This window comes from Haemaphysalis longicornis, unplaced genomic scaffold, assembly GCF_048455015.1.
Source record: "Haemaphysalis longicornis isolate Haplotype H1 unplaced genomic scaffold, Haemaphysalis longicornis Haplotype H1 scaffold_8, whole genome shotgun sequence".
NCBI classification, from domain to species: Eukaryota; Metazoa; Arthropoda; class Arachnida; order Ixodida; family Ixodidae; genus Haemaphysalis; species Haemaphysalis longicornis.
This window is the reverse complement of record NW_027526445.1, coordinates 163,461,139-163,533,227: the sequence shown is the minus strand read 5'-3', so window position 1 is coordinate 163,533,227 and position 72,089 is coordinate 163,461,139. Positions and strand designations below refer to the sequence as shown.

The following is a 72,089-nucleotide window of genomic DNA, read 5'->3' as shown; positions in this document are numbered from 1 at the left end:
TCGAATGCGCCGCTAGTTTTCGCACCCGCTAAGCACGGCCGGCCACGAAAATACGTTAACAACAACGAAGCCCGCGAGGCGAATAATGCGGCGAGGAGAGCCAGTAGACGAAGAGAGGAAAGCGAAAAGAGAAACGCGAATACGATGCATCAAAGATTACTTCCTTTTTCTTATAATCCTCTTAATCCCTGCTCGATATATAAACATTTTTGTGTACGAATGACGCTGCCTAAGCACGCTCACGCGGCCATATAAATCACCGTAATATTGTCAACACGCTGTCCTATTTTGGCATTGTTCCAGCCTTTCAAAGAATACCGGAAGTGATGTTGATCTTGCAACATGTCGTCTTCGTCTCTAAACAAAGCAAAGGGAACGCGCTTCTTCGCAAACTACAGGGAAAGTGAAGTACTAATCTGCCCCTTTTTCCTAGTACACGCATTCGACGTAACGAGGCCGGCGTACACCTTGCGACTTGTTGCGTGGAGAAGGGGCGGTAGTACCACAGTGCAAACGCTGAGGAAAATCTCATAAATAACTGGCTGGGATAGTTCAAACGGTGCCGGCCGTTAAGGGCCATAATAAATCCGCTGTGGAAACAGCGGCATAACTTGCGGAATGGTTTAGGAACGTGCATTATAGGCTGATGCTAAGGAACCCAAATACGGGTGCCACCGCTCGCCGTATTAGGGGCGAAACACCAGGGGCTCGGGCTGTCGGCGTCCCTTGTTGTCTTCGTCTCATGTTGGCACGGTGCTAAAACACCGGGACACTCGCTTTCACATGCTTCGCGTTAGAACCAAGAAAATCACTAGCGCTGGTGTGTCGTGCTTCTTCACCACCGCCCAGCGTCCCCTGCGCGCGTTTGTCAAGCGAAGCATGCCCACTTACGGATATAGGCCAAGATTGCGGCAACCGCCCGGCAGTTAAACAGAACCAAGAAAATTCCGAGCGCTCGTGTATTCGTGCCTTGCGGCGACCGCCCAGCGTCATCGGTGCACGTCTGCAAGCCCAGGATACCCACTTTGAAGATTGGCCAAGGTTGGAAAAAAAAACACTCCAGCGTTCGCCGTAATCGCGGCAACACTTGCTCGGAACGAGAGAGACGGGTCATAGCGTACGCCGCACCAAGGTGATGTTCAATTATTATCAGTTCCGAAGAAATGAAGAAAGCTCACACTTATTGGAACAAAGATGGAGTAAAGGTCGCTGCGGCAGCAAAAAAGAATGAAATCTGCTGCAGTCGTGGACTTAAACCATCGTGATGGTCGTGAAGGTTGCGTGCAGCTTCGCTACCTTCAAGACTTACGCGTTAGTGTGAGCTTCCTTAATTTTTTAACGGTCCACTCGCATGCGCCGTTCGAATAGGAATTGTAGCACTTTTTCAGATGATTTTAAAGTAACCGCTAGCCATCCGGTGTGACTTCTTTGCCCTCAACAGTAACAGGGACGCGTTACTTTTGCTCTCAAGTTCCGCAGGCTGGTAGCATACTCTTTTTTTGCGTAGTCAAGAAGTGACATTTTCATAACTGATTTTTTAAAGATGATAGTCTTTCTTGGGCTACTTAAACCCAAAAATTTTGGTCTGTCTGTATGTCTGTCTGTCCGTCTGTCTGTCTGTGACTCGAGTCAGCCACCCGGCCAAAGCAAAACAATGCCTGCGCAATAGTCTTATATAGTCACAGCTAAATCTACCCGTCTATGTCCGGTGTAATGTTCATACTTGTCAACATTTTTGAAGAAGAACAAGACATTACGCAAATATGAGACAACAAATCAATACAGAAGTGATATTTGCAGTGTTCCTTTATAAAAAAATCAAACATGCTTGACTTTTGCGAGATTAAATACTTCATCAACTGCAGAAAAAGAATTCACTCCGCCGTCGCCTGCTGTCGCCCGCGCCACTATAGGTTCTGGCGTCATTTTAAGAAATCAACCGGCAACAGTTACGCAAGGTTCCACTAGATAGGTTCCACGTTCTGCTTGCAACGCACGTGGAGTAGGGAAACGCGGTTCTATAAACGTTGAAGTAGGGCGCCTCGATTAACGCGCGTCTTCGCCGTACGCCAGCGTTCGCATCGAGACACCCAGTTTGGAGCAGTGGAACGCGGGAAATTTAAAATGATTAAAAAAAAAAAAAAACCTGTGGCGTCTTTACCTTGGGAGGAGCGCGACATGAGAGGTGAGCGGGAAAGTGAAGGGAGGCATTTACTTCTCAAAAGCTGATAAAGACTATCGTCTTTTGACGGCATTTGCAACGGAAGGAGCAGATACGCAGCGATTTTTTCAAAGCCGTACCCGTAACACCATGCCCGAAACAAAACAGCTGTAGCTGGAGTTCGTGTCAATAATTGGAAAACTCTCCCCTGAAAGCACACCATCTAGCTACCCTCGGCGGCCATTTCCGCCATGCCTCGTTCACAAGTTCTCCACAAGGAATAGACCCTCCGTGTGTGCAGGCGTACAATTAAAAGAGTCGCACACTCGGCCCTAGCGTGAGGAGAAACATCGTCGACGGTGGTGGTCTCGACCCACGGCCACCCTCGTCAAGCGCGCAGGAGGGCGTCAGTTTACTTTAGAGCGATTTTAATTAGCGACAAAATTAGCGGATGATTCTTGGCTCTCCACTCCTTGCCTTGATGGCCTCGTGGCGATCGACACCCAGGGAGGCGCATTTTGAACAGAGGGAGCGTAACCGGCATTGCACAGTTCTCACATTGCAAGCGTTTAGAAGAACAAATCAGTGTCGCCACTGCCAAAATCTTCGTAATTGTATAACCTACAAACGTAGTACGTTAGGCCTTTCATTGTCGCGTTTTTACATTTACGCCGGCGAAATAGATTAACGAAGACAGATGGAGCGTAGATCCAGATGATAGCGATTAACAGAGAGAGAGAGAGAGAGAGAGAGAGAGAGAGAGAGAGAGAGAGAGAGGGGGGGGGGGGGAATACACAGTAGTTAAGGAATAGGAGCTGGATATCTCGGCACGCTGTCGTTTGGCGCCACAAATACAGGGCAAGAAAGGACGCGGAAAGCAACGACAGTACAAGGAATTCATGAAACCAGTACGCTTCATGTAAAGGCCCCTCCTAGGCTCTGAGTTTGTTTTTTTTTTTTTTTGCAATTTGGGAAGAAGCCTTTGTGACACTTCTCAGTTTGCAAGAAATCAAGAGGTGTGCGTCCTCTTGATGCCCAGCTTAGCGATCTTTTGAGGTGGAAAGATATGGAGAGTAGTCTCGAGGGAAAGTGAAAGACCGAGAATAAGCATGTATTATTAGGTTTACCCGCATTCCGTCGCAGGTTTACTGTCCAAGTTTTATATTTGATCCCCCGGTTCTCGTTCTACAAAGAGCGCTTTCCCTGTGCGCACGTAGAGGTAAAACAAACAGACGCATTGATGATGGCCGGAATTTTATATTTTTGTGACTACTCCTATTTTGCATGTCGAGTAAGAGAGTTGCAAGTGTGAGAGGATATCTAGCTGCGGCGCTCTTTCCTTTTGCCTTGCTGCATGACCCCGTACTCCACGGTGACAGGAAGAAAGCACCGGAAAAATGACATACGACCACAGGAAATTTTAAAAGCGATGGCGATCATGGAAATAAAACTTCACGCATCTCTACGAAGTGAATCATGGTAAGTGAGCGAAGAACTGGGCATTGTTCTTACCGTAAATCACCCATGGCATTGCCCATTGCCCACTCGCGCTGGTAAATGAGGGACAACGCCTGTGTACAGTATATACTCCGGGGTAGCTTGTTGTCGGCGTTGCCGTTGAGCCGCTGCTTCCCGAGCACTCAACTCCGGGTCCGCTTGGCGTTTTTGCCGTTTTGCCGCCGCTTCCCGAGCTCTCGCCTCCGGGGTAGCTTGTTGTCTGCGTATAAGTTGAGCCGCCGCATACCGCGCCTTACGTTCGTTTTCATCCATAGCAGAAAGAGAATGTGTGGTCTGGAACACACAACCCCCCTCCCACCCTCCCACCCTCCCTCCCTCCCTCCTACTCTCTCTCTCTCTCTCTCTCTCTCTCTCTCTCTCTCTCTCTCTCTCTCTCTCTCTCTCTCTCTCTCTCTCTCTCTCTCTCTCTCTCACCTTTTGCGAACCTTTTATTTTATTCTTGTTAACCTCTTGTCAACCTTTAGTTCGCAGATGTTTCGATTCACACGGTGCTGTGCTGTGAACATGAACGCTGGACGGACGCCGGACGGACAAGCCTCGGCCCTAAGGTGCTTCGCCCCTAAAACACTGACTTGTGCATTTGCTTTGTTTTTAGGTATTTGCAATGTCTTAAGAGTTTCACGTTGCTAGTCGATGTGAGTGCGTGGGTCATGCGGCGACCCGTGCCTAGACGGCAGGCGTGGCGGCTGTCGAGACGGCACTTCCGCCTAACAAACAGAACGTTGCTCACCGGCATGACATTTTCCTATTGGCCATTGTGGATTGAGCGAAATGTAGCTTAGCTTTTGTGTACCTCGGTTAATCACCCCCCTCCTTCCACCCGTCGCAAGCTTCAACAAGGGGCTTGGCTGAATTATGTGAGCTTGTGGTGCACCAAGAATTCTCCAGAAATTTAGTGAAGGATCAAAAGGAAGCAAAAAATAAAATTGCGGTGAAATTGCTTTCACTGCTTATGACAGACATTTAACCTGCTCGATTTCTAAGAAAACGAACAAACGTACGCTACAGTTCATAAAAACTGAATTAAGGAGCCACACTGTATTTTACTGCACCTTGATTGATTGTGGTTAATTGACTAATGGCTCATTACGTTTCCTTCCGAGCACTGGACTCTGCCCAACACTGCTGCAATCTTGCCTCGTACTCCTTTTCCTGTGTTAGATAGGAGTCGTGTTCGTACCCCACACCAATCAGTTCTGGGACCTACTGCCGCTCCAAAGCTGCGCTACTCCTCCGCACTTAGGGCAGCGACGGCCACTCATCGACGGAGCACCGGATTCACATGGCTTCGTCATATTATCTTAGCTTGTATGCAGCATTGGCTAACGAGGTGTGCTCTCTTCGCCTTTACCTTTCTCAGTAGAAGTGCAGTCATCTCCGAATCCCCCCTTGACCCTGCCTCTGCCTCCTCGTTTCGCGGACAGTCTTTAACGGCTCGATGAGCGCGTGAATATGCATCTCACCAACCACTGTCGGCGCAAGGGCGATCGAGGGTTCAGTTCTGGTGCATTCGCTGTCCGGGCAGGCCCAGGGGGAAATCTGTTTGGGGCAGCTTCTGGGGAGTCACAGTAAAAGGCTCCTTCCCTGTTGTTATTACGTTTGCATGTGCCGGTCTTTTCTTGAATGGCTAGGGGCTGTACCCGGATTGTGGCTTATTATAGCAATGCCGTAACGTCTGCGTACTGTGTGAGGCAGTTATAGTCCTGTTAAAGCTTGAAGGAGCACTCGTATTACCTCTGGGCAACATAAAACGGCGAGCCCCAATTGAAGCAAATGATTTGGCTTGCCGCGAACAAAACTATTCCGTATCTGTACATGTACTCTTCGCGACGAACCATCTTTGCGAGACATTTTTAGCGTATATTTATTTGTCTGCATTGCACCTCTTCCTTTTGTAAACGAATCGCACTTGAAAACTTGTGTTTGCACTGTAATCTACGTGCAAATTTTTACCTGCTTGTGGGGTTGGTTTTTAACTGTTTGTTATTTTCTTTTTAGATCAGTAACGAAAATGGCTTAACTTAACACCTTAAATGTGAGGTGAACATAAATATCATGCGTCACCTGTAAATAACCGTCCCTCAAAAACCGCCCTTCATTCAAAATTTTCATTATTTTTTCCCCTTCCACCCATCGACTCTCAGGACCAAGCGGTTCGCTTGTTGTCCAGTTGGCGTGTTCACCCCGTTAGAGCCTTTTCAATTGACGTGGAACACTACAGGACTGGAGTTGTTTTCGGCGAATAACCTCGTCGTAAAAACTGACCTGCCCAATGTATCGCTCGCCGTATTCAGACTAAATCATGGTCGTATAAGATCGCAGATGCACGGTTTTACGTTCTCGAGCGGGTGGAAAAAAACCTCAACCGATGCCCCCTCGAGGCATTTACCATGGCGTGAGTTGTCTTCGTCATCGCGGAATCCACGAATTTCGCCCAGATTTACTAATTATTTCGACTAACAGCATCCGAGGAAAGGCGGAGGGAAGGGGGCGCCTCTCCCTTTCCCTGCCACAGGCACACGATTGATTTCCTCGGCGGGCCGTCATGGCATGCTGCCGGGATCTGCCCTATCCCCGTCACTGCCTTAAATTTTCCCCTGCTCAGTCGCGGCGAGGAAATAGAAAGCGAGCACTGCTCAACCAAACAAGCGATGGTTGCTGCCTGTGATAACATCGACGCACGAATGGGACATGCTCCCTTGCACCGGTTGGAAACAGCGTCACGGAATGCTGTTATTATCGATTTCAGCGGTTACGACACAGCAGAGAGAAAGTGGCTGATGCAGACGAGTTGCTTGTGGCGAGCGCAATCATCCAGGATGTGCTTCGAAGCCGGACGTAACCCGCTCTTGTCCTTCAATAGTGGTCCACCTCTCTGAGCTCTCCGGCTCCCTTTCCCGTCTTTCTGCTATATTATTTTTGGTACTTAGTGTCGCAGGGAAAGCAGTAGACCATCCGGATGTGATTCGAGAATGGTCCAGTTGAATGCGAGGAACTGCTCTAGCCAGCCGACAGTGATTTTTTCTGATGTGCTGTCCGTGATTGTAACCTGCAGAAATATATTTTGTTTCGTTTTTTTTTTTTTTTGGCTACGCGAAACAGAGCAGTCAAAATACCTTCACTGTCCGCGCTGTTGTTCTACCGTCACCCTGTCTCAACATCGCCCCTTCTTCAACGCCTGTTTTGCGTTGCCCGCTTGTAAGTGCAACTAGACGAGTAGGGTGGCTGCCGGAAATAAATATTCGAGCAGGGTAGGCGCGAGTTGGTTATTTTCGTAAGGTCAACTTCATTTGTTACTAGTAGGGACCTCTGACAGTTTGTATGCAAAAAAAAAAAGTAAAATATTTGAAGGGTGCTTGCACAGTTGATATGTAATCGAAAAGTGAAATTAAAGTGGGGTGAGAAATTTAACGTAACTGAGATTACGAAAGAGGGAATGATGAAAAATACAAGTCCTGGAATATGAGCCTGATAATCATTCATGGACACTCTGAAAAGCGTTGTTTTTAATGTTGTGAGCGCACATCGCGAATTAAGTAGCAGTGCAGACATAAAATCGGCTGCATTCGGGGCTAGGCCTCTTTTGAGTTAGTATTTCCCTTTATTATTGCTGTTAGGGCGAGAGGAAACAAGCAGCAGGGTTCGGTGTCATGGCTGACCGGAACGGGGTTGTAAAATTAATGACATAATTGTGAACACGATGATGATAATGATCGAGCATACCCCAGCGGGGAATTCAACATCGTCCCGCCGCCGCAGTTCGCACGTCTGCCGCTAGAAAGTTGAGGCGCCAACCACACGATGACTTAACCTGCCGGTAGTTGATATTTCCCTCATGTACGACACGCCTCGATCCAAGGCTCGCGTTGCAAGCAACGAATAGGTCTGATATCCGTAGCAGGCACGTGTCGTCGTAGTACCCATAGGTCGGTGAATTCTTCGTCAGCTCGAAATGGCTCAAAACGGCTTCGAAGTTCCTTTCCTACCTCGTAAAAGCATGTCACCTCTTCCGCTTACAGCGGTGCTGGAGCCGGCGTCTCAATCTTAGAAGCGCCTACCATGGCCAATGTGATGTGCGGCTGAACCACACCTTGTGCCAAGCTTCTGTCATGAACGAACAGCGAAGACAGCCTGGAACAGCGGTCGACAGGTAGGCTGTCTTGTGGTGTGTCTTTTTGCCTGAGTTGAATGAAGCTCGCTGAATTGTCGTTCGTCTGCCAATAGTTGATTGATTGTAGGGTTTAACGCGCCGACGCAACGCAGGCGATGAGGCGCGCCGTAGTGGAGGGCTCCGGATTAATTTCGACCACCTGGGGATCTTTATCGTGCGGCGAAATCTCGTACACACGGGCGTTTTTGCTTTTCGCCTCCATCAGAAAAGCGGCCGCCGCGGCCGGGAATCGAACCCGCGACTTCGTGCTCAGCAGCGCAACGCCTTAGCCACTGAGCCACCGCGGCGGGTGTCTGCCAATAGTTACCCCTGTTTTCTTTTCCGTGGTCTCCGATCCAGACGACGTTATTTCCGCAATAATGGTCAGCGAAAAAGGACACGCTGCCTTTTCTCGATCAGGCATCGCTATTACCTCAAGTTGATCAGCAGCGATGAGCTGTGGTTGCTCAGGCTTTTCAACTCTACATTTATGCAACAACCCAGTCTGGCGTACTGATGGAGCGTCCCAGACTTCGTCGATTCAAGCTAGCCGGATTTCAGGAAGTTGCGGGAAGGATTAACCCTTTATGAAGTCTGGAGCACAGATGTTCTCATAGTCCAGCTAAGGCTGCTCAATGCGTGTTTCTCCAGGATCTTGCGTTACTTTCGGTTCGATAGGGGGCGGTTGCATTTCCCCAAGCTCCACAGTCGATGAAAAGTTCTCGCCGTCTTTTTTGACATGATTACGCGCGGTTTTGGCGGACGAGTACAAGAACTCTCGTGGGGTTTCGACAAAGATGTCCATGTTCGAAAAGAATGAGGATTTAAATTTTAAGGTTTGCTGCTTCATGAAGCAATTTATCCAGTGGTTGAGGTAAGCGGTCGCTCGAAAAAAGCAGAGTGTGTACCGATCCGCCTACTCAAATGCCTGTCCAATTTCTTCTCTGATTAAGCCGGAAATATCAGAATGTTTCCGAATTGTTTCACAAGGTATTTGCATATGGCTTGTATTTGTTGCGGTTGGAAGTAATCGTTTCGTGAAACATTGGGTATGCTCGACAAACAGGGTCACGCAAGGCAATGTCGCTTACGACAATAGGCACGTGTCGTGTGAGCCTACCCCAAAGCGCCGGACTGCTGTGCAGCTATAACAACCATAGTGCGCGCATTACCAGTACGGCAGTACGCACTGCTGCTTGTATGTTCACGTGTACTTTCGTAGCTTTGATCGTTGGCCCCATCATTCATACTGCTATAAAATAATATACAATACATTAAAGCACAAATAACTCGTTCTGCAAGCTTATAAGCGCTGCCTAAGATGCGTTTGCTTTTGCCGGCCTCAGCCAATCGCACAGCTGCCCATAATACGTCATAGATTCTAGTGCGGGAAATGAGCTAGTCGGTCGCATGCCCATCTCCTTTTTCCCTAATTGCATAGCTTATTTCAGTGAAGTTTGCGATAAAGGTGGTGTCAGTGTTACCCTAACGAGATAACCTTTCGAATCAAGCATACTTTCATTTTGTCTGCATGGCCTCTTCAAAATATGCCTAGGTTTCCTCGGACGCTTCCCATCTATGTGTTGCTCTTTGTGCCTATGCTCTCAAGATTGCCCTGACTTTTCTGCGGGACTCAGTTGCGTTACAGCCAAAATCTTCAATCGCTGTATCGAATCGACTTTGCGTTCCTAGCCTTTTCATTAATTCCGCTTTACCTAGATCCTCTACGCATGCATATTCCTCAGGCAGTCACACAGTAGAAACTTATCTTACTGGCGCTGAAGAAGCCTTCCTTCAACTAGAATATAAATTTATCATTCCTCCAGGCAATTTTTTATGTCTCTGCACTTATGGTTCACCATGTCACAGCGAGTGTTTCGCAACTATTGTTCACCCCGCACAACTCACCATCACTCTATAGAACTTGTTTTTGGAGGGTTTGAGTCTTCTAAATTGTGTTGGAACAAAAGCAACCCTCATCTTCGACAACTTTAGTTCATGGCATCGTAGCTCTTCACGGCAGGGTTGTACTTTCAATTAGGAGTGGCAAATAAACTGACCGACCGACCGACCGAACGACCGACCGACCGAATGAATGCATGAATGAATGAATGAATTCAGAAAGGGACGACGAATGCCTCATGTTGTGAAAGAGGAAGGAGAGCAAAGAGAAAAAGAACGTGTTTGCTGGTGGTTTAGGATCACCTAACACTTCTGAATTGCCCACGAATTGTTTAGTTTATGTTATCAAGTACCTTTCCCAGAGGGCAGGATATCTGTTTGATGGTGTCTTTGTCAACCCCGCAAGCGGACAACCTCAAATACACTAAAGAAGGATCGCCTCTTCTTCGAAAGACCAGAGGCACATGTACGTTCTCTTTGGGTTTTGTTGTGGCTCAATCCTACCTTTTTATGTGCGAAGTGGCAAATTCTTGCCCATCCTCTTGAATGCTTGCCCGCCTCTTTCCTGCTGGAGGCTAAATACATTCTTATGGTGGCCAAAGCTCTGCAATAACGTTCAACTTATAGCATTTTGCTGTTCTACAATGTAGTGCCAGATATCGTTCATAGAAATTCCAACAAATGACAGCAATCTGCTTACTGAGGGGCAGCTCTCAAATGCAGTCTCTGAAATTATAAAGTTTTAGTTGAGCTTTCCAACACGCGTATCATCTTTAGGGACGAAACCCCTTTAGGGGCTCGAACTGCCGACGTCTCCTGTCGTCACCGTTTCATGTAATGACGGTACTAAAACACAGAGACTCTAGTTTTCCAACGCCTCGCGTTACAAGGCTTCCTGCTTGAGAGACAGCAGACTTTTACAGCACAGCTCTATACCTCTAGCCCCCAATGGTTTCATCTCCGTGGACAAAAACGCCAAGGCGCCAAGGATACAATTATAGCATGCTTCACCCCTCCCCAGTCCCAGGTTTCACGTTAGTGGAGATGGCCCGGGATTTTTTTGTTTTGTTTTGCGTGTGACAAGCTTCACTGCCAGAACGAGAAGCAAAAAAATAAATAACAGATCTTTTACTTCGTTCGTGTCCTAATTGTGGACACAGCACTGGGATAAAATCTGGGACCTCGAAAGCTACAGTGAACGTAGACTTAATTGAGTAAGGGGTTACTCGGAGGCGAGCACCAGAGAGAGAGAAATCTATACAAGTAACTAGGGTACATTGTCTGCGTCCATCCTCCTTCAAATCAAGGCGAACTTCAATTACGAAGGGTGGGGGGGGGGAGGAAGGGAGTGCAGGATTTCCTACACTACGCCCATCAAGACTACTCAGCGCGCCCGCTTTACAGACAAACCCACATTTTTTTCTTCGTGATGAGGCAATACATTCGTTTATTTATGTTAACACCGATGCCGTTCGCATGATTGATGTTGCTGATTTATTTGTTCATATCCTTCGTTCTGTCATCTCATCTTCGACAAACACCGGTGACAAGATAACAAATTTAACTTGCAGAAACTTTTCGTTGAAGATCCACGTCGCAGATAGGATCAAGCGAAGAGCGATCATTAATGAGCTCGTCCATTAGGCTCGCTTACACACCACGGCAAGATTCTCAGTGACTGGGGACGCGAGGTCACACTCCTTGCTCAGCGAGTATTAGCTCCCTGTGAAGACTTTGGCGTGCCTGTCTCCCGTTTGTTAGCCCGTGATAAGCGCACGTCGCCGGGCAAGTCTTTTGGGCGAGCTGTAGATGGCCACACAAGGAAAAGTTAAAAGGGGGGCGATTTTACGTCGATATTATTTGTGGTAGATTACTTATGAATGCGGAAAACTCTGAGGAAGAAACATTGACTGAACGTTTTGCATTTAACAACATTTATTTGGCTTGCGACGTTTTTGCCACAAAAGAAGAAACGGAAACCGACAGCCTTTGATGAATGACTTCTGCACACTGTACTGTCCAAGATTCAGGACGAAGGTAAAAACTGACCAAATCGAGTTTTTTTTTTCCTTAATTATTTACGTTGTGTCATAATAACCGCAGTGCGTAATCACGGTCATATTGCGTCATAGTACAGTGCATAGGCTTCGATGCTGTAAGTAAGTAGAAATTAAAAAAAAATATGCGGTAGAGCCGGTCCTGTTTTTTAAAACGAGTAAACAACTATGGAACGTAAGCGCCGTAGAGGAAAGAAAACGTCGCTTGAAGAACCTTTATGTCTAATTTTTTTGTGACCAGGTAGATGCTGAAGCTTGGCGCGCAATACCTAGTGCAATGCACTGTTTACAGCGACGCACAAAATAAACTGTACTATTCACCCATTGTCCCGCGTCTCGACACGCACAGAGGAATGTATGAGGGCAACAGAGGCAGATTTAAGAAACCCGCCAAACACTCTACACTAAATTACCTGCAATGACCTGTAACAGCTCTCCCCTAAACTAGCTCCAAAGTTCTCGGACGAGGCTCCATTAGGTACAAGGCACACCTATGTCATGGGGCGTTGACGTAAGAAAGTTTCAGCATGGCTGCGAATAGCTGTTGCCCGAGTGCCCTGGTCACGACATATTGTGACCGGGGACGCTCGGCTCGGATTCGTGAGAGTTGTCGTGCAGGCAGTCGTGGCGAACGACGACGGTGCAATGCCGCTGCCCGAAGAAACTCGCGCGTCGCCGCTGGGCCCGCCAAGGCGTGGGTTGGCGGTGCAGGAGACTGGAACAAACGCCTCGTCGGCCATCTCACACCCAGGCTTGCGTATCGACGTCGGTGTCGAGGCTGCGTCCCCTCTGGCTTGGCCGATTTGGAACCTTGTCCAGTCGTGCATCTCCTGTCTGAATCTCTCCCCCCGCCCTTCTTTAACTAAAATGAAATAAACTCTTCAGCCTATCTCGACAGTTCTACACACAGAACACAAATAAGCCGGAATGGGAGTAAATGGCTTGTGTCATAACTCAGTACCAATTCGGAGTTTTCAAAACTCCTTCCAATGGGAGTTTCGCCTTACTCCCATTATTTCGGCAGTTTTTTCAGTAGCATATGGGAGTTTCATTTTACTGCCACTACAATGGGAGTTTCCAGGGGTACCATTGGGAGTGTATTGTTTCCTCCAACTGGGAGTTTTCAGGGGGCGCATTGGGAGCAGTGTTGACCTGCATTCGAGGTTTTTTTTTGTGTGTGTGTTTTTGTGTGCGCTGCAGTGGAATTTATTACTGCATTTGGGAGTTCTTAATAAGGGCACAGGCCGCATTTTTATTTTTCGTTGGGGATCACGTAATTTCTAGTCTTTTTCCGCTTCAAACGTTGAATGGCGAAACGTGAAAAGTTTGTTTTCTGCACAGTCATTTTATTGCATCAAAATTACATAATTACGATATACGTGTGAACACGTTAATAAGACAATAAAAACACTGAATCAACAAAACACCTACATCGAGAACACAAGGTATCTTGGTAAGAACTTTATCTACTACAACACTCCTGAACGAAAAAAATTTAAGCCATTTGCAAACAATGAGGTCAGCATGTCGTCGGTGCACTGTTTGCTTGCACCTGCCTCCCAAACGCTGACGTTGCCGCACCCCCTGGCACGTTCTTCTGGAAGCCACAGCAGCACATTCATTAGAGGGATAGCAAAACGCTTTAAATCTGCGGTAACAAATACATAAGCATATTGGGCATCTGACCTAAAAAAAAAAAAAAAAAGAAACGGCACTGTACAGACGCTGAACTTGTCACTCTTGTGTCCAACTTTCCGTAATGTCTGAATGTTTGTTTAAAGCTACGCAAAATTGCACTTCTGTCCGAGACACCTGCGCTCACTAGTTCGCCAAAACGAAGTGTTCTGCTGTTCAAAAAGGTGCGTGATCCTTGTGGCGACCAACTTCTCAAAATGCTTCCTTTCCCTCTTTTCCTTGCGTGTAGTGTTCTGGGAACGAGCTTCAGGTTTTACCCCCCGCACTGCCCCTCTCTCCCCTCACCGAAAGTTAAGGAAAAATTTCGGTCGGTGTGACGCCTGCGCGTGCCCCCCTTCAAAAAAAAAAAAGCAGTCGTCTGTCGACTCTACAGAATGCTCCCTCGAATGGCGTTTGCTGGTTATAGTTACACGCGCCTAGCGTACGGAGAGCTCCCACGGGGCCCCGACCTTCTCCCTTTCCAGTGAAAGCAATTAATCGCCGGAGGCACGCGGCAGTCACCCTCCTCGTAGCAGGCGCGGCTGGCACCACACCTACTTCTCAATAAAAGCGGCCGCCCTGCGACGTTCACACTAAACTTTTTACACCCTTTTGGGCCGAAAAGGGTGTAAAAATCTTGTCCCATGGCTAACACCCTTAAAAGGTGTTTTGGCAAAAAAAAGGTGTACGGATGAAAAAAGGGTGATGAGCTCAACACCTTTAAAAAAGGGTGTTGAGGATGCTCAACACCCTAAAAAAAGGGTGTGGAGTCTCACACCCTTGTTTTGAGGTGATGGCATGCGCAGAGGCAATGTCAAACGGCGGAGCGCGCAGCATTCAACACAAACAGCCAATAAGTACAAGTTACAGTTGGAGCACGGGATGCAAGCGGTACAGGGAGTGCATACTTACTTAGCAATACATGTGCTGTTCTTGCTTTTATACCCAGCAGAGGAAAGCCCCCAGATGGAGTCGGTGGGCTTGTCGCAAAAAACTGATATTTTAGCGCTAATTTTGGAAGTATGGATTTTACTACGAGACAATACAAATCAACACGTGGATTTGCAAAAACTTTTTAGTTACGCGGTAGTTTTTCTGATCCGTAACTTAAATAATTCTATTAAATATCATACAAATCTTCCCTGCCACCTCAACACCCTTCAAAAAGGGTGTTCATTATTTCAACACCATTTTTCCCAGAAGGGTGTAAAGCTACAAATTAGGGTGTTCGAAACTAAGAAACAGGGCGTAAAGAAAAAAAAGGTGTGAGAAAAGACCGCCAACGAAGAAAAAATGTAGAGAGACCTCCAATTTTGGAGGCATTTTGTGCATGTTTACACGGGTGGACTGAACATTCTCTACAAGCGGGCGGGGGGGGGGGTTGTGCCTCACGATGTTTACAGCATAATGAATTGGTATAATTTATTACCAGTGAAGCTATTTAAGCTTCATGAGGTAGTTTCGGCAACATTAGCAAAAACATACAAAGAAAAAACTGGGGCGCCTGTAAAGGGTGCACCACCGCAGATAGGGTATTATGACAGTGAAGTCGGCTTTCGAGCTTGTTAGAGTGTGAGCACAATGGCGTATGCGTATCCGCACCTCTTACTGTACCATTTCAAAGGTACTAGTCTTTTTTGGATTCTAAAAGGTAAAAAAAATTCGGGCAGCTTGCAATAGTGGTGCAAAACTAGAGAAACAGCAACGCTGGGGGCCGACCTACCTTGTTTCCCTCTTGGATCTCCTGGAAATGGGGAGGGGGGGGGGGAGGAGGCGGGCACACTGGAACAGCCTTGTAAAATCTGGTTAAATTTGGCCTCATCCCTGAGCGGTCATCCTGGCTTAGCAAGAACATTGTAAACCTTAGCAAACATAACAAAACCTAGCAACACCGGAAGAAACTAGGTCGACCCCCAGCTCCGCTGTTCTTTTTTTGCAAGTGAACACCTATTTCACACCGTTTCAACAACCTACAGAAAGCCAAGCGTGTTGCAGTTCGTAAACATCCTTTTCGCCACACGACTACAGTCTTCTTAATTTTGAAGGTTCAAATTGGTGTTTCACGGGCCAAAGCTAAACTTGGGGCATGAGGTGCACCCAATAAGGAAACGAGCGATCATTGCATAAGAGCAATTATTTTTTTTTGTTGCGTTTGGAAATTTCTTGCGAGTAGAGGAGTATATGAGGGGATGTCTTCTTCTTTACAGTGCTATTATGCATCTGAACATGGCCTTATTCAATGAACAGCTGAACACCTTTTCCACACCCTTTCAACACCCTAAAAAAAACCAAGGGTGTTGAAGTTGATCAACACCCTTATTTTCAAACAAAAAGGGCGTAGAGCTAGAAAAAGGGTGTTGAGACTCAAGAAAAAGGGTGTAAAGGCCTCCCAACACCCTTTTTCCACCTATGCTACGCCCTTTTTGGCTAAAAGGGTGTAAAAAAGTTTAGTGTGTTTGACCGGCCAACTTCACCCTCGCTTGCCAGTAAGCCACAGACACAGCCTAACAAAAACACCTAACAGCCGTCCAGAGTTCGGACAGTTTTCATTCTGCTTGCGAGTGTGAACCAGTGAGTGTTCTGCTCGAGACCCGCGCAAATACGCATTGCTTTCACACCGTTCGGCCTCCCCAATGACGTTCCGGGCATGGTGCCGTCTTTCACGCACAACGCTCACCTCCAGTGGCGGAGAATCGCCCGTGCAGTGGCGCGGGAAACACGTTGAGTTTATTTGACGCTAGAAGGGGCACAAGTCTCCCAAAATGCTGCGTACAATAAAAAAACGTGAAAATCTTACCTTCAACCACCTCGCAGAGGCACAACCGCGTTCTTTTTAACGAGCCACTCTCAGCGATCACTGCATTTAGGCCTCGCGTCGGCTCGCTGGCGTATTCCGTCGGCTCGAAGGTCGGTGACACGGAGGCGACGTTGCAGTCCGTCGCACGTCAGTCCAGGCTGGTTCCACAATGTTCGCAACGAGCTTCGGTTGTTGGGAAGCACTTCACATCCGTTCGTCCGGCCGCAAGTTCACACTGGCAATAAATTTTCGGGGACGCTGGAGCTCACACGACACACGACACCAACTGGCAGCCATTTTGTAAGGACGCGTAGAGGAGGAAGGGGTGAAGGAGGAGGAGAAGGAAATGGAGGTGGCGTGGGAGTTTTTAATACTCCCATTAGGACAAACGCAGTAATCACAGCCAGATACTGCGTTTTGTGAAGAGGTACAACCGTGGTAAATGCGCTTATTTACGACGGCTTGTGGCCCCCGGTGTAAACTGGCAGTTTTTCCACCTTCATACTACCACACGTGGGAGCAGGCCGCCTGTCGTGAGGAGTTTAAAAGACCTATTCCAGCCAACAAACTCCCATTCAGGCTAACTTGTGTTTTGTGTGTACATTGGCTATACTGGCTGTCTGTCCTGCTTCTTTTGAGGAGCGTTTTACGATTGATCGTGCCGTTGGAGCCACAATTAAATTTTTTTTCGTCTGCCGCTTCTTTAATAACACCGTCAGGCGGGCTAGTTGGTACTCAGAATTCATGCTGAATTTTTGCGCAGCGTAAGACTAGGACAGACAGTGTCCCTTGTCCCTTCGTGTCCCTTCGTCCCTTCGGTCTTCGTGTCCCTTGTTCTGTCTGTCCTAGTCTTACGCTGCGCAAAAATTCAGCATGAATGCCGCTTCTTTCCTGACGACATTCTGTTCAGGGGGGGGAAGGGGGTGTACCCATCAAGTGCGCGATCATCGCGTACCCATTCGCGTGGTACTCACTAAGCCTTTTCTGCACTCGCCGATGAGCGCGGGCGCCACCGAAGTCCACGGAGAAAAATGCGTACGTCAATGCCTCCAGTGGAGAATGACGTCATGTTGCCCAAACTGGCTGCGTACAGGCGGCTGCGCTGTCAATGGTCTATACTTTCCGGCTTTCCGTGGGTGCTGCGAGGGCAGGTGGCAATGGTGTCGCGACTATGGACGATTGTTTCGCTAAGCTGCTCAAACAACCCCTCTCTCATTGGCAATTTGGCAAAGAAGGGAGGAACTACGCCTCCTCCTCTACCACACCGGTGTTCTCCCAAACATGCGTAGATGACGTCTTTTGCCCTCCATGCGCGCACTCTTGCAAGTCAGGGTCACCATCGGAATAGCGCCGCCTTTAGGGAGTTGTCCACCGTGACTGGCTGCACTTATTATTATTACTAGCTGCATTTCTGGCACAACACAGCTGGCCTGCATAGTAGCGCTAGCACAACACAGTAGCAGTACTACTTAACATGGTTATAGCAGCAGATGATTTGTAAACGCAACTTTAGTTTTTTTTTTTTTTTTTTGTCGTGAACAGTTTTGTGTTGCAATGTTCAATTATCTTAGGTGCTCGAATCATTTGTCCAAGGCTGTTTGGGTGGCTGCGGCTTTCTGAAGCCTTAAAAATTAAATTTCACACAGTATTCCCAGTACATACAAGCGCGTTTTCAGGCAAATCTGGGTGGGGCTGGGCTGCCGTATAATTCTCGTGTTCATTATTCAGCAAGCGTATTGCGCGCTGAGCCGTAGGAATTTGAAAATATACGTCGCAGAAAATAAAAGCCAGTATGTATCATCCATCAGACGGTTTTCACTGCTGCCGGCAGCCCGCGCGTTACGCTATGATGACTGCGTGTGTCAGGAAACAGACCAGCCCTTCTCCATTGAGCATTCATGACGATTCGGCTAGAACCTAGTTAACTATTGTTGAGTGTCGTTTGTATTAGAAGGGCCAGGTGTTGTTACCAATACCGAAAATCAGCCTGCGTGCTAGAGTGACGGCAGAAACAACGGCAGGAATGTCAAAACAACGCTGTGCGACTTAATAATAAGGCCAAAGGTGATCGCTAAGAGACTTTCCGCCAGCAGCAAGCCAAACGGAATGTGATACATGCCGGGAATCGGTATGCGAATTGAAGAGACTCAAGTGGTATGCTTTCAAAAAGAAGAACTCTTAATGACTGTAATCAATACTTAACGCAGACGGCCTGGGTAGACCATTGAGACGTTTTGGGGTAGAGGGGGATTGGTGGTCTCTTTCGTTTGTGCATTTGGTCCCCTTCTCTGACAGTCACTTATGATGTACACGTGGGGGTAGCTCTTCAGCGATATGTCGCGCTTGAGTAGAAAAGACTCCGCTTCTTACAACGATATTTCCACGGTGTTCAGCATGTTCGCTACCAGTACCTTAGGCTTCCCTGCATTTCCAGCACCGCCGGCCCATCAAGCTTCCCAGGACGCAATGGCCTCCAGTTTTGGACGATTTCGAACCCTCCGAATAAGTATTTACGCAAGAACTACGCACACACAGACCAACAATCACTTTGGTGATGGTAATAAAATTTTTAATATTCAGCTCACAACTCACATACCTCGACAATACTGCATAAGTATAGTCGAAGCTGTTCACATATTTCTATCCTGCTCCTTCTATCACGCTTGCAGTTGTCGACCGAAAGAGTTTAGGAGAATCCGCAAACCCATAAAATTAAAATTGCTTATATTTCAAGTGCGGAATAATAATTGAAACGTAATGCAAAAATATGTCTTCCAGAAAAACTGAAAAACTTGTCCCGTAAAAATTGTCCCGTAAATAATGTCGTGAAAAAACTGAAAAAAAGAGGTGGATGCACGGAAGTACCGCATATAGTACAGCACAAGGGCAGACAAGAAATAAGTCATTCCAAAAGTCAGGATGTCACCATGACGCAATCACGATCACGGCTCCAGCTGCTGCTATGAGCGTTGCCAATTGCGAAGGCAGTGTCCTCGTTGCTGGGCTGCTGAACTTGAACGAGCGGTAAACCAGCCGATTGTCCAATGGCTGAAGGTTGCGCAGGTTCCCCGCGATGGTGTACTTGCAATCCTTGATCATAGTGTACAGGTTATTTCTCAGCTTTATAAGCTGCAAGCAATCAAAGGGGAAAGAGAGAAAGAGAACTTAATACACGCCGTGCGTTTTAATGCGTTTCAGATCTACATTGTACAGACCCCAAAATGGAATTGACAGACCGCACGTGAGAAACATTTCTAAGTACCTATTACCGCCGTGGAAAATTAGGGCCGGTTTTCCTTAGAAGTATGACTCCTGTGCTACTTGATAGAAGGCCAAAAACACCCACCACACGCTACCCCTTCCCCGCAATCACTGCTCTTCGACCACTCCCTGCTAAGAAGCGCTACTAGCCTTCGGGAAAACTCTCGATGGAAAGAAGGCTTATGGATTTATGGGAATAGAGAACCACTCCTACAAGAACACTGTAATAGTCTTAAAGGGACCCTGCAACACATTTTTCAACTTTTTCTAAATTAAATGCTTGCACAACGTAGTCAACCAACACACCCCGTACTTAGAATACGAGGTCGCAAAGTACCTCAGCCAAAAAATGACTGTTCTATGTCCATCAGATACCTTGGAAACTCGCTCAAAAAATGTTTCTCTCTTTCGCGGCCTTGACGTTCTTCGACGGCCCAAATTACATCACTGAGGCCATGTAGCGGCTGTTGTCCGGTTTTCCTTCAGTTGCAGCAATGAACGCTTTTCGATAGCAACTTTAAAAATAAAGCCACAAAAACAAAGCACAAACGGAAGGCGTATCTGGTACGACGAGCAAATCACGCAGTGCTGCTCGTGCTGGCGCTGACTGTAGCTTTCGCAGTGCTTTCAAACCCAAAGGAAACAGTGAAAGCGTATACCAAAAATGTTGCAGGGTCCCTTTAACAATAGTGTTTTGTCTCTCTCTCTTCACACCTCCCATTAATACTAGTTTAACCGTTATGTCTTGCTGCCGGAAGATACCAGCGGACGGACACATTGCTCCGGGAGTTTCTCTAGGGATGACTACACCCAAAACGAAATATTAAAGTTGTCCTCAGATCAACCACACTGTCGGTATGTGCTTACAACATCGATTGCTGACATGGAAGTGGCTAGAGCGTGAATACTTTACGCGCGATTTCTCTCGGCCGTACCACTCATGCATAAGGGTGCTAAAATGTGCTTGCCTGCTGCTCGCCAATGTCCACGGGGTTGCTGAACACCACGACCAGAATGTTGCTGGTGCATGGCGGAAAGGTGAGCGAGCCCTGGTACGCGTAATACTCGAGCGTGGTGTTCGGGAGGAAGTTGGCCATGGGCATGGCCATCTCGCTGGTGTTGCCTCGGAAAGTCATGTGACGGGTGGCGTTGATGAACGCGTCCAACAGCGGGTTTGACTGAGCCCGCTTCTGCGGAAGAAAGACGAACAAAAGAGATTGATTGATTGATTGATTGATTGATTGATTGATTGATTGATTGATTGATTGATTGATTGATTGATTGATTGATTGATTGATTGATTGATTGATTGATTGGTTGGTTGGTTGGTTGGTTGGTTGGTTGGTTGGTTGGTTGGTTGGTTGGTTGGTTGATTGATTGATTGATTGATTGATTGAGTGATTGGTCGATCGATTGATTGATTGGGACGTTTAACCCGCCGACGCTTCCCAGGCGATGAGCCCCCCCCCCCTGGGTAAGGTTCCGGATTAATTTTGACCACCTGGGGATCTCTATCGTGCACTAAAATCTCGAAGACACGGGTGTTTTTGCTTTCCCCCTCCATCAGAACAGCGGCTGCTGCAGCCGGGAATCGAACCCGCGTCCTTGGGCTCAGCAGCACAAGGCCTTGGCCACTCAGCCACCACGGCGGTTTACAAAAGAGAAACACAATTCAAAACACGTTGAAAGGTGTTTCCGAAAACATTATTGTCACCTTGCTTTTTTAATGCGTAGCATTCTTTCCCGAGTACCCCCAAAGCCAGGAAAGTGTAGCGCCCTGCATTTCCCCAGTAATGCAGATTTCGCGGAAGTTCCAGATATAATCGTTATAATAACGAAAATGGAGATAATTGATCGAACGAAATTTAGAAAAACTAAGCAACTAAGAACAATATTAAGCAATTACGGAACATTTTAAACAGTATAGCGCCGTGCATTTCCACAATAAAGCAGATTTCTCGAATATTCCACTTCGAATCGTTATAATAACGTAAATGGAGAGAATTGGTGGGACAGGATTTAGTAAAACTGAAACCTTTGGCTGTAAAAACTCACACTCCAGACAACTACGAATTAGCAGACAATTCTCTGAATTTCTGCAGAGTTTTTTTTTTTCTTTTTGTTATCGATGTATGCTACTTTTTCTAATACTGCACCCGCTTTGGCAGCCTAGGGACGCGACGTCCCCTTACAGGTGCCCGCCTCTTGTCCTATTCTGAGGGAGTACCGCAACAGTTATTAATTGGCCTGCTCGGTCACCTCGTGCAGTCTGCACGTGCGTAGAGATAGCGGGAACAAGAGAGAGCAGGTATCGTCTGGGCATAATAAAAACGACAGATTTACTATTAGTCTACACCACGAACATGATAATCGCGCAACTACATTACCAACGCACATCTAGATGATATGGGCACTGGTGATGCCGCCCTACCAGCATAACATGTGCCAGAAGAAAAACGCGTGTTCCAGATGTTATGAACGCTGCTTACTTCTACGTGACCACAAATTAACTACAGTTAAACATAGATGTCAAGAACCTCTATGTAACGAATTTCTGTAATGAATGAAGTTTTTTTTAATTCTCCATTGTCAGACCCATTGAAACCCATGCTTTTGCGTTCTCTACGTAACCAAGGCGTTGCAATGGTTAACATGGATGTAACAAATTCCCTACGCTGATAAGCTATTGTTTTTTCCACTTTTTCAGAGAAATCGTCTCGAAAAATTCATTAATTGAACCCATTTTCTCGCACTGCAAACTACAGTGCATTTTCAGGAGCGAGTGCGGTGTCGATCAGGTGCTAGGTCTGTCTGTCAGCGTGTAGTCGTGAGTCTCCACTGCTATGTGGGGTGTCGGTTCGACGGTGATGATTTCTGTTACCAGAAAACGAAAATTTTGGTCTTTCCCAGACAAGCTCAAAATTTAAAATGCAGGCTCAGCCGGCGAGAAAGAAGAACGCCGCCGCCCGGTACAGCATCCCAGCTAGCATCCTCTCACCGATTTTGACTGCGCAAAAGAGTATTAAGTTCACGAAAACGCGTCTTTTCAGCATATCTTTGGTCATTGAAACGAATGAGAGCACCGGCAAATGTCAAAAGCAAAAGTTATAGTACTCAAGTTACGTTTGGGAATACGTGGGTGAGTGACCTTGCTTCCTTGCAGTGCCGTGTTTAGTGACTGAGTTCGTCGGAAAGCACCTGGCGAAAATAACGCAGTTTTTCGCAGTCAAGAAAATCCTTCAAGGGTGAGTTCACCGTCACTCATTTCTAGCATTTTGGTTCCGCTTCTACTTCGGTCACGCGAGCCTTTACCCAAAACCTGCATGTAACGAAAAATTGCGATTTTTTAAAAACTTCGTTATATCCTGGTTGAACTGTACCATAGGCTCTCTCGAGGCTCTTACCAAGCCGAGGGTCAGGCTATCTGCCCTAGGTATAACTTACATAAGACAAACAAATGTTTAGCGGACACCAGGTATACAAATTTGTAAAAAGGCTATTGACTACCACAACAGCATCCTAAAGCAAATCGAAGCAAGAGTGCCAAAAAAGAAAATTTATTGCGGGAAAAAGCAGACATAACACAAACTCGGTAAATGTCAAAAGCTCAGCTTGATTCTCTACCGAAAAGCACGCGATGCATTGTCGACACATGAGTGCAGCTTATACAAAAACAAAAATTTGTTAAGGGGATCCCAAGACGGTGAAAGGAGGTGCATTAATTTCTCGAACAGAATCGTAATATAAATCCAAGCCAGAAATGTGGATAGATAGAACAAACGTTATTGGCAGGCACCTGGCACAGCGGTATAAAGCGATGATACGCAGGGAAATGAAGGCATGAATTTTGTGCTTCGCCCATTGTCGAATGCCAAAAAAAGGGATCCCAGAGAAAACAGAGGTTTTGGCTCACATCGAAGGAGCACAGCCAGTATCCTGTGCTTCTGACATGGAGCGTAGACGGGAGTATACATTCCAAAAGCCTCGATATCAGTGTTCTCCCCAACCAGGTGCTTCAAGACAAGGAGGACTTCCAACTCGCATTTGGGAGGTGACGACTGGATGGTGGGGTCAAAGTCGTCTGGTTATTCTCGTTCTTGACAACGAGAGGTGTAAGCTCGTTATATGAATAGTTCAGCATCGATTAGTGAAGCTTCAGATATTGCTCATGAATGACACCTCCGAACCATGCTGTACTTCATTAGGAAAATAATGGTGGTTGGGAGGTACCCAGGCACGAAGCGCTTGCCGTAATTGTTGTTTCATTAAAGCTCGCTGCGAGTTGGACTCCTGAACTAGGCGATAGTGGGTGACCCGTATGACAGTGGCAGAGATCGTCACTTAAGAAGCGCGCAAGCGAAAACATGTCAAAAAGCCAATTAGTGAAGCCACTCGCATGCGAAAAGCCTAATACACAGAAACGTCCGCATTACGTTACAGATGAAGTATGTGGAAATTTCTTTGTGTGATAGGTGAGCTTGTCTTGCTTTGAAACCTGCTGCAATTTTGTGAAGGCCTCAAGTGAGTCCTTAGCTGTAGAGTCCAAGGTGCCTTGTACATGAGGCCCGCTGAGAAGACTAAGCCAGTATCATTCGATTACAAGTAAAGTTCAAATAAGATGTCGTCGTCGAACTGGTGCATCCGGCTCATAGCTTGTGCCATTCTAAGAGTCATAAACCCAAATTCCAACTAACCAAGGTACACAATCCCAGAATGCATCTTTAAAAAGCCGCAGATGTGGTACAGCTTTCCTATTTGTGTTCGTCGGGAGAGTCCCGTCACAAGATGCATGAATCCCCTGTGTAATACTTCCCTCTCTTTCTTTTCTGTGTGAGTGAGATCAAAAAAGGTTGCTACGTAACAGCCCTTGATGTTGGCATAGCTGTGACCAACATGCAGGTGACCACTGTATCTGCAACAACGTTCAATATTCCATCTTTTTTGTGTAATCAAAGGTTCTTCCATCTAGCCTCCATAGTCTGTTCTTCTTCTTCTTCTTCGCCCACTTCTCAAACGCTACTCCCGGAATGGGAAGTTAGGGATAAGCAGGATTGAGGTTTGGTTTTTCTCCAATCTTTAGGATAGCTTATGCGTTTTCCTAAGAGGATCCTCTTTGGGCTTTCCTAAGAAGAAGAACGCCAGTATCCTAACGAGGTTCTTTAGAGCAATCAACGTGTGGCGTGCAGCCTCTAATCCTCCTTGCATGGTTATCTATCGCAAAGCTGCAAATTAATTGAAATGGCACGCTGTAGTTCCTTTCAGGGCGCGTCTGTGTGTCGGTTGGACGTTGGACAGAGACGCACCTTGAACAGCGTGACGAGCATGGCCACGCCGTCGCCGCGATCCGGGCACCCCGTCGGTGTGGGCTTCTCCGATGACATCAGCAGCTGGAGCTGTGAAGAAACAGCAGCGACAAAACTGCGTGATTGTCGACAAACACTTCGAAATTTTTGTAATGCCTTCGTAGCAAGTGCCAAAAAGACGATGACAAATGCAGCGAACAAAACGACCGCTGACTCTAAACTAGTTTTATTCCTCGAGTACACTAATGTAATAACAGTTGGCATAAGCAAAAGAAGAAAAAATAAACAGCCAAAGCCGACACAGTGACACTGACAAGTGGAGCGGAAGGAGTGTGTTGTCTTCGGATAAGTTGTGCGTTCTTTTTCCCCTTGTTAGTCAAGATCTTGTCAGGCGGTGTCCTATACTGTTTTATTTGTAGGGTGGATAGAAAACCCATAGGCATCACATCAACCAAAAATATTGAACCGCAATATCAACCAAAGATGAAAGAGACAACAAAAAAGTTCTAAACAAAAAATAAACAAACGTTTTCAAAAACTTCGGGTGGTCATGGTCGTGCTCTGCATGGTATTTCGTTTGTTCGGATCATTTATGTTTTAATTATGGGTAATTATTTACCTGACCAGAGTAGTGAGAGCACACCTAGCCATCCCATATTCTGGGAAGTCGTTAGCGAGAGAAAGACAAATTTCAGCAGTTATTTGGGGGGGATGGCTGAGTTGTCTGCCTCGTACATTCCCCTCACTTTTTCGCAGGAAATTTTCAATGGGATTGAGGCCTTGCCTTCGTTTTTTGTTCCCTACTTACGGCGTATGCCCGTGGTCCAGGGACTAAGCGATCGCGAACATAAGTGTCCTAACGGTCTCGGAACAGCTTTTCAAAGGCAAACATAGCTCCATACAAACCATCGCCTCATTTTGCTTACCAAGATGTACCTAGCGCCTTATGATCACTGTGTTAGCCATCTACACGTTGTGTACGATTGTTTCTTGTTGATTTGTACATACCTCGAGCCGGGTATCTTTTTCGCGGGTTATATCAGCGGCATGTCAGCGTTCAAGTACATCTCAGTCGCCTGGTAAGATCTTACAGGAAGCCGTGGGAAGCAATGTAACAGCGAAGACCAGTGTGATAGTTCATTGTAACAGCCCATTCTCCTATGACTGTACAATAATTACAGCGAGTTTTACAGATCCGACTTGTGGCGCTGTGCCTGCTCTATCCTCGTAGACATCACTAAATCAACGGCGCCAACGGGCGCGTTTCTCTTTCCAAAATAATGGTGAGAATCACGACAGTGATCGAGTCGCGATCTCGCACGGGACGCCAATAAACGCTTACTCTCTAAAACCTATGGCGTTTCCCACAGTTTGCTCCCTGATTTCACTACTCCAAACCAACAAAAAAACCGGGCTATCTACACTAACGCGAAACCTGGGAAGGGGCGAAACATGCAGTCTATAAACGTATTCGTGGTGCCTTGGCGTTTTTGCTCACGGAGATGAAACCGTTGGAGGGTAAGGTATACAGCTTTGCTGTAAAAGTCCCGGGTCTTTCAAGCACGAAGCATTCTAGCCCGAGGCGTTGAAAAACGAGTGTCCCAGTGCGTTCTTTTAGTACCCGTTACGTTCTAGCGCGAGGCGTTGGACAGCGAGCGTCCCGGGGTGTTGGTACCCTGACATGCAACTACTACGACATGACACGGAGAAAATATGAGACACCGATACCCCGAGCCCCTAATGGGCTTCGTCCCTAAAGACGGCATGTAACGCCCTAACAAGGATGGTAAGAATGGACCGTGGAAATTATTGCATATATATTTATCTATTGAGATATTGGGGGTGTCATTAATGATGAAATAGTAACTATCCGTGATAGGTAGTTAATACCCTTTAACGCGGACACTTTCATCCGGATTGAAGCGAAGCGCGATAGAGTTTTTGAGCGCGGTCGACGCGCCGCCGCTGCAACACGGCACGTTTCAATCCCGATGGAGAAGTTGCACCGGTTGCATTGATGGCGATAAAAATGTACTTCGCGGCCGGCTTCTGGTACCTTCGCGCGGTCGTAGGTATACGTAACTATGTAAATGTTACCGCAAGCTTATTATGGTCAAGTTATTTGAAAACAATTGTGGCGTTAGTTGAAGTTACCACCTTGTGTGCCATTACTCAGCGGGGACGAGAGTGTCGCCGCTTTCGTTCGATCGCGCTTGGAAGCCTCGATCGCACTTGGGGAACCAGGATGGAGGTTAAGCGGGATCGGGCTCGATCGCGATTGAAACTGCCGTGTAGCAGCACCCGATCCGGATTGAGCTCGATCCGGATCGACGCAATCGCGATTGAAAGTGCCCGTGTCACAGGGGCATAAGAGACAGAGGTAAACGTATTGTATTGCATTTAGCAAAATCTGATATACCATCTCCCGGAAAATTCTCCTACCGATAACTGGGTAAAAATACACGTCGACTTCAAGGAACTGTGGGGAACAAAGTTCGAATAAAGAGTCACCAATGGGGAGGAAGCTTTCATTTCGCAGCTGGATCTGAGGGGAGAACCGGTTCCGCGTGTCCCAGCGTAATCGACCCGTGCGTCATTTCTGCGCCGAAGCACAAGTACGAGTAGGGTGCTTGCAGCACTGCTCCCGCCTCTCACCGGGCTGTATTTGAGCAAGAGTGACACAAAACAGTTTTTGTTTGTTTGTGAACCGTATTTCGGGGAACGGCGGTGAATTTGCAAACTTTCTGCAGCGGAGGTCGTTATAGGGACACCTGAACAGATCAGGTTCAATTCCCCTTTTAAAAAGAGCAACTGCGATAGAAAGGATTGAGCAGGCAGTTGAGCTGGAAGAACTGTGGAGAACACAGTTGCTATTGCAAGAAGGAGGGCTCAGCCAAAGCTGGAGTAAGAAGTTGCGCGCCACCGCTAAAGGGCGTGCTTATAACAAAATCTCTCATTACAACCTCTCTACGCCCCCCCCCCCCCCCCAAAAAAAAAAACCTTGAAGGATACTTACTTCTAAGGTACAACATGAGGTCAAGCTTAGAGAGTTCACAAAAGAGCCGTCTCTCAATTGGCAAAGAAGAAATGGAGAATGCAACCCACCCAACATTCCAAACTGCCGCATTGCTGCACAAGCACGACATTTTAATGGCGGAGCTGTTGTTACTGGCCGGACGTTCGCTGTTGCAGGAAAAAATACCGAGATAATGCAAAGCAGGTTCTGTAGGTTTTCTGCGTTTTTAGTTTTGTGGGGTTCCTTCGTTCTTGCCTTCCTTCAGTGGCCTCTGGGCATAAGGAATCAATTATATTTGTTGCTTCGGTTTCCTTGTTTTTGTATTTCTGTAATTTTAATTATATTCTATAGACTGCCTCAGTTTATGCTAGTATAACTAAAGACTCCAGTGTGGGTGAGTCATGGGTGGGGGGGGAGCGTAAAAGTGGAAAGGGGGTGGGCTCGAGCCCTCCCCTGTTGTCAGAGAGAAGGGGCTTGTTAGCCCCTCTGGTCATGGCATAATTAAACAAGTCATGGCTCTTAAACAGCAGAAAAATAACTGGCTGGACTGGTGCAGTGTGCGTGCTTCCGACTCCATCTGCTAAAACGTACGACTCGCCTGCAAAGGCTTATATTTTCTGACTTCACCATTCGAATTTTTCGCTTCTTTTGTAACTTTTCCCGTACACATTACTATCACTTGAGTATCAGTGTCTATCAAAGAGGAGTAAACAACTTTCTTTCAGTGATTTTACTCACGATGAGGATTTTATCACGCGCCAAGGCGGATTGCAAACGCAGTTTGAGTGCCACGCAGAGCCTACGATACATGTTCCCTAACCACGCAACTAACACATTTATTTAAGAAATACAGTTGGAAGTGAATAAACAGCTGTTAGTTCAATGAAATGGCGTTTAATTCTGGAATAAGGTAGGAAAGCGAATCCCGGACGGTGGGGAGAAAAAACTTTTCATTACCGGCGCCGACAAAAAAAAACGAACTTCGCTTTTTAGAATCACAAAAATCATTATCATCATCGCTGTTCTTCAGCCCCCCCCCCCTTTCAAACCACTGCTGAAACCTCTTAGTACACCGATGGACTGTGTTAGCTTCGAAAGTATGCATTGTTGCGTAAAAGCAGGGAGTTGAACTTATTGTTCGTACTGACATGTTTTAGTCATGCTCCTATTCTAAAATCGCCGTGTTTTTGTTTTTGTCGCCGTTTTCTTGGGGTGGTGTGTATGGTACATAATTGACTTTTGTTAGCCTTTTTTTAAATATTCTGCGAGTTCTTCAATTTTTGTGATTGGTTTATAAAATTTTCTTCCACAAATGAGATCTATTTACGCAAATATAGCGGCGTTTCCTTTCCACGGTTTTATTTCATGTTTTAATTTTGTGTTGTTTTATTCTTGTGTTCGTTTTATTAGGATCATGTGTGAGGTAGACAACTTTGATATCGTTAGTCATTTTCATCATTTTTTTAGATTATCTATTCTTTGTAATTTTTGGCTTCAAAATTTTCTTGGAAGATTTATCACCATTTACGCTATAATAACAGTAAAATCGTTCCATCGCCCATTGCGAATTTTTATGGAAACGCAAGGCTTGACACAGTATGGCTCGGCGAGGGGTATACGACAAAGAATGCTACGCATGGAGTATCATGTCGATTTGTAGCCAACTATGGTGAAGAGAGGCTCACATGGTGTTATTAGGTGATTGCACTCCAACAGAGCTCAGTAGAGTTTGCAAAACCCGCCTACCTTGGAGTGGGGGCATGATCGAGGAACGCGTTGTAGCTATCACAATGGGACTAGGTGTGTATGGGCTCACGGATAAAAACCTGGCACTCTCTCTCTAGAATTCAATAAGTCATAAACATGCTGGAATAAGCATTGTTTTATTTCCTTTTCTGGTGCCATTAACCCTTTTGTCTCATGCGTTTGTGAAATGTTCCTTACAACGAAGCCCACCTGCGATCAAATATACAGCAATCTTGTTACACTGCTCGTATGCATATTTGTGCAGGCAGTTTTAGCACTAACGCCGTTGGTGCGATTTATGAGAATCCCTCTCTTGGCACTTGTGCAATTTTGGCAATACGAAAATAAATGCGTCGAAGTATTTGAAAAAAAAAAATTATGGAGTGCCAGCGTTGCAACATTTAAATACCACATTGGGTGCATTGAATTCACAATGCACAATTACCTCGGCGGCGTAGTTCTGGTGGTCGATGGTGTGCTCCGACCCGTGCTCGGTAGTGTCGTTGCCGAAGTGGAAGACACCCCTTGACAGCGTGTAGCGCACGGGCAGCGGCCCACCATAAACTTCGAGGGGAGCGTTGCAAGGCGTAATGTAAACTGCGCACGGGGAAACAAGAAACGGCGCGATAGAAATAACACTTCAAATGGACGCTAAAGGCTGAATAAACTTTTGTTTTACCTGAAAGATCAGACGTTTCGTAGATCTCTCGGCTTTTGTTCGAAGAGCAACGATGCATTACTTGTTGAGAAATACGTAAATAAAGATGGCACTTCTCCCTCCCCTTCTGCATTTATTTTTTCGCGGTGTAGCCATAGAGACACAAAGTAGGATCGAGGCACTGGTGGAATCTAGAGCGCAAACGGTTTGCGCTATGCGCACTCACGCTAGCAACGGTAGCTTTTACGCCAACAAGCTGTGGCCCGCGCCACCCCAACCACGTTTCTCGGGCCGAAGAGGCTGGCTTAGGCTTTTATGATTTTTAACTGACGGAATCAGAAGTACTTTTAAATTCTCGAGCGTCTGATGTGCATGCCTATACCGACACCCATGCCCCATCAAGCCGGCCTCGAGTGAAGCCCCTTCAGAAGCCACAAGCGTTCTACCGAATATCACTAAACCGCGCCTGCCCGGCGCGTTTTCGCATCCGTCCGGCGGTCGTTTTTCATTTTACCTCGTCGGCGGTTATGGCCATCCCGTATTCCATCTTCGCGCGCCAACCAAACGTGAACTTTTCTACAAGCCATGTCGAGTATTCCTCGTGCGTGGGCCGCAGTATCTCGGGGCCAAACATTACAGCAAAAGTGGAGCTATGCGACGCACGCCTTACGGATTATTTATGAACAGCTGATTGCGGCGAGGGAAGAGCACTAGGTCGGTTCGCTCGGCTAGCCACTTGCAGTAAGTGCGCTGAACCTTTTAATCGCGATAAGGTTCGTCCAGGGCGCGGGATGCTTTACCGATGGCAACATCCGCTCTCGCAGAAGGGCAGATTAGCTTAGGCTATTTGTCATTGTCCCTTTTGCTGCTTCCTGTCGGGATTATTGCTTGAGAAGCTCCGTCGTTCACCACCGTAAGTTTTTGTCTTCGATAACTCCACACCGAAGCTTTTCCAAAACGAAACTTAGTGCATGATGGCGGACTGACGCGTGAGGAAAGTAACCTGTCTCGCAATGTATAAAATCTCTAGTGTGAGTTTTTATATTTGATTAGCGCATGAAAAGCATTGATTTGCATTTCTTTCACCGCCCCAAGCACTCTTGAACTGTTTGAGGAGAACATTTATGTAACCTTTTCCAATCAACACTCGCTGTTCACAACTTTTGTGGCGTCACACACCGTGGTACCAGAAAGCCTGCAGGGCAACGTGACCTCTTTTCACGTTTCAGGCGTTTTCTGCCTCATTAAACAAATTCTAGTTGCGAGAACCACGGTGTAATTAGATTCTCGGCACGAAAACACAAGCCATCTTGCTTCCACACTTTAGTGTCCTTTTTAAGGAGAGTCTACTCTCTACTTTCTTCTTTTTTTAGTGAAACTTTCTGTGGTTAAGATGTGCTGGTAGCACGAAAAACGCACTGGAGGAAAGCCAACACAACTGCAGAAAAGCCAACTTTACACGTGGGTTTCTGCAAGATCACGTCAGTCACACGCCGCATAAACAATAGGGTGTCTTTATGTATGACGAGTTCCATTATGGTAGACGAATTTCGTTTAGCGTCATACAGTTGAGCGATAATGATGATAATGACCAAAACACCCTCTAACACGCGCGCCGATGACACGTTGAACACACCAGCGCTCTAACCAATGGGAAGCCCAAATTGAAGACAACGCTGATCTTATAAATCAGCACATTTGGATGACCCAATGACAAACTAATAAATACAAAATCTTAACAATACATTGGGTTAACTGAGCATTGCCTTATATTCGGACTTTGGCTAGTTGGATTGGCGACTTTACATTTGTATCGAAGAAAGCTTCGTGCTGCTGCCATCTGTTTTCCAGGAAGGGGCTTAATTTTTTGTTAGTTTACCAGTACTGTTTGAATGCTGAGTTGGCATTGGCAATTTCTTCATTTGAACCGGAAAATGTTTACTATAGAATACGTGCTATTTACTTAGCAACTTGTTTGCATACACGCCTGAATTCTATTGCCAGCTTCATCCTGAAAATCTGCTGTATATGTGAATTGTGGATCCGACCTCGCTTGTAAGCACAGTGCATGTCGTCGCATTCGACAACCCTGAGTAATTTGCTCGCGCGCTGACATTATCAGAATCACATCTAAGTTGTCGTAAATAATGGCCCGCAATAGTGGACTTTGCGCCAGTGTGAAAACTTCATTTAGGTTGGTAAAAGATGATCTCGAAAGCTTCTGAAAAATTCTTCTCTGAAAGCCTTGGCAGGCCTATCTGCCTGAATACATGCTTCTCTAAGCCAGAGCTTCTCTTAGCCGCGGCCAACAACCCGAAGTACATTCTGGAAATACCTTTCCAACTCAAACCAGAGGAGGCAAGGACTCTTGCATGTCCACGTTGTTTATCAGATAGCGAATGTTGGGCATATTGGAGGCTGAGTTCAACTTGATTGACAAGCTTCATAAGTTGCCACTGATATGTTATTACAGTTGCTACCTGAAAAGGCCCACCTACCGGTTTTTGTTACTGTGCACCAATCATAGATGCCTTGTTTAGGGGTGGGGGGGTCACTTGCTTGACGTTAGTTTCTGTTACTGTCCATCAGTTGCTATCCATAACTAAAGAAGCTGGTGACATCTACGTAGAGCGACGAGCCGGCGAATTTACCTACGAAAATATTCGCTCATTATTAGCACGATGTCGTGTAAAGCGGCCCTTCAGTTGGGTTAGCAAAAATTTCTGCTGAAGGCTGTACGGTACTGCGCATGAACACAATTCATGGATCTTGGATGCTTATGGCTAGCGGGAATATGACTCAGGATATTTGAGCATATATCCGACGAAGTGTTAGGGGAACTTTTTAAAAGAAAACAAGTAATAAATTGTGCTAAGTGAGGTGTACTGACATTATTACTCTTTTTTTATTCTACGACTCCTAAATTCCCTGAATCTATTAAAGATTCCTTTTTTTCCTTTTCGCAAAAATTAGGGCCGAAAATTCCCCAAAAAAGGGAAAATTTCTCTCAAGGAACTGCACCCGTGGGCAAAAAGGGGGAGAACAAACTTCAGTGTGCGGTCGAGCCGCTATCTGAAATCACGTATCGTTTCTTCTGCTCTATTGCAATATTGTCGGTGAGCCTGCCAGCGCACCTCCTGTGAGCATTACAGCTGTCGCTGCCCAGACTACAGTTTCCGGAGGGCGCTCGCTTCCGCCTGCCGCCATCTCCTTTCAAGTTGTCAGTGACGCCATCTTACCGCGGACGCTACATTAGCATGGCTGATAGCATAGAGTTTCATACTAATATATACTAGAGGTAAATCTGGCGCTGCAATCGCGGGACCGCGTGGGTGCCGCCATTGCAACTAGCGACGTTCCTCGCCTACTTGACTTGGCTAGCCACAAGGCTTCTTTTTTGCCTCGAAGCCAAGGTAAACAATAACGGGCAAGATCTTCTTGTTAATGTTGGATGAAGCTTCTAAATATTCACTGAGTAGTAAATATTTTAGGGCTTCAATTTTATAACAACAAAGCAGATTTGATTAATCGTCTACAGTAATGTTGTTGCATTTTTGCAGCCAGAGGCGATTTCCCAGCGTGTTCATGAGCCATGGCAAGGACAAGAGGAACGTACCTCCCTGATACATGACTGAACGGTCGCTGAAGTGCGGCTCGCCTAAACAGTGGCGCCGGATTTCCGTCTAGTATATATTAGTATTAAACTCTACTTCTGAGAGCTAGGGATCTAACGGAGCCTAGTGTCCACAAAAAAATTGCGTAACAAGGACAGCAACTTTGTCGCAGTAAAAGTTGGTGAGTATCCCAAAGCGCTTTCTCATGAGATGGAAAGGCGAAATGCCACATCCCAATATGATGCCAAAGGTGAAATGCCATAGCGAAATGGCATTTTCGCAAGGTTTATCGGCGAGTTTCCTGCCATTCTCCAGATGTTGACACTTTCCCTTCAACTCCTAGATTGGCTTGATACGAGCAAAATTTGGTGCATTTTTTGGTGCGTTTGGTGACGGTCAACAAGGCGATAAAAATACTTTTTACCGCCCACACTGACCTTATTCCCCATACTAACGTTCCTTTTAGGCCTCTGAATACGTCATCACTGACATTAGGAAACAGGTATTTTAGCAGGAGAATTAAATTTGGCCTAAAATGTCATTTTGCTATGGCATTTCGCCTTTGGCATCATATTGGGATGTGGCATATCGCCTTTCCATCTCATGACAAAGCGCTTAGGGATACTCACCAACTTTTACTGCGACAGAGTTGCTGTCCTTGTTACGAGATTTTTTGTGGACACTAGCCTTCGTTAGATCCCTGGCTCTCAGAAGTAGAGTATAATACTAAAACAAATACTATACAAATACAAATTTGGACTAAAATGTTAATAAAGTGAATAGTAAAATTAATAAAGCAATGTTAATAAATGCATATAATAAAGTTAATAAGGCCTCGTTTTCTGCCACACAAGTGCTAGGGGCACTATAAGTCATCAAATATTTTGAATAAAACAAACTTGCATTTTGCTTTTATAGCCCCTTTAAAAAGGGCCTCCAGGTATGGCTCTTACCGGCATGAGCTCCGTTTTCGACCTCGAAGTGAAACGCCTCCTCGTAGCCAATGAAGTAGATCGGGTTGAACGGCTTGAAGCTAGTCCGCACGAAATCGATTTGGATTGGCGACTGGCCCTTGCTCTTGCATTTCGAGCCTTGCGAACTAGTCCACAGGGCTGGTGCTGCGATAGAGAGGCTTTCACTTACACGAGATGCCAGACAGAAACTGCAGTCTGTCGGAGACGTTACACTACGTTTCGCAGTCATCTTCAAAGAAGGTTGCAGTAAACTGCTTGTTGTGCGGCTGCCCGAGGTGCATTTTATGATGTTCGGTGTTGGTAGGTTTCGCCCCAAGTAACCGTAGTGCCTGGTCTTGTGCATCGTCGTATACTGGGTTCTTCGTTTCCTCTGACGATCTCTATGTGGCGAGAGTATGACACGCCCTTTGTCCTCGTTCAAGTGAGCTGCTTTCTAGCGATGATGTTTCATATAGCGTGCGCGGATCTGCCGCTCCCCTTCTGCATTGCGTATATTCCTGCGCAAGCTGCCTGGCTACAAGAGAACGCCGCTGTTCCTCCTCAACCTCTTTTCGGTATTGTTGCAAAATCTCAGTATTGAGCCTCGTCCTTTATTTTTCTTTCACAGAGACACGGTGATGACTCTTGGCAATCCTGTGTATTCTTTCATCATTATTAAGGGGTTGCGATAGTCCTGCGTTATTGTAGTTAAGACTGCGCGAGCGGCAATACTTCACAGGAGGACCTAATGATTTACGGAGGTCATTACCCAGGGGCTGCACACTTGTGCGTAACGTAATACCTCCAAGCAGCGTGAACTACTTCAAATGGCGGCGCGAGCTGTAGGCGGCTCGGTCAGTGATGCCGCTTGACCACCAACACAAGTTGACCATTGACCACCAATGCAGCGCTACAAAAAAAAAAAAACTGCACAGCATTCTCAAAAACTTCGCAGCTAAAAAATTCCTTTTGGTCCAGGATTCCAAACCGGGACCACTGCCTATCTCTTGCAGTTGGCTCAGTTGGTAGAGTGACTGCCCTAGATAGACGGTGGTATACGTCGGACGAAAATGAGGTGCAGGGAGGGGGTTCTCGTTTTGGTGATATAAAAAAGCTTCGTGTTGAAACCTGCTGCATTGACGCAAGCACCAAGGAAACAAATGTGCCAATATATGGTTATGAAACACACTACACTGTAAATAGCGGCTTCTCAAACTTGCGTTTTCAAAGAAAAACTGAACGCAAGAAAAACAACTCCCCGGTCTCTCTTCAAAGCAAATATGGCAGTGAACCCATACGGTGTTTTTTTTTTTTTTTTTTTTTTGCGGTAGCATATTACCCTACCCTATTTGCGTCAGGATAGCTAAAGTGCAAGGGAGACTATATTTAGGAATCGCTTTGCATAATCGGAGAGAACGCGTGAATTCTGGCATGTATGTACTCAGAAGAACAAGTTTCGTGATGGGAGCTTTCTGTGTGAATGATCACTAAAAGAAAATACTAGCCAGTTGCGCTTTTTTTTTTTCAGAAACTGAACATCAACATCCTTACTGAACGAAGCTTCGTCAAAGACAACCGCCCAAGTTGGGTCAATCTACTCGGCATACATTTCTTTTCTGAATTAGCTGCTAAATCTTCGTCCTGGAGGTTCTCGCAGAGATTTTAGGTGCAGCTCAAATTGAAAGCACAAAACAAATGGGCATATACCATAACCACAGTGTATTCATTTTATATCTGCAAACCTATATATAAAAAATTATATTTTATTCGTCATCAAGATCTGCAGATTACGTCATCGTCATTGGTGACTGAGTTTATTCAAATATGGCTATTTGTTTATTTGGGATCGCCCACCAACATGACTAGGCCTTCTTGGGTGGTGAACTTGAAGTACAGGGCGGCACACAAACGAAACAATGAGGTCTGGATACTGGATTCAATACTGAATACTGGATACTGGGTGCGCGGGTGCCCGCGCGTGCCCGTGCGTGTGTGCGTGCGTGCGTGCGTGCGTGCGTGCGTGCGTGCGTGCGTGCGTGCGTGCGTGCGTGCGTGCGTGCGTGCGTGCGTGCGGGTTTTTGGTGCTACACTTTACTTCGTGATTCCCTGCACTTCGCATCCACTATCCAGTCTCGTGGAGTTTGTCTTTCCAGAAAAGTGGTGGCGATAATTAAAGTTAGTCATTTCGTACAGCCATCCGCAAGACGTATAAGGTGATTTGTCACTAAAGATCCACTTTCCCGAGTGACTTTCGTATGGCTGTAGTGTTTGTGTCTTTTTTTTCATTCTGGTACTTGCTAGTCTCAGTTCCGGACCAATCGGTTTCAAACGTTTGTTAGAAACTAGGTTTTTTTTATCTGCGCAAAAAGCATTACCCTCACACTAATCAACCTGCCTTGTAAGAAAATGTCGAGCTGATTCTGCGAGTCTAACATTACTACATTACCTGTAAAATTTTAGAATATTCTATGCTGCATAACAAGCTATGTACCACATTATTACTGCATCAATGGAAGTTTTAACTAAAACATAAAAAGATCTGAACCCCTTAGCTATAGAAATGTGCGCCCAGAACCTGTACGCGTGGCCATGTTCCTCGTTTTGCACGTTCTTGTCAGACTACGCCACGATTTTGCACTTGCGAGTAGGGGCAAACGTTATACTTTGAATATAGCCGAGGCTCGCAGTACTTTTGGCAGATAGTTCCCCAAACAAACGCTGGTACTCCAGGGGAAGGCCTGACACGGCCTACTGACATATCGAGGCGTCGTACAGCACTAACGCCTCTGGACAACTTGCACGACTCTGCATCCTTCGCTCTCGCATGAGGCCGCCCACACGTGAAGCCTTTTTAAAACGCACAGCTTCACCCATCGTACACAGCTACAACAACCTCTCCTGCTCCTCAGGCACCCTGCCTCAGAGTGTAGCCCCTGACACTCCCTATCGTACCTCTCTGAGTTCCCGTTTAAAACTCCCGCGCGTTCCCTTCCCCCGTGCCTTACAAAATTCTACACTACCGTGGTCACCAAATTGCTTTTCCTATCTGGGATGCAGCCACCAGAGTTACTGGATATAGACAGTTGCGAAACTCCCCATAGGCCCCATGTATCGAAAGCCGGTCTTCGGTTGCCTCCCTGCGCCGGGGCAAGCAGGGGGCAAGTTGACTAGCCTGTCGTCTGTCGGCAGGACGTTGAAGCAGTACTCAAGTGCTTGCGGCTGCTGCCGTAAGTCATAAAAAGAAAAGCCGCAAAAACACAAGAAAAAATTTACGCAATTATTGTGTTTTAATTTAAAAAGCAATCTTTATTTTACAGAAGAATTTTGAATAATAATAGTTTAGCGAAGTTCCGTTTTTATCTCCTAGGTGCCGCGCGCGTCGACTTGCCCCTCAGCTTCCACGGAGTGGGGGCGCTAGCACCGGCCGGATTCTGAAGCGGAGTTTCGCAACTGTCTATATTGAGTAACTCTGGCAGCCACCTCCCCACCGTGACCGGGAAGTTAGCAATAAAAGTTATTATTACTCTCTCGTACGCCTGCGCACTTGCCAGTGTTCAGAGCACCACGGTCCGTCGGGCATCCACCAGTGATTTTGTTGCAAATATTAGCGCTTAAAATGCGGGTTAACTTTTACTTACTGTCGAGTTTCTTGTTTTCCTTTTTGGAGGCGTTTATGCACTCAGGCTTGTCGTGGATCCAGTTTTCGCCACCGCAGTACTCGCGCCCTGCGAATGGTGCGCACCGATCCATAGACAAAGCCGATCCAAAGACTGATTTGAACTAGACAGTTCCTTGAGCGCGATTTCCCGGCGGCTAAATTTCAGTTCAGCCCTACCACGACCACGGAAGCATTTCGCGGTTATACGTGTTTCACGCCTGGGATTTGAAGGCTCAAAAAACATTTGCATATAAAATGGCAAGAATCACTTCCACAGGCTATTCTCATCATTTCCTATGACGATATTTTGGAAACTGTCGAGAGGAATCGAAAACCGGGGAGTTTTCCACCCTAAAATGTCTGGCATACACAAGAAGGTAGTCGTCATTTTATCCTTATATAAAATGTCGCATTGTATTGCGAATGTGGCAGGTCGCTACGGGGTGGATCGGGTTTTTTAGACCGGGAAATAACTTCGAAGACGCCTCAGCACTGCTTATCTGCTATGAATGCGAAAGTATTGCTGCCCAACGGAACTCCAAAGAGGGCTCACACGAGGGAGCATGCTTTGACGTCACCGCCGATAGGAATTGATTAGTTTGCCGTGAGCCTTGGTGGCTGCTGGTGCTGCCTTTGGACAATTCTACTGAGCCGGCACGTGGTGTAAAGCCACATGGAGTAGTGAAGCTGCCGTGAGCAGCTAATGGCGGCTCGTATTGTCAGCGAGAAACTGACCTTTGTATTGGATTATGATTCTACTGAGACTGAACCTATGGTTACCTTAATGTTAAGTTTCACCACTCACGAAGCAACGTCCAACTCATTGTATGTCAATTAGTGAGTGGCAGCTGTCGACGTATTTTAGGTCGCAAGCCACAGCGTATTCACTAAAACCGGCGGCGCCGCTGTTGAAGGCGATATTTACACGTAACTTCTAGACAACTAAATAAGCGGTGGGAAGCGGCGACCGTCCAATCATTCAACAGGCGCGTTTGGACGAGTGACCAAGGGTTAGACTAACGGGTGAGGAAACACTGGAAAGGAAACATGAAACAGAGCGATCGATCCATGGCTCACATGTTTTCCATTCTTCGAGGCGTATCTCATATTTCACGCATAGTACTGTGGCTGCGTGCTCCAGAAGATTTATTGGTCTCCCCTGAACCCTCTGCTACCTTAACTACTCAAGCTACCTTAATTTCTTGGGTTACTCGGCTTACCGCAACACGCAACAGGGTTCGTTCCAATGGTGTTACGCTTCTGACTTCTCTTATCTCACTTAATATAAGTGTCACGATCTCTCAGGTGTAACTGGTACAAATACAGAGGTTGTATCGTTACGCTTTTAAGCATATAAAACGAACAGGATACTGCGAACAGGATATGAATACTGCGAAAACAAAAAAAGGGGGGGGGGGTCGATAGGAAAAGGCGAGACAATCCGAGAAAGGTGTATGGGTGTCATTAAAGGCGTGCACAAGGAAATGTAAATCATTTCTCGATACTGCGTAGAAAAATTCAGGGGAACGCCAGAGAAACTTGGAGGTATTTCACGTGATAGCAATTTCATGGCCCGGTGTGCTAGATATGATAAGATTTGTTTTAATACTGCAGTGTTCATGGCAAGCAATTAGTCTAAAAGAAAGCGGCACACTGCGTTATTTTGGGGTTTTCTTGCTTACTCCGTCTCACTTTTTTCTTTATTCGCGGAAATCTTACTGAATAGAAATCTCTAAACGTTTCGTACTTGTTGACGTAATCCGCACAGAGTTCAGGTCTTTTGCATTGCAAAGGTTTAAAATAGCATTTAAAACATTGAGCAGGGCTTTGTATAAGCAAAACACACATTACTAAACAATAAACGTGGCACTCTCAGTCTAGTGCGTTTTCCAGAATGGACAGCGATGTGAGCATTTTTTTACATGTTTTCACATTTTTAACATTTTTGCATTTACACATTTACACAAAAAGAAATCGATTCGCTGCGCAAGTGAGTGCATGAGAGATCAGTGATGTTGCATTTGTCACTCAGCCGGTAACTGCGTTCGACATATTCGAAGATTACATTGCGACATCCCCGTGATTGTGTCACACAGTACGACACAAATTGAGAAGTACCGGTCTAACCCGTCTACCCGCGGCCACCGTTCGACTGCCGTGACAAATCGGGGTTCCACTCACATCCAAGAGTCTTGGATTGCGTCAGGTTGCAAGTGGCGACGAAAGGATGGGGCTGGTTGGCAGCCGCTTCGTTGGCTCCGTAGATGGCGGGGCCCAGTATCCACAAGACAAGCACAGCTAGAGGAAAACAGTATGGCAGTGATTGGTGCTTTCTTCATAGCAACGTAACTACAATACACAATATGTAGGTTACCAGTTGTCTACGCTAGGTGTCATACTAGAAAACCTCTACTTGTGCCTTCACAAGGGCTCACAGTGCGAAAAAAAAAGCATCAACGAAGGCCTTCACCGCCCTACCATTTAAGGTGGTTCACTTCTCGATAACCTTCTGCCTTCCACTATCAACAATCTTCTCTCTATTTCGGACATGTTGCGCCGCTGCTCTGTCGATCTGTCATGCTTTGGGACCGTTAATCGCGGGGCTGGCTTTCTCTGCCTCTCTGTTGGCTCGCTGCTTTGCGGTCTCCCGTTCTTTTACTTTCTATACAGTGCAATAGCATGCGTGGTCACTTATCAATTGCTACGCCTCCCGCTACAAAAAACTTTAAAGATGCAGTATTTTTGAACCGTTCCAGTTTTAGAGATGCTCATGTCAACGCTGACTCCCTCGCTTAATGGGTTATTACGCTTTAGTAGGAGTAAAGTTGCGCGATAATATGTGGCTGCATAGAATAGTTACCGCATTTAATCTGCCGTTTCGTTATATTTGCAAACCACGGAAAATTAGGAAGCATCTGACACTTTGCGCGGTCACCTCAAAAACCCTCAGCACAGGCCAACTTCAGGCGGGTTCGATGTGCGCTCCACAGAAGCACCGCGTTCATAAATATGTACTTCAGCAACATTGTAGCATGTTTTTTTGCGAGTGCTCAGGAAACATGTTTCCGGTATAATAACATTGGGATGTTTTAACAGCAGATCTGTTTAAGCCGAGCGTTATCCGCCCATCGCACGAAAAAAACATCCCGAGGCTGCCTTTTCTGCATCGTGCGTAGCACAGTGAAGTCTAATCAGAAAAAAAAATATCGGCGATAATAGGCGCGAACGATGCGGAAGGAGTCCACAGGCGACAATCTGGCAGCGAGAGCAAAGCGGAAGCGCGTATACTCGGTTACAACTCAAGAACGGCACCACCTCATGTAGTGTATCACTCCGCCAAAGCGCCGGACCCGTGGCGTCAATGCGCGCCATTTTTGAAAGGGGTTTGCTATGAATGCGTGATATCGTCTGCCTTGTCTCACGCAGTTTGTTTGTCGTCACTGGAGTCGTTTATAAGCATATTAAGTCCAAAAAAGCACGGGAACGGCTCACGCCATGTTCAAAATATTCCCAGTAACGCCCTACTTGCGCCGCGCGGATAAACACCCGGCTACGGTGATAAGGCACAGCGGCAACTTCCGGTGCCGTTCTTAAGTTGTCACCGAGTATAGCTCGTCGGGACTCCTAACTACGCGAGGCAAAGAACGGAAGACGGCAGAGTGACTATAATCCCGCTGACCACATCATCGCCACCACGGCATGGTTTAAGCCAGGATTTGTGTGTAAGCAATATCCCACAAACGTTCCGCTCGTGACTCCCTTCATGCAGTGGGTGGCGCTAATGTTTTATAAATTGTACCCAACTTCAAAGAAGCAACCAGATTTCACACGATTAATCCCAGCACCGTCTTCCGAATACGTTTCCAACGGACGATCACGAATCGGGCTTCTCCACCTGACCACCGTGTTCTAGCTCACCGGGCGCGACATGTTGTTGTTTGTAGGGTTTAACGCGCCGACGCAACGCAGGCGATGAGGCGCGCCGTAGTGGTGGGCTCCGGATTAATTTTGACCACCTGGGCATTTTTAACGTGCGCCGAAATCTCGTACACACGGGCATTTTTGCTTTTCGCCTCCATCAGAAAAGCGACCGCCGCGGCCGGGAATCGGACCCGCAACCTCGTACTCAGCAGCGCAACGCCTAAGCCACTGAGCCACCGCAGCGGGTCACTGGGCGCGACAGTTACACAATATTATTTAATTATTATTGATTGATTGTGAGGTTTAACGCGCCGACGCAGCGCAGGCGATGAGGCGCGACGTAGTGGGGGGCTCCGGATTAATTCTGACCACCTGGGGATCTTTAACGTGAGCCGAAATCTCGTACACACCGGCGTTATTGCTTTTCGCCTCAATCCCAAAAGCGGCCACCGTGGCCGGGAATCGAACCCGCGTCCTCGTGCTCAGCAGCGCAATGCCTTAGCCACTGAGCGACCACGATGGGTAGAAGACAGCTATTACGTATTACGTACATATACTACAATCACCAAACTACACAGGCATCAAAAGCCCACTGAAAGGAAAGTTTTAATGATCACGGCGGCTGTCGGCAAGATAAAGTTCACATGAAAGCAGATGGCTGTCGATCTCTTAGTTTTGAAATTTCACACTTTTCTTACAATTTCCCAGATTTCATAAGGATCTGCCATCCTGGTATCCAGTGCTACCTTGTAAAGGTTGATGTGCAAATAGATAACACACGAGCAACGACAAGGTTTGCCTGGCGAGAAATGAGCAAAAAATGAGATCAATTTTAAAGTAAAACTGTATACGCGCTTTGACTGTGTGCTTGGGCATGCATAAAATATCGTCGTTGTTGGGGCATGAAACATGCTAATGACACGTCCGTTGGAATTGCTGAATTTGGAGCGAATTAGATTTTAAAAAACCGATTGCGCCATGGTGTGGAAAGAGAAGTTAACCGAGTGGGAAGCGCCAATGAAGCGACTCTCTATTTTTGCTTCCGTATAGGGAAGGTAGCCAGTGAATTTTTCATATTATGATTCCGGTGAAGTGCAAACAAGGCGAGGTTTGGTGTGAATTCAAGTACGACGGGGCTCTACTAATCCGAATTCAGCAGTTCTTTATGGAACGAGTGAAAGAGATCACATGAAAGAACCTATAACCAAAAAGGTAATTTTTTACGCGTTGCAGTAGCATAACGTTTAAAAGGTGCGTTTTGTAGGAAGAGGGGTTTCCCGTAATTAATTTATTCTTGCCAGGGTTTTTAGGTTGCAAGCATTTAGGCGGCAGCTGTGGTTTCGCAGCGGCGATGGCGCCGGCGTCGGGACCGACAGAGTGAAGACAGAAAGAAAACGCGGCCGCGTATCTGCTCCTTTCGTTGCAAATGTCGTCAAAAGACGATAGTCTTTGTAGACATTTGCCAAGAAAATGCCTCCCTTTGCTTTCCCGCTCACCTTTCATGCTGTTTCTGTACCGTCGCGCTCATCCCAAGGTAAACACACTAAAGGTTTGCGCAAGGCGATTTGAATTTACCGCGTTCCACTGCTACAGGCCCGGTTCCTCGATGCCAGCGCTGCTATATGGCGGAGACGCGCGTGAATGGAGGCGGCCGACTACAAGGATTATAGAACCGCGTGGCCGTGCTCCACGTGCGTTCCAAGCAGAACGTGGAACCTAGCTAGTGGAACCTTTCGTTGCTGTTGCCGCGTGATTTTTCATAAACCACCAGGAGGCGGCGGTTTTCTTCAGTAGATATAGAATATCATTTTCTATCGAAAAACCAAGCATTCATGAATTTTTAAATAAAGGAACACTGTAAATATCCCTTGTGTACAATTGCCTGTCTTATATTTGCGTAATGTCTTGTTCTTGTTCAACAAAGTTGGCAAGTATGAACATATAAACCAGGCTTAGACGTTTACATTTGGCTGTGAGTAAATAACACTATTGCGCAGTAAGCAGTTTACTTTGGCCGGGTGGCTGGATCGAGTCACAGACAGACGGACAGACAGACAGACAGACATAAAGACAGACCAAAATTTCTGGGGTTAAGTGGCCCAAGAAAGATTTAAAACGCGGCGGAAACTGTGGCGAAAAGGTGCGGCGTAGGACGGTACGCGCTGCTATAGCGTCATCTCTCTCGCAGCCTCCCCTAACCAGACGCTACTCCTCCGTGCGTGGCTCATTCGAACCACGTGACCCTTGCGCGGGAAGTTGAAACATGATTAGCAACAACATGCTCGCCGGCGGCGGCGGCGACGGCGGAGAAGCGCGAGCGGCCGTGCATTCGCTGATCACGGAATCCCTTCCTTAGACGCAGCCGCTATACGCCGTGATCGAGATGACGGCAGCTCGCGCAGCGCACAAATTTCGCGTTTGGAAGTAAAATAATCGTCAGTGCATTTTTTTTTCGTAGCGTTTTCCCTGGTGTACCCGCGAATGTTTTTCCATCGTCTACCATGAAAAACGGCAGGGAAAACGCTACCGTTTTTTGTGTGGCACAGCCTAGCAGACCTCTCGGTTTCGATACTTCTTCCCAACCAGAAAAACAGTTGCCGCTGACTGGAATCGAACTGCGATTTAGAGCGCAGCGGCATATGAGGAAACAGGCCGAAATAGCCATCGTCTACGAATGAATGCCAGAGTGGGTCAATAGCATAAAATAAGAGGAGAAAATATTTGTTGTCGTGCTTACGGAAACGTGGCATCCTGCCGAACGGAAGGTCTTTGGTGGCTGAGAGAAACGATGGGTCTCCGAAATGCACGCACTCTTCTTCTTCGCTATGCTTTGTCACGAGGGAGTCTGCCACAGTCAGAAATCACGCGTACCCTATGAGGGGAATTCACAATGCGGATGGCTGCAACAAATGCAACAGAATTGCCTTAATCGATACCTCGCTTTATACGAAGTGTTTCATGACCCCCACTGCAATCCACGAGGAGCAAATTATCTGCGCTTTTAACGAAAGATCGCTTGTAACAAAACGAAGCCATTTCTTTTGCCCCTGGGGACTTCGTTATGTACTATCGAGGATCATTATAACATTGTAATATTGGGGCAATAGATTAGTTCGTTATATCTGATATTCGTTGCAACAGTAGAGGTAAAAATCGCCTCAAATAAATCGGCAAATTAGCTCGCGAAAAAATTCAAGACAAAAACGCATTATCCTACGCTCGGAATTAACTTAAAACGGTGTAATTCTTACCAGCCTCCTTCTGGAATTTCACTCGAAATGGACCGGAAAACGAGAGAGAGAGAAATAATTATTTATTGGAGAGTTTAGCTCCAACCCAAACAGGAGCTGGCTACTCCAGGCATTGGAGTATACAAAAGGTACAATACTTGCCCTAAGGAACCACAAGGGGTTAGATTAAGTACATTGAGACAGCAGCGGTCCTTACAGCAGTGGAATAAAGTTAAAAAAAAAACAAGAGAACTATACACATCTATATACAGACGACATCCACGACGCGACACAGATAGTTTCGCCAATATACATAACACCCTTGTGTGTTTCCACACCCATTTCAGAGCGTTTCAGAGGAAAGTGCACTTATTTAATAGTGTTCACACATCTTCATCATTTGAAAAAAATCCCTTAGGGCAAGGAAGGCTTTCGTTTGGTTGCGTACATTGTCCCACGGACCCAACAGTTTCGGCAAGGATAGGGGTGTCCGAGATAGCAGGTTAAGCTTATCTCTTAGTTTTTCCCGATCGGTCGCATATAGAGGGCACTCAAGCAGGACATGATGTACATCTTCAGTTTGGTGTCCACAAGCACAGCAGGCGTCATCAGCGAATTGAATACGGTAAAGAAATTTCTTGGTGTAGGCCACGTCAAGGCGAAGGCGATGTATTAACGTGTCGACGGAACGACCCAGGTGAGACGCACACGGGTATGTAAGGTACGGGTCCACTTGGTATAACAGCGATGAACGATATTTATCGGTCAACCTGGTTTCCAAAGTAATGTGTGTCCTTAGTTTTTTCAAATAATTTTTAACATCACCTCTGGTAAAAGGCACGGCGCTACACGTGGAATTTGAATGAGCGGTTGCTGCTAATCGGTCAGCTCGTGCATTTCCTCTTATTCCAATGTGCCCGGGAATCCACTGAAATGTTATTTTCTGAGTTTTTCCTATTTCAGTTGCAATCACATCACAGATGTATCTTGCCAAGACATTGTGATGATTGTAAGCCGCAATTGGATTTAGGGCTTGAAGAGCCGCTTTTGAATCTGTGAGAACTGCCCATTTAGTCGGTGAAGTCATTGTAGCGATAAATTTGACTGCAAGATATATTGCGTAAAGCTCTGCAGCCGTCGACGATGTAGGGTGCGAGAGCTTGACCCCCTGATCGATGTGAAGACTCGGTATTGTGAAAGCTGACGACGACGAGGTGGTTGTCGACGATCCATCGGTATATATATGCACATAATCAGCATAACGGTCATGCATGTAATTGAGCGTCATCTGCCGTGCTGCCACTGTAGATATAGATTGTTTTTTGGGCATCCCGGGGATATCAGCATTGGTGTCAATGCAGGGAACAGTCCATGGAGGCGACCCAGTGCTGTGTTGCCATTGAGATACAGCGGGCAGGGCCATGACATCACCAAAGATGGCCTGATGAATCTTTGACGCTGAACGCTGTTGAAGACGGGAAACCAAAGGGTGCGAGTCATGCTGCGTAGTCAGGCGCAGGTAATGGCGGCGCACCTCCTGCACGCGCAAAGCATTTACGGGTGGCTCTCTTGCTTCCGCGAGAACCCTGGTTCCCGACGTTGGCCTGGGCACTCCGAGGCAGAGACGGAGGCCTCTGGTAACCAATGCTTGCAGCCGCTGCTCTTGACGATTTGACAGGCCATGCAGAACAGGTATAGAATAGGCAACGGCCTGACGGACAAGTGCAGCATGCAGTCGAAGCATAGCATCGGACGAACAACCCCATCGGGTGCCTGTCAGGTAACGCAAAACGTAGACTACACGTGATGCCCTTTCCTGCAGATAATCCATATGTCGGCACCATGTGAGCGATGTGTCAATGTATATCCCAAGAAACTTGTGACATTTTTCTCAAGGTATTTCCTGACCACCCATGGTGAGCCGTAATCCACGCAACTTCTTTCGCGTGAAAGCAAGCACGCCGGATTTCGTTGCAGAGACATACATTCCTCGCGCACGTAGAAACTTCTCAATGCTATCAATGCCAGCTTGGAGGTCAGCTTGAATCGACAAGTAACAAGCACCGCTGCACCAAATGCAAATGTCATCAGCGTAGATGCTTACGTGCAGCTGCGGGGAAAGCAACGCTGGCAACTTCGCCATTACAACATTAAACAACAGCGGACCCTGAGGAACCCCTTGTTCCACTGCATGCTGTTGGCTGTCTCCTTGACTGGTGCACATGTACACTCTTCTGTTCTTCAAGAAGTTCTCAATCCAACGAAGTATTTTGCCACGAATTCCCATTTCGACAAGGCCTTCAAGAATGTGGTAATGACTTGCGGTGTCGAAAGCTCGACTAATATCCAGAAAAGCAGCTATTGTCATGTTTCCTTGAGAGCGCTCTTGTTCAATGGACGTCACCAGGTCTAGGACACTGTCCATAGTGCACCGACGTGGCCGGAATCCTGACATGCATGATGGAAAAGACCCAGATGTTTCTAAAAACCAATTTAATCTATAAAAGATTAGCCTCTCATATAGCTTGGCTACGCAACTGGCCAAGCTGACAGGCCGAAATGAGTCGATCGCTCGTGGTGATTTTCCTGGCTTAAGGAGAGGTACAATCTTCGATAACTTCCAAGACTCGGGGATCTCCTCAGAATTCCATAATTCATTGAATAAATGTAGCAGATGGATGGTCATGCGGGTACCAAGATTGCAAAGGAGAGCGTAGGTGACATTGTCTGGTCCAGCGGCGGCATTGCGGCGACTCCTTCGCAGTGCTTCTTCGAGCTCAGTCAGCGAGAACGCGACATCAAGCTCTGCGTGACATGATGTCCTGTACTTCTGGAATAATGACCTAGCGGCATTCCGAGATGTGATAAACTCATCACAGGCCATTACATCTGAAGGCCTCGTAATCCATGCACAAAATTCATCTGCAACAGCTGTTTCGGACAATCCTCTGTATAGCGCTAATCCTTGAAAAGGCATTCTTGCTGCCACAGGTGATCGAAGAGCGCGAATCGTATCCCACACTTTGCTTGTTGACGTCATCGGACATAAAGTGGCACAGAATGACCTCCACCTACGTTGGCCTAAAGACTGCAGTTCCTTACGCATTTTAATTAACGTTCTCTGTGCGGTGCGGTAATCTTCTAGCTTTCCTGAGCGGCGAAAACGCCGCTCAGCACGACGTCTAATTGCGCGCAGCCGTGCATATTCTCCGTTTACACCAGCACTGGCGTTTATAACAGGAATCCACTTGGTAACCTTTGCCATAGTGGATTTCACCACTTGTACGAAGGTGTCAATGTTGCCCGCGGCATCTTCGGAACAATCGTTATGAAAGCGGAAAGCCCCCCAGTTTGTAATGCATGCCATCCTTGGCTTCTGCGCCAGGCAAATTCGTTGGTGTTGAATTACGACAGGAAGATGATCGCTGCCGTGAGCGTCAGCATCGACACACCATGCCGCCTCTGATGCAATGTCTGAAGAGCATAACGTCAAATCAAGCACACTACTGTAACCTACTCCTCTAAGGTACGTTGGTGCGCCGTCATTCAAAACACATAAGTTGTTACGCTCAATAATTTCCTCGAGTAATCGGCCCCGACTGCATATCCGCTGGGATCCCCATGATGGACTATGGGCGTTGAAATCACCGCATACAACAAAGGGAGGTGACAGGTTTCTAAATAAAGCATTAAGCACATATGAACTCACAGTGGTTTGTGGCTCTATAGGTAGACACTAACGACAGTGAAAATGAAGGATGCACACCGCACTTTCACTGCAACGTACTCCGGTGATGAAGAGGTCGATGAGGACACGAGGGAAGAGGGTAAATATTTGCGCACACAAAGCATGACACGGCTGAGTCCATTCAATGGACTCAGAAAACGACAATGTGAAGTTGCAACAGAACAAGGTTCCACGGACAACAGGAGTCTGCGTTTTTATATATTTGAAGAAGGATGTGACCTTGACTGGTGGCTTTGCAAAGCACTGAGCAGGATGAATTGATTGATTGATTGATTGATTGATTGATTGATTGATTGATTGATTGATTGATTGATTGATTGATTGATTGATTGATTGATTGATTGATTGATTGATTGATTGGTTGATTGATTGATTGTAGGGTTTAACGCGCCGACGCAACGCAGGCGATGAGGCGCGCCGTAGTGGAGGACTCCGGATTAATTTTGACCACCTGGGGATCTTTAACGTGCGCCGAAATCTCGTACACACAGGCGTTTTTGCTTTTCGCCTCCATCAGAAAAGCGGACTGAGCAGGATGAAGTTTTCCATGGTGTCCCCACACGAAAAGGCATTTACTACTCCTGCAGTTCTGGGCGTCGGGAGTTCTTCCTTCGTGACAGCCGATATTGCGCGCGGCTCTCGCGGTTTCGGTTTCGTTGCCAAATGAATAAGTGCCCCTGAAGTAAAGCGTGACCAGCCAAATTATGTATTTAGTTTGCCATAGCCGATAATTCTCTATATCAGTCTTTGTTATGACGAGGTTCAACTGTATTTAACTGTATGAATAAATTATATGTGTTAGCGAGGAGAATGGTAATCAAAACTTCAGAATTTCGCTTTAACGTGGGACGCTTGGTAGCACGGAGCTTTGTAAGTGGTCGTTTAAGTAAAAAGCTGTGATGAGGGTGGGAGTTGTGAAGGTGAGATTACCTACCACGGACACCCAAGGTCAGAAGTTTGCGGACCATGAAATTCCCAATTTTGGGTTACTTCTCTGCCACACGGCAGCCCGGCGAACCATGTGCGGTATTTTTCATCACTTCAGTAACTATACGACAACTCGCATGCACACGGGAGTTCTTCGGGCTGCTACCGGAAAAGAAATAACCTAAAATTGCCATTTTCCTGGTCCGTAAACTTTTGCTCGTGGCTGTACATACACTGCCTCACGATTCCCGGCGGCGGCAGACGACAGTGGAAACGCAGAATATCGCCCTTTCTACAGCCCTCCTGTGAAGTCGTTTAATGTGGCCGTGAAGGTACAATACAAGTTCGCTTCATTGAAAAGGCTGCTTTATCCCCATAACAAAAAAAAACAGTTTTATCACCAATTTCAAGAAGTTATGGAGATATTAAAGAAAACGCATCCAATAGGGATGACTCCCTGGCCACTTTCCGGCAATTTGTTTTCTATGACGTCACAGAATCTTGCGCGTGCGATTGGTGGCCGCCGCCTTCAGCCGCCGCCAAAAAAAAAAAACACTGTGAGATTGTAGCGCTGCCTCTAGTTCCGGTTCATCATATCACTTGAATGCGAACACGCAGTGCAGAATGTGATAAATATGTTTTAGTGCCGGTCTATGACACGTCCCACCTGTCAGCAGTACGTTACTATTGCCCTAAATTAGGAAATTGTGCAATATTTCTTGCGCTTTCTTTTTTTGTTAAAAAATGTATATCGCTGCTGGACTGAGTTACCAAAGTTTAGTTATTTCAAATCGAACAAACATGTATCTCCTCTTCGTAGCCTCTTTAAGAATCTTCTGACCCGGTACCACGCCGATGGCATCAATGCCCCCTCGCGCTAATCACTTCGTTTGCGGTTTCTTTCCTTTATTCTCCGCAATTGTGTTAGCGTTTTCAGAACCGCTGGGGGGTAGTGTGAGGCATCTGTTCACTTAGGTGGCATGTAATATGCGTTTTGACGTAGGCTTGGGAAGGGTATAAAGTAGGGACCAACCTTAGTCAATCTCTCGGGTGCACGTGGTCTGCTCCAAAAAAATTGACTTAGTGTTCAAACTCCACGCGGGAAGTACCTCCGGTTATAACAGCTCTGACAACTTGATGTGACCATTCTCTCTGCTGTTTTTAATGCAATATCTTTTTTTTTTTGAATTTTCAAGGGTGCGCCATATTGGAAGATTATGGAATAATTTAGGACAACTACTGATCCCTGATCCATGCCAAAAGCTGAACTAGCCTCATTTTTGAATTTCGCTTCCAATGAAGAGAAAAGATCGTTGCGGCCGATATTTAACCTCCAATTCATGCCCAAGGCAATCTTGAGCATGCGGCTGTTTCATTGCGTGGTGCCTTGCACTTGTACACATGGGCACTCGCCAGACGCTAACAGTAACTAATAGGAAGATTTAGCATACCGTGAGTACCGTGTGTACCCTGTGTGCATTGTCACCCGACTGGGACCCGACTGGGCACGTGCGCATTCGTTCTGGTAGGGCGTCATAATTCCTCCGACGCGCGGCCCCCACCTCGCCGGGCCCGCGCGCATGCAGAGTCGGGTATCGGTGCAAACGGTAACACGTTATATACGGTAAGCTAAAACTCTGTAATGTGGGCGTTCACGCTCGGTCGAAATACAGAGAAATTCCGTCGGATGGCGTTGTGTCCAAAACACCTTTTCTCGGAAGTAGCTGCTCGGCAGTCATGATGACTACAAAAAGGGCTCATCTCCCCGCGAGGGGGACTCGAGTAAATGCGTCGCATAGGGGGTGGGTGTATTGCGTTAACGTTTAGTGTTTGGGGAGTTGGTGGTAGTGAATGCGTTGTATCAGCAGCTTCTGGACGTAGTTTGAATGAGTCAAGGATATAAGGCGCGTTCGTAGCCTCCCATTCTGTGTCGGCTTTGTGGCGCAGTGGGTAGAGCACCATGTACATTGCGTTCCGCCCGCAGGGTCGTGGGATCGAAACCAGGCGCCGGTAAGTATTATTTTTTATATAGTGTAGGGGGAGGGGTGCGGACCTGTTGTTGAGAGCGAGGAGGGTAGCGTGATGCGGGAGATGACGAGTGGGGGAGAGGGCGCACCTGGAACGGCTGTTGCGGACGCCGAGGCACGCCGACAACGCCGGGTGATATCGTGAGTTAAAGAAGTGCTCTGCATTTAAAAGGAGAGCCGGTTTCGAGCCACTTTTCTTGACTGGGATTTTCGACCAGCCGATGCCGAGAATGGGAACCCTGGAATTCTGCTCAGTTTTCACTTGAATATTCACGCATCTTCCTTTCAAAACATGCTACGTAGAGTATCAGCCTCCCACACGGCCACCAGACGGCCACAACGAATGTAGAAGAAGCAAATCAGTGCCGCCATTTCTTTTACGTTGCTGGTAGGAATTCCTACGATGAGCCCCAGTTCGTTTATTGGAACAAATTTGGCAAGAAGCATTCGTTTCTATGCCATTCCTGATTCGCTTACATCCGCTTGCACACACTGGTAGTGCACAGAAGGTTGGCTAATTAGCCGTAAAGCGATTGCTATTCGTTGCGACCACCATCCATTTCCCTTCCGTGCCCTGTCCGTGATTAATGATGCCAGGACCGTAATACCAGCTCCTCCTTCGAATTGCGTCTAGCTCGGGACCGGAAGCATTTTCCCAATTATGCTCGCGGGTCTAGGCCCACGTGTTCGGATTATATATGTGTGGCTAGGTGATGAATTGGCCCAGTGGTCTGATGCCGTGGAATTCTCCGCATGTCTGTTTGTTTTCTATGACAAAGCTGCAGCAAGTAGCGGTGGTAAACTGTTGATTCCCAAAGATTGGTAGCCCGATCTAGATCAGGTGAGTTAGCGGGATGGTCTCCTTACATCACTGGGTTCGTTCTTAGAAACGATTTGAAACATTTAGTCCTCTAATTTCACTTTCCTGTCTAAGAAAAAAATGCAGAAACGCATTGCGGACACATATTTCAATGCAGAGCTTAATCAGCCAAATATGAGAATACGCCGGAGTTAGTGTTGGCATCAATGTTGTTTGCGAGCTCTCATCTCTTGCAAACTCATGAATTTCCAATGGCTGCACCGCGTTCCATAGAGCATGTGTAAAGGAAAATAAAATACCGGGTCATCTCTACTAGCTTGAAACCTGGGGAGGGGCGAAGCATGCAGTGTTTGCCAACGGAGATAAAACCGTTGGGGGGTAGAGGTATACAGGTTGGCTGTAAATGTCTCGTGTCTTTGAAGCACGATGCGTTCTAGCGCGAGGTGTTGAAAAACGAGTGTCCGTGTGTGTTTTTTTAGTACGCGTTACGTTCTAGTGCGAGGCGTAAAATATCTTCCTGGCGTTTCAGTACCGTGGCTACATGAGATGAGCGATGATTACGACGACGACGACGACGACAGGAGACGCCAACAGCCCCAACCCCTGAGGGGCTTCGCCACTAAAAATCTGTGCCCTTCCATGCGTGGAGATGGATGGCCAGTGGAGCTCGGCGCAGTTTAAGGAGGGCACGAAACAAAGCGCGTTTATGTGGAATTTGCTATTGGGCATATTTCTTAGCTAATTCGCTTGATGGAACTTGGAAGGACTGCAGTTTTACTATATGGGACCAAATCTATGTGGGGTTGTCCATTTCCCTCTCGCGACGAAGGCATCTTGCTGTCGGTGTAACACGCCAACCCAAACCGCTCTACACGGAGGACAGCAGTCAAGTCACATCGGGCCATGAGATATCCACGTTGAAATCTCCGCCCAGCAGAACGAGTAGGTTAACGGTGCGCGCGTGAAGCCTGCCCCCCACCGTTCTCCCATACGCACGCACACCAATGGCAAGTGGGACAGACAGAGAACTTTATTAAAGGTCCTGAGGGACTATCCTGGATGGCCTCTAAGGGTCTTCATCGGGTAGTCGCTGGCCACACCCGCGCAGGAGGTGAGAGACCTTGGTCTTCCGCCCTCTCGCAGGCTCTCTGGACAGCCATGAGTTGATAGACGCCGCGCGTGGCGAGCACAGGAAAGAGGTGGTGGCAGTGAGGAAGAGTGTAAAGTGGGGCCTGCAGCCTTACTCTCTCCGTAGATGGTCGTGTGTCAAAACGCAAACCACATCGTGGGAACGCCCGCTTACAAACACCGAGCTTGTAGCGAAAATCCTAAAGTCGGCTCTACTTATGAAACCAGGTTTTGTTGCTGAGAATACGTTTTTTCAGAGGTCATATAAGACATTTTACATCAATGTATGGGGGCCCTGATAACATTTTTTCCGTTTCTAAAGCTAAACTATGCATTGCACCTTTGCTGGTATCACCAGGGAGACATCGCATGATTCGTGTTTGAAAAAAAAACTAGCAGTGGCTTAGCTCGGCTATGCCAGGATATACGTAGCGTGAGCTAAGGTTCAGCTGGTTATTCTTATCTTTCCTTGCTGTCTAGGATTTGCTTGTTTATCATGCTTACTGCTGCTGCAATGACACACACATGGTGTACGCGTTATGTGACACATGTATATTTATCAAGCGGCTCCGGCGCAGCGTCACCAATCGCCCCAGAGCTAAGCTGGTTCCACAGGCGCACGCCGGTGTCGCTGCAAAGCACGAGCCATCGGTTCCACGCCCGGCCACCCCTCGCATGATCATCAAGTGGACCGGGCCGCCACGTGCGGAACGGAGGTCTGGGAAGACGCCGGGCAGTGAGCAACGTTCTGTGCACGGTGTGACGTCACTGCTTCTCGCGGATGTGCAAAAAGGCTCTCCAGGAACAATGTGAAGCTGCTCAACCTCGTCCAGTGTAGCTCAAGCTACAAAAAAATGGCGAAGCGTGCACTACGTCGCGCAAGTCTTGAATGATAGCGAAGCTAGATAGATTATTTTTTTCTATGTAAGTGCCAAAGGACAGACCACCACGCATTGCATTAGGCTTGAAATTGTTTATATATATCTTTCGTCGTAGCTTTTCACTATGGTAGTAGGACTCACTGTCATAGTCATCTATGTCGTGGTCGTCCATATGCATGACTGGCGGACGCGGATCGTTTTGTCCGCAGGAGCACTGACACGAAAATTTTGTTACACTTTTATTGCTTTTATCGATGCTTAATAGTCTGGCGAACCTGAAACAGCTCTTCAAATACTTCAGCGCGCGATAGTTGTTACACTGAACGGCCTGAAAATCGTTTGTTTCAAATTCCCGCGCTTTCATCCCGAATGACGGATATGACAGAATCCCGGCCTGACCTCACAGCTTTGTGCGGACGCCACCGGCGCCCGCTTGAGAGGGTGTTGCGCCCGCTCGCCGCTCGTAGGCCGCGCGCGTGAAATGACAAGTTTTTGACGAGCGCTGGCACGTCACTTCTTTTGGTTTCACGGGGTTATGTCACGCTGATGTCCATTTGCTGAGTGCCGCTCCGCGTGCTGCTCCGTCCGCGCGATAAATGAGATCCAATTGAACTATGTTGTTCACGTCGCAGGCCGCTCCAATTTCAGCCAAAGTATTCTGCTGAGTGAAGGAAGCGAACTGTGCAATAATATTAGCGCCGAAAATTCGTGTCAGGGCTCCTTTAACATTTCTCCCGGATAGCAACGCGTCAGCATGCGCTAGGACCGGCGGCAATCAGGTTCGCAAACTGGGCGTCTGTACCGCGAGCTGTCTTGTGCTTCCCCCTTGAGGCGCGGACGCATGTGAACTATTTTTTTGTATGTTTTAGAGCGCCACGGGCAAGCCTAGATGACACCGGGCGTCCTCACGAGACCCATGCTCACATTCGCGGTAAATGGCGGGAGTAGCTATCACCTTGGTTTTCCTGATGACGCCGCACACTTTACGGCTAGCAACAACCACTACGCTGTTAAAAATGGCTACTCTCCTGTCGTACCGCCGGCACCATGTACATGAATAAAAGAAGCGCCAAATAGTTGTTGCTGAGAGATGAGCAAAGAACGTTTTCAACATTAAACTAATATTTTTGAATGCTACCACGGGCTAAGCGAAATTTAGGTAGAATTTAGCAATGCGATAGCGAAATATATTTCATAATTACGAAGGACGAGCCATGTGACCTGTTTGAACATAGTTGAGGTCAACAACGGGGGATGGTGTGCAAGCTCACATTGTGACCAACAGAACTATTTGACGGCTTGTCCGGTTTCCTTCGGTTATTATAGTTCACTCCATGCTTAATAACAATTCATGGTGATGTTCTGGCAATGTTTGATCGTCATGAACCTCTATCGATTCGCCCAGTCGAAGGTACTATGGAGGCGCGTGCTGTTTTCAAGAGGCAGGGAAGGATGATAGATCACCTTCAGATCGCCAACTTAACAATTCATTTGTTAAACCTTTACAAATCCACCATTTTGTACTCGTATCGCCTCCCCAAACAGGTCCGCTGAACCCGCAAGTGATTGAATCTTTGTAAGTCGGGGCTCATCAAAGCTGATCTCGGCTGTTTTGAGACCACACCGTAATAAAACATTAGATTTTTTTAAGGTGAGCGACGTAGTACTGGAAACTAAACTTTCGAGGCGAAGCCAACGGACGTATACCCACGATGCCCCAGTTTTCTGATGAGAACACAGAGAGCACTTCTAAGAGTCAGGCTCATAAACCCTAACGATGAAGCCGATGGGGAGAGGGATAAGCCAAAGGGGCCTTGCTTCTGCCTGCTTCCGGCACTTTACGCGCTGAAGAAAGACGAGCCGCCAAGACTCCAACAGCAGCGCACGTCGTGTAAAGCCAGTACTTTACCTCGTAACGTTTCCAGAGAATTACGTAATTTATATTGTTTGCCAGCCCATCAGCGCCTTTAATGGCCATCGCCATTAGAAACTCGCCGACTGCTATTTATGAGCCGTGCCTTCCCGTAGCTGTGAGTCCGGTCTACGAGAGACTGGAGGCGTGCGCTTTTGTGGGTGGGCTTAGACGATGAACGGGGCCATAATCCTGAAAGGCGCTTTGCAGCCCACGGAGCGCGCCAAACATGCACGGCAAGGAAGCCGACACCTTGCAAGAACAAGCTCGCTGCGGGAGTTGTCCCTCAAAGCGGGGCAACACTCAGCAGATAGAAGGCCCCGGTAAGGTAGCTGTTGTCCACCAGAAAAACTCTGGGCAATGTAAAGATCATAACTGCTCAATATAAATAAAGATAACTACACACTATTAAAATGTCAATAAAGCGTTTATGCGCCTTCTTTTTTTCCAAATGTTGCTGGCTATGTTTCAGGCATGTACTACACTGCCTTTCTGATTGAAACGGCGCTTCGTAGCAGAAAAGCACTCACAGAAAAGTGAGCGCCTTCGTTTTCGGTTACGTTGGCGCGTAGTTAACAGCGGCCAAGAGCGGGAGCTGATCTTTTGGGCGTAGATCAGCGGATTTGGACAGCAGATTATCTTTTCTTTCGCAGATTTCGCGGGAAACGCTTCTACGTTACTTCCCAGAAAAGATGGCCAGCAAGCCAAAGTTTCTAAAAAAAATCGCGCACGGCTCCAAAGCGCTGGGTCACCTCTTTCTCGTTCGAGTGCCCTATCTCAAGGTATTTTCCTGCGGATGTTATTGTTGCCGTGGAGGGAGGCGTTATGACAAGGCCTTCTGGATGAGGTAGAAAGCTTCAACATGGACGTGAAGCTGTAACACGTTCAGAGGCTTTCAAAACGTTAAATGTATTCCTATATGACTTTGAGAACAAATTATGGCATTCTGATGTGCCTAAACCTTTTTTTTTTGGTTTACCTGCAGCGTAGCAAGACGTGTCATTGTCTGGAGTTAGAAAAAAAAACTAGCATCAGCATTCATTTGGTGAGAAGGGGCTTGCATTGACAATTTTTGTGGGTCTGATTGAATTGTTGTTCTTCTCGGATGTCACACTAAGGACAAAAGTAACGCTACGCTTAATAACAGGAAATTTCACTCCTGGAAAGCTAATTTAGGTAAACCATGTTAGGCAATGTTGCCAACCAGTTAATCATTGCAAATCTCTACTGTTCTCCTCCCACTGTTAAAGATTGAGGAGCACTTCTTAGTTACAGTAACGCTGATTGTTAAGAATACCTGTTGAGAAATATTTTCCGAAAATCACGAAAAATTTGAAGACAACTTTTAGTGACCTATGAGTCTTACCGCTCTTCTAACCTCACACCACCTGCTACTTTCCTTGCAGTTGTGGGCCTCAAAATACTTGTTCATCTTCAGAGCGTGCAGTGCACCGTAGAACCAATGTTGTCCACGGCAGCACATGACTTTTGAAAATTCTTTGGTGATTTAAGGCATGAAGAAACGTTACTCCAGCTGCGTGTTTCTCACCCACGTATGTTTCTCAGTCGATGGAGGAATGGCAGTGCACGACTACCACGCAAGTGCCGGCTACTAGTCTACGTGCGCGTGCTTGACGCGCGCGTTCTTGCTTGATTGCTTGCGTGCGTGTGTGCGTGCGTGCGTGCGTGCGTGCGTGCGTGCGTGCGTGCGTGCGTGTGTGTGTGTGTGCGTGCGTGTGTGTGTGTGTGTGTGTGTGTGTGTGTGTGTGTGTGTGTGTGTGTGTGTGTGTGTGTGTGTGTGTGTGTGTGTGTGTGTGTGTGTGTGTGTGTGTGTGTGTGTGTGTGTGTGTGTGTGTCTGAATGATAAACCGTAAATATTCGTCTGTGATGGTTGGTTATATTTTACTATCGTTTCTTCGTTAACTTCGCGCTAAAGATATGGCTACGGGAACATCACTCGCCTTCTCCCAGGGCAATTTTTGCAGCTGGTGTTAGAAATTATGACAGCTCCGAACGAGTTAAGAAAGCAGCTTCGCCTCCAAAAAGTGCTGTATCACGGTATCAAAATAAAAAATAATCTACTTCACCGTAACCAAATTTCCAGAATTTTATACAGAACTATTACGAACAATTTAAGTCGTAATTGACGGTGCAGTGAATACACACCGATAAAACGTGCCCTGTTTGTTTTTTTTTTTGCTACCTGTTGAAAATAATCGTTTCGGCGTCTTTTAGAGAATTCTCGGAAACTCTTTATGCAGAACATAATAACTGCTTAAGTTTTGAGATCACTATAGCGAATCAATTTATGCACTTTCAGTTTCCTTTAACCAGACATGCACTGCAGCTCCGCAGTAAGCGATATAGCCTAACCCATGTCATTCTATGAAACGCTTGTTCTTCGGACTGCGGCACCACTTCACCAAGACAACCCGCATTAGTGCCTTCGCCTAACCAACCTAAAACCCATTACCCGCGCCTTCCCTCATACCTCCGTATTGACATAGTCAGCCAGTTCCTACGAGCAGATTTCGACACTAGGGGAGAGAGAAACAACATCTTTATTTCCGGCAAGTTGTGACGCGGCCTAAACGTCACGTTGGCGGGCCACTCGGCTTCAGCTGCCTGCTCGCACCGCCCCTTCGCAGGGCTGCGCTTTCGGCCTCTGTCGCTCGAGGGCCACCAACGTCTGCTGGACGGCCTCGCGCTGGGCGTCGTAGTCAACCTTCGCCACCGCCTTTTCCAGGCTCGGTGGCAATGCGTCCGTAGTCCCTTCGCTCACTTTGCAGTTCCACAGTATGTGCGCCATGGTCGCCTGGCCCTTGCCGCACACCGCGCACAGATCACTCGCGTACACCTCAGGGCACAGGCGTTTTGCAACCACCGGTGTCTAAACCGCTCGGGTCTGTAGTTGACGTAGCATCATCGCCTCCTGCCTCGTGAGTTTTCGGTGGGGCGGCGGGTACACTCGCCTGCCCTCCCGGTACCACTCCAACACCTCCCGGTAGGAGGTGATCGGCCGCACCTCGTCGCGGTCTTCGTCTTCCGCATGTCGGGGGCTCGGGCACGCGTCGCGACTTCGACACTAGGGGAGAAGCTCTTACCGCGAGCCGATTAAGATCAGATTTAGATTTGAATTAGGATTAGATTTCCATTCTGTTCCCCTGGTGAGTTACACAGAGTAGGAAACACAAATATAGGCTGATTGGGGTACGGCGATCCACTGTGCTGTATTTGCGTAATTGGTGGTACAGGACTACGGCGAGTTCCCGTCCGTCGATTGCTCCGCTAACTAACTGACCAAAACCGGCGAATGTACGCAACATCGGCTTTTGCATCCGCACTGTTTTCGTGTGGTGGATCTGCTCCATCCATACACACCCGGTTTACGGACAATTTTCGCGCATAGCCATGCACCTAGCTAGGGGGGGGGGGGGGGAAGGCGAGGGTGGTTCCAGTGTTATTCTATTTATCCACCCACTGTGGTGTGGTGGTCAGCTCCCTTAACGTAACAATGGGAAACGTGCACTGCACCAAAAACGGCGTTAAAACAAACCCTAAGTGGAATGCCGCCGATAGGAATGGTATACATCTCTCGTGAAGAGGTACACCCAACTGGCGGGAGGTTTGAATCTTCGTTACAAGAAACAGACAGACAGACAGACAGACAGACAGACAGACAGACAAACAGACAGACAGACAGACAGACAGACAGACAGACAGACAGACAGACAGACACAAATTTTCAGTAGCATTAACGACCACACATACAAGCTAAAATAAATACCCAATCAAGCAAGCCAATCACGAATGTTTCATTGATCACACGGAAAACAACATCCAAAAGACCAAAGCAACTCAATGCCATGTGATGCTCAATGAAAATGTGAGCCGCTTCTACCTTTCTTTCTTCACTGATGGCCATCCGCGCTGGCGATACAAAACTCGATTCCTTGTCGTTTGTCTCGTCTGGCCGCATCTCAGAATAGGCATGAGGTGGACTGTCGTATTGTCGTAAGTAGCTCAATGCCATCAAACATACATGCTGCGGAAGCATGGTAGTGGTTCGAAGTGCTTCCATGGTGAGAGTCAGCGCCTGTTGTGATGTTTATGAGTTTTTTTTTTTTTTAATGAGTTTACTGGGTATTGCATAGCCATGAAATTTTACGTGCGCGCCAGGACAGGTCTTACAAGAACCCACGGCAAAAGTCGTTAGATATCGCCTGTCGACTGTTGCTAAGCCCCCGAAGAACGGGTCAATCTTAAGTCGCTGGCTCTGAAACGAAGGTGCCGGTTTGAAACTAAGAGAGCTTAGGGAGATAGATGTCGGGCATTTTGTTGTAAACATAGCGAGGTGCAGATGCGACGAGATTCAGAACAGTGAACAGGACAAGCAACTCATCCTCGAAATGAGTTTCGCTCATCGGTTATCTCGAAAAACTCAAAACTGAAGAGTCATTGCTTCCGAGAAGACAGCTAGACGTAGAAAGGCAAAGTTAAATGGAACGGATCGACGCTTTTATCAAGCCCTCGCGCGGGTTCCTATGTGTTTGAAGGACGTTGGTGGCAAGGGCAACAACCGGGTATTGTTGACAGAGATCGATTTCAAATATAAAGCGAAGGGAAAAAGACCGATTCAGACGTGGAAAGGGTCTGCCACGTCTCCTTTTGCTCTCGAGTTGCGTCTACAGGAGCGCGCACGACTGACGATGTGCTCCTCTATTGACGTGCAATTACGCCTGTTGACGACACGCTGTCCTTCGTTGGAGGCCCGGCTCAGTAGGCAGATTGTGATAAAATCGCCCGCAGTCAAACTTCATGAGTTGTAGCTTTTCGTACGTGGCTGGGCAGGCGAGACATAGCGCAATACGCTATAGCATTGATTTTGTGAAGTGTCACTGACCTTGCGGGCCTTGGCTCCTTCGACTAAAAAATCTGTCTGGCTGGTCCATAATTAAAAAAAAAACAAAGTAGGATATAAACTGTGCATCATAATAGAAGTGTAGTGAGGAAACATTGCTTTATAACAGCATATCTTGCATACGTAGCTCCAGCGAGAAATTTGTTGGTATGTAGCTGGGTACGGCACGGAGTCTCCCAACCCCGACATTATTCCGCTCAGTACACTTCTGGACGAGGAGTAGTGGCTACGTCCCATGCTACACATTATTCTTACTACTCCGCTCATTCGGCAGCAAATATTTGTCCTTGAAAAGGGGTACTTCATCATTGCTCCCATTTCACGTTTTGGCAATACTCCCGAAAAGGAACCTGTCGCAGAACTCTTTTGTATTTCAGTTTAGAAACAAAATTCTTCCGCCACCAATCCAGTTTATCGCACCTTATCGCAAAACAATCTTGGTTTGGTACTAGAATATCACTTTAAAGCATGGATTGGGTTGACGTCCGAGAAGAAGGATAACATGCTGAGGACGTTGCACAAGCACCTGACCGTCCTTTTTTGACGAATTCATAGCGTAAAAAAGAACGAGGACAGAGACAGAACACACAACACAGCGCTAAATTCCAACTAATTTTATTTCACACACACGTACATATACGTTTCCCCAGCCTACCCGCAATCACTTCCCACTCTCAACCGCCAATGCTGACGTGTTGCAGCCATGCGAAGAAAAGTTCCCTCCTTATCTGACAAACTCAGTGACGGCACGCTCACACAGGACAACCCCGCTTTACTAATCAAATCTGCCTTTACTATTTCTCTTACATTTTGTTCCTTATGTTTTGAACGTACCACACATTGTTCAAACCGTGGCACGCAGCCGCAGTCGTGGCAGTGAACAGACAAATGGCCATCCTTAAATTTGCTGACATTCCGTCTGTGTTCGCCTAACTGGTCGTTAAGACATCGGCCGGTTTGACCTATATGTTCTCTCTCTCTCTCCTCGTTCTTTTTTGCGCTATGAATTCGTCAAGATCGCCACACCAACTTGCCCAAGAATCCGTACTACTGACCGTCCTGTTCGGGAGGGTATTTTTGAAGTAACGTCCGCCGAGACGTAGGGGTGCGGGGCCACTCAGGCCGCTCGTTTCTGCTGAATATGTAAAACCTGCACTTCAGGTACCCAACAACTATGACGCACGCGGAAATTAAAAACTTTTCTGTAAGGCAGTTCTGTTGCATACATTGCAAGTCATAATTTCAATTGGGAATCATTTTTTAACCATTTATTTATACATACTGCAGCCCTTTTCAGGCCTGTTTCAGGAGTGGACATACAAATGATAAAAACACAAACAACAACACCAGTGCATCACACAGTTTAACTGGTTTAAAAGGGTAAATATTATATCGTTTGGTTTTCCTCAAAGTCGGCCATCGGAAGGACATTTAGGGCATCTAATATGAGCGCACCACTTCGATTTGAGCCAAAATTGCGTCGGAATAAAATCCGCTTCAACCACGCGCAAACTTCCTAGGATTGCCGTAATCGCGACCTTTCATCGCGACGTCGAAGCATCTCACGTCCGGTTGAACACAGACCCTACTGCCCCTCGGCATGCATTACCCGGCGCGTCTTTCTTGGCGTACATTTCTTCCCCGTTCAGTTGCTCGTATTTTTCGCGTTTCTGGGAGTGTTTCTGTATCTGCGAGCTTTGGAAATTTCAAAAGAACGACGTTGAGATGCTGTGCAACTGCTGTGTACCATGATGCCGTGCAACTACCCTGGGGATACGAAGGTGCACGTTCAAGTTCCTGAGGGAGGAAATTGATAGATTGATTGATTGTAGGGTTTAACACACCGACGCAACGTAGGCGATGAGGCGCGCCGTAGTGGAGGGCTTCGGATTAATTTTGACCCCTCGGGGATCTTTAACGTGCGCCGAAATCTCGTATACACAGGCGTTTTTGCTTTTCGCTTCCATCAGTAAAGCGGCCGCCATGGCCGGGAATCGAACCCGCGACTTCGTGCTTAGAAGCGCAACGCCTTAGCCACTGAGCCACCACGGCGGGTCTGACGGAAAAAATACTGAGCAACGCTTGGATATGCGCTGCGGCACTGGAAAGCCTCTGTGTCACATAGAATTCAAGGGTAAGCCTATTTTCCTTTTTGTGTACAATTTTTTTGATGCCAAGTATCGATGGGTTTGCTCATGGAGCTAAAATGTATTTCAAGGTATGCGTACTTTCCTTTACGGATGCGCAGCCTCGCATACCGACCAAGCTTGGGGCGGCTGCATCACAGTGCCGCTATTTCATGTGCGCCTTCTGCCGGACGTATACGAGTTTATCCAGGATTTCGAATTTGGGGGTGGGTGTCGAAAGCCTCCTCGGAGGGGAGGGGGCGCGGGAGGGTGCATAAGTCCTGGCCGGACGCTGTACCATCGAAGTTAACGAACTGTCCAAGCTACGTTTCGGGAAGCTAGGAAAAGGGAAGACACTGACCCTGAGCACAGGCTTGCGCGCAACAGCATGTGCCATCTTTCCTCAAATTGATTTTTAATATCTCCCAGTGCTTGTTATTGTGATGCAAAAGTATGTTGCATTTTGCACTGACTAGGTTTTCTGTCGTACGTGCACGTCTCTTTTTTTTCTTCTCTGATGTGTTCACGTGTATACTCGTGCTTGTGGGAAATCTGCGGTTTGTTAGAAATGCTCAAATTGTTACTCTCACGGCGAGTGCACCAAAGTAAAAGCCCTAGTGATGTACTGGGCGCGCCATAAACGTGAGCAAATCAATGAATCGCTGAATCCAACAAGGCGTTGAACAGAATACGCTTGCGGGGTAAGGTAAACTTTTGGAATGAACTAACCAACTATTTCAGCAGCCAGGCGACGAAGTTCTGGTGCGTGATCAAAAAAAAAAACATTGCCGTTCACATTGTCGACAATAATGCACCATGCACAAAATGCCCTGGGTGAAAGGAGACTTGAGCATGACGCTGCACGTCATAAAAACGGCCGTTGAAAACTAGGCACAAATTTGTGTGTTCCCGAAACTGCTAGCAGTAAAACGGGTATCGTCGAATCCCTCGATGGCATCGATAAGTGGAACGGTGGTCTGGTGTCCAACTCAGTCGCAGAAATTTGGGAGGCTGTGTACTGCTGGATCTGTTGTCAACGACCCAAGCAGAAGACGAAGCCGACTTCATTTGATTTCAGCTAGAGCAAGTCATCTTTTTCCTAATGAAAAGACACCGCAGATGCTACTCCGCTTGTTCTATCGTGTTCTGTAAAATTCTTTTCGCTATATTTATCCTATGCGTACGCTTACACGCACAGCCAAGCACCAGCTCGCCGCATCCTATGACGATCAGATCAGTACGCTCGTCTTGCGGTATGAGCCCTCAACAAGAGCATTAGAGCGAAACATGCGTCAGCTACAGGGCGAGAAGAATTTCTGCCCTGAAAGGTGACCAGGGCTTTGTCACACTTGCGGTAACGAAATACATATGAAGCTTTACCTTGACTGCTGCAATGTAACCTGCGCTGCGCTTAACGCAAATGAAACTGTAACTTCTGTGGATCGCTAGCGGCGAATTTCTTGACGCGTCCGATAAGTTAAAAGAAAGGAAGCTACAACTCTGCAGTTCAAATGGGGTGTATTGCTACAACACACAATAAAACTGGATTGCGTAAACAATTTTTTTGCTACCATAATTTTCTTCGGGTCAAATTTCTTTTAATGTGCACGCATGCTCGTGTTTACAAGAAAAACGTTCCACACGGCGCATCTACGTGGCGCTGCTCTTGAACAGCGCTCCGCAGGCTTAACTATCCGCCCTATCGTGTGACGTCACGGAAAGTGAGCTAATGCCTTAAACCATTCTAGAGAGTGTTGGGCAAACCCGTTGTTGAATGATTGATTGGTTTTAACGCGCCGACGCAACGCAGGACATGAGGCGCGCCGTAGTGGAAGGCTGCAGATTAATTTTGACCACCTGGAGATCTTTAACGTGCGCCGAAATCTCGTACACACGGGCATTTAGAGACTTTCTGACGGACCGCACAACTACCATCCACGCCGGCGATCTCCAACTCTCACAGAAGTCCCTGGGAAGCGTCGGTACTCCGCAGGGCTCGGTGATCTCCCCTCTCCTCTTCAACCTTGTGATGATCGGAGTGGCCACCGAGCTCGCCTGCGTACCCGTTGTCGGCCACACGATTTATGCCGACGATATAACGCTGTGGGTCACCGGCGGCAGTGACGGCCCCATTGAAGACACGTTACAGAAGGCGGTGACTACCATCGAAACAATACTGCAAGGGACGGGCCTTGTTTGCTCCCCTTCCAAGTCGGAGCTGCTCATCATCCCACCGAGACACGCCCGCACCAAGGTCCCAGCACCAGAAAACATCCCTATACGCACGATGAGCGGCAGCATGATCCCCCACGTGAGGACCCTACGAGTCCTAGGGATGCTCCTCGACAGCCAGCGCAGCAACTGCGCCACGGTCACCATAATCACCGCCAAGGTAGCACCGGCAATGCGCCTAATCCGCAGAGTGGGCACTCGCAGGACAGGCATGAAAGAGGACAGCCTCACCAGGCTCGTCCACTCTTTTGCGATCAGTCACATCGCATACGTGGCGGCGTACCTTCATTGGACCGCAGCGGAGCGTGCAAAGCTGGATGCGACCATTCGTAAAGCTTACAAGGCGGCACTTGGCTTACTGCAGAGCACGAGCACCGACAGGCTCCTTGAGCTCGGCGTCCATAACACCCTCGACGAGATCATCGACACCCAGAGAACAGCACAATACGAACGCTTGTCCATACACGTACCGGACGATCAATCCTGCAAACAATTGGCGTGACTCCCCTGGCCCCCCAGCCCGAGGATACCGTCCCTCTACCAGCGACAACGGCACGGCGACTCACCGTTAGCCCGATCACCAAGCACATGCACCCGGAGCACAAAAGCGAATGGCGGCTTGCACGGGCCCGTGCCCTCACAACTCTATATGTCAACGACAGAGGAGCCAAATACGCCGACGCAGCGGCATACCCGCACCGACCGAGCACCTACGCAGCGGTGGTGGTGGACGCCGTCACCGGAGACACACGCAGCACGGGCAGCTTCGCCGCAGCGGACCCACACCAGGCAGAGGAAATGGCCATTGCCTTGGCCATGGTGGACCCGACGTGCACAACAGTACTCAGTGACTCGCGAACTGCACTGCTTAGATACGCCACAAACACAGTGAGTGCCAGTGCTGTGAGAGGGCTTAGTGCCACGCATCCCCCGACCACCCCAGTGACTCTGCGGTGGTTGCCCGCACACGCGGGCCCCCTCCACACCGGAGCGGGTCTCGCCAACCGCAACGAGACGGCCGACGCCGCTGCGCGCGCGCTCACACTCCGCGCGGCGGACGACGACGCAACGGCCACGTCTGTTGAGCGGGCGGCGACTCCTGAGTGTGCCTCCATCACGACGTACGGGGACATCCTGGCATGGTACCGCCACAATCGACGGACGAGACCCCCGCCTTATCCAAGACTTTCAAGGAAAGAAGCGGTGCTATACCGCCAACTACAAACCGGGTCTCTCCTGACCCCGGTGCTAGGGGTGCACGTGTGCCCTGAAATCTACGAGTCTGATGTGTGTCGTGTGTGTGAGTCAGCTAGAGCTACGATGGCCCACATACTGTGGGACTGTGAACTGCACCCGCATGAGGCTGCCACACAGACGCAGCTCCCCCCGACCATCACGGAAGGCATGATATCATCCACATATGACTCACAAATCCGGACCGTCCAGCAAGGGGAGGCAGCCCTCGAACGCCAGATGCGTTTGATCGTGCCTGCGGGATCCGGGCACACCCCGGGACCTGCGGTGTGTGGTCTGGCAGCGGCTAGTGGATCACGCCGACACGACGTCGTGGCCGCGTCTTAGAGGCTCGCCCCTTCGGGGATCGCTCCTAATTGCAGGCAATAATAAAGGTTGTTCTCTCTCTCACACACACCCACGGGCATTTTTTGCTTTTCGCCTCCATCAGAAAAGCGGCCGCCGCGGCCGGGAATTGAACCCGCGACATCGTACTCAGCAGCGCCATGCCTTACCCACTGAGCCACCGTGGCGGGTGGCAAACCCGTTGTATTGCGGGGAATGGGCGGTGGGGAGGGGAACGAGACGATTGCATTGGTGTGGCTATGTGGAAGTGCGGGTGTAGGAGCCCCTTTTTCACCCCCCTGTTGACGCCCATGGCCGCAACTGTCACCACTTGACTGGCCACTGGATAGCCCCCTCTGAAGCTGGTTCCGCTCGCTAGCCATCGCCAGGAGCCTCCTGTTCTCCCCAGCCGCTACCTTCACTCCTCAAGGCGGCTGGCATGGTACGTGCGTCAGTGCCCTTCCCACCTTCGCAGCCCTAGTCCCCGTTCCCGGTGCGCGCAGCGTCGCTGTTTCTCGAAGTTTCCATCCAACCCTCCTCCCGCACTGCTGTTTCCTTTTCCTGGAGCGTTATCCCTGGCTCACGCAACTGCAACTTTTTTTAGACAATTCTGTGCCCCTCAAAACAATTTTTAGCACCTCACACGTTCCATAAAACATCGAGATCTCAGGATTTACATTTAAAAAGAAAATAGGACGCAAAATATTGCAAAATCTTCGAGTGAAGGAACCACTCAGACGACGCTGAGTGTCCCTGATCAGTTTGTTATCTGGCATTCCTTCTTTTTGCTCCAAGACCTCACGGCTACTTTCAGTCTAATCCATGCTGCGGGCCGTGCCTGGCGCTAACGTTGTTGCACTTGCCTACGTACTAGGCGTGCATGGTGACGCTTGCGCGTACATCTTGTACTTTGCGTCTCTGGTAGGTCCCTTTACAAATCAGGCAAGTCCATCGAACTCAAAACGAGCGTACACATAATAACGAAATGCACACACAATCGTCCCATTCCGGCCCAAATAAATATAACAAAAACGGCTGAAGAACACCGAAATCTGCACAAAAGAATTAAGAAACTCTTTGAAAAGTTCTTGTATGCGTCACCTGAGCGCATGAGCAAATTTCCGACTGATCAGCATAAAGCACACATTGCGTTTCCATGCCTTCGTCAACACGAAGGAAGGGTGAATTTGTTTTGGAAATTGTTCCTATTACAAATGTGTTGTAAAGAGTTATTTTTGTGCTTATCGTTAGGAAGACAGGTCAAAGACAAGGTGGCGTAATGAAACAACAAGCTTGAACAGGACATCTCGCTCAATGTTAGCGGGATGTTTGTGGAGCCACAAACCTCCACTCCGATGTAGGATTCGTCCTTCAGGGGAAGAACAAAATCACGCTTTCTTTTGTTAAAAAGCATTAACAAGAAGATGTTGGCGAGAGATATTTCTGAGCGCCCAAGAAGAAATGAAAATTTATTGTGCGGATCACTAACGACCGTAGTTCGAAACCTCCGCTGCCTCTGTAGAACAGCACTTCGCCCGGCTCTGCATATGACCGTGCGGAAAACCTTTTCATGCGAAGTACAAAACGCCGGTGCATCGTCTGCCTGTATGGGAACGCCCAACGACGCTGCCAACTCATCGACTTAGAGCGATTTCCCTTCATTCTTCTTCGCTCCCTCATTGCTCTGTATCGGTGAAGTCGGAAGCAGGAAGAGCAAAAGGAAACAGGTCCCAAGAGCATGCAGGCTCTATGCTGCAGCTCTAAAACTGGAGGCCCAGAGGAGCCTCTTTTCTTAACATTTTATTAACAAACGCCTACCTTGAACACTTGTGAATCGCACGCAACAAGGCGTCAAATGAATGAAGGTTGTATGACGAAATCTGAAACTCTGCTGCACGACCGTGTATCTTCAATTACGGTTAATTAAGACTTCGCTACATGTCTCCCTCAGCATAAATAACGTGGCTCATTTGAATCTCCACTCGACGTATATCGGGACTACGCACCCGGACAAAAGGGCTCTGATTCTTCTTCCTGAACGGAGCACGAGCTTCGGCGTTACATCGAGGAACACACTTAGTGACGTTTACCTAGCAACGCTTAGTCGTCCCGTTTTGATGTGAGGGGAACATCAAAAGCCGGTTTGTTTTGCACTTCACGCCTGCCTGCGACGCGGGTTCAAAGAGAGCCCGTTCCCCCTTGCGCTTCGCAGGATCCCGAGAGAAGCTACCCACTGCCTCAGACGTCGTCCCTGGCTACACGATAAACGCATTTGGAGTTTTCCTGGTTCTAGCGCAGTATAAAATTCCGGTAAGAAGCGGAAAAATAAGACAATGTGGACGGCAGAAGCTAATGGCTTACGCATGCGCTAAGAAAGCTCTAGCATTCCGCGATAGGCTTTTTCATGGACCGCATCTGACAATACTAGGCATTATTGGCTCAAGGCAATGATAAAACAGGAATCGCTCCCGCAAATGAATTCCACTATGAACAATAAAATCAGGAGTTCGGAAAGAAGTTTGAAGGCCGTATTTAAGCTTAAATAGGTTGCGTTTTGTCGCAACCGCAGCACCAGTCAACACCAAAAACTGCTTTACCAGCAGAGCTGTTTAACGTCTTAGTTGCGCCTTCAATGAACAGAAAAACAAATTACACCCATCTCCCCGAAGGGAACCATGAGTAGGATGCGGAGCGTCATGGGGGTTCCGTTTGCGTTTCCGTGATGCTGGTTAGCCAAATTTGGTGGAAATGTAGTGAACCCCGTAATGCTCATATATCCTACTCATGGTTCCCTTCGGGGAGATGGGTGTAATTTTCCTTATTGCATGCGTATATACGGGAGTGAGACGAGATTGAAGTGGTATCTAAAGGTCTGTTAGTGTTTGCGTTGATGCCCTCACTTAATTGCGTCAGCACACTCTCTGCCGGGCCTGATGCTTCCATCCTGCTTCATCTAAAGAATCACGGAGTCAAGCGCAAGCACAACCGGAGTCAAGCGAAGCATGCGGCCAATCCCTAGGCCAATCCCTAGGGGCATCCTGCCAAACTCATCATCAGAAGTGCTGCGGACGGGGCGACAGCAACGTACACGCCCTCCTCTTCGCAGCTTTGTCTTGTTCTCCTTCTTCGCCTTCAGCGATTTCCCTATGGGAAGATGACGACGGTGGCGCATGCGCAGGTGGTGTGCGGACGCCGGACCACCGCCGACGCCGCGGCACATACCCCCGAGCGTAAGATTGTCTTCTCCATCTTCGTCTTCACCGGTTCCCCTGTGGGAAGATAACGACGGTGGCGCATGCGCAGGTGGTGTGCGGACGCCGGACCACCGCCGACGCCGCGGGACATACCCCTGAGCATAAGACGCTCCGCATCTAAAAAACACCCAGAAAATGCCGAGTGCACGTGAGCGTGCTTCTCGTGTTGTTCCCTGTAACATTGCACGCATCGAAGGGGGGAACTTGCCTAGGATTGGTCGTAAGGAGGGTTAATGCGGCCTCTACACAAAACTTCAAATTATAATCCTAAGCATTTCAATGAACAAAGAACATATAATCACAAGGGAGACTTCGTTGCGACATAAATGAACAGAAACGCGTGCCACCTGTCGTCCGCTCCTGACGTCAGATGCCACGCTAATAATGCCGGAACTTCCCTAGTTGGTACCGCTGCCAAGCGGATCTCTCTGTTTAAATTGCGAGCGGATCGGCCTGCTTAGCTGTGCGGGCTTCTTCTTCTTCTTCCTTGCGGTTTTTACGTGCAGCTTCGCTTTCAAACAAGTCCCTTCAACAAGGAAACGCCTCTTGCTTGTGACCTTGGCGCCGTCGGCCGAACGTTCCCCGATGTTCTGCCTCGCACATGGTGGATGGGGCGACCGAAGAAGACCTGGACACCCAAGGAGAGGCGGCTTACCAGGAAGCGCGCCGCGCTGCGAGGCGAGAATTTAATCGGCGACGACGAGCCGGGGACCCCGAACGGGCGCCTGCAGGTGTGCATTTGTGCAAACAGCGTCGTCTACCAAACTACCCCGCCTACCGAGTCATGGTGAATTTTCAGCGTCTGGTCCGTCGATCTCTGGGCGGACCAAACGTCCGCTTTCACGAAGAATTCCTGGATATCGAGATCGGGCACAGCTACCGCATTCGCGACCGGCTGTGGTTCGACGTGATCTTG

The 72,089-nt window shown here is 47.6% G+C and overlaps 1 protein-coding gene across 1 annotated transcript; it reads right to left on the bottom strand.

The window, feature by feature from the left end:
- Positions 1 to 19,181: 19,181 nt before the first annotated feature.
- LOC144148560 (carbonic anhydrase 1-like) lies at positions 19,182 to 55,328 on the bottom strand. Its single transcript, XM_077680078.1, has 8 exons — positions 55,292 to 55,328; positions 40,650 to 40,766; positions 38,449 to 38,535; positions 34,811 to 34,975; positions 30,031 to 30,182; positions 24,824 to 24,913; positions 20,489 to 20,710; positions 19,182 to 19,388 (listed from the first exon to the last, which is right to left on the bottom strand). The coding sequence occupies exons 1-8, from the start codon at positions 55,326 to 55,328 to the stop codon at positions 19,182 to 19,184; spliced, it is 1,077 nt and encodes a 358-aa protein (XP_077536204.1).
- Between the last annotated feature and the right edge of the window lie 16,761 nt (positions 55,329 to 72,089).

Excerpts from the sequence above, each read along its gene's own strand:
- LOC144148560 (XM_077680078.1), bottom strand. The coding sequence starts at position 55,328 with ATGCATATGGACGACCACGACATAGATGACTATGACA. Across the intron at positions 24,914-30,030 it reads ACCAGAACTACGCCGCCGAG|CTCCAGCTGCTGATGTCATC; the intron begins GTAATTGTGCAT and ends GTTTCTTCACAG. Across the intron at positions 20,711-24,823 it reads TGCTCGTCACGCTGTTCAAG|AAGCGGGCTCAGTCAAACCC; the intron begins GTGCGTCTCTGT and ends TTTCTTCCGCAG.